Genomic DNA, 70,118 nt, shown 5'->3' with positions numbered 1-70,118 from the left:
TTGATAGCAGCCTTCAACTACCTGAAGGGGGGTTCCAAAGAGGATGGATCTAGACTGTTCTCAGTGGTGGCAGTGACAGAACAAGGAGCAATGGTCTCAAGTTGCGGTGGGGGAGGTCTAGGCTGGATATTAGGAAACCCTGTTTCACTAGGAGGGTGGTGAGGCACTGGAATGGGTTCCCTAGGGACGTGGTGGAATCTTCTTCCTTAGAGGTTTTAAGGTCAGGCTTGACAAAGCCCTGGCTGGGATGATTTAGTTGTGGTTGGTCCTGCTTTGAGCAGGGGGTTGGACAAGATGACCTCCTGAGGTCCCTTTCAACCCTGATATTCTATGAATCAGGCGCGAAGTGCTGCCAAGTGTGAAATACTAGTCACCACAGGAGGTGTTATCTTCTCCCCAAAAAAAGAAGGTCTGCGGACATCAGACAAGCCATTGTGGACAGACTTTTTTGACTGCTTCCCCCCAGCCCCCACTGGAACAGAACCTGTGGCAATGGTGGTTCTGCCTGGTCGCAAACAGGTCTACTTGGGGAGAGCCCCACGCTTGGAAGACTTGGTGTGTAACCTCCAAGTGGAGCAACCACTTGTATTGGGAGGAGAAACCCTGCTCAGGTGATCGGCCTGTGTGTTGTTGATGCCCAGCAGGTGGAAGGCCTTCAGGGAGATGTCGTTGGCTATACAGAGGTTGACGGCTTCCTGGCAGAGGGCCAAGGACCGCGTCCCGCCTTGCCTGTTGATGTAAAACATTGTGGCGGTGTTGTCCATGAATACTCTGATCACCTTGCTGTGCAGCCGTGAGCTGAACGCCACGCAGGCTAATCGTATTGCCCTGAGCTCCCTGATGTTTATGTGAAGGGACAGCTCCTCGGCCGACCACATCCCTTGTGTCTGAGAATTCCCTAAGTGGGCTCCCCAGCACAGGTCTGACGCGTTGGACACCAGGTCTAGTGTTGGGGTGGGGTCCTGGAAGGGAATTCCCTGGAGCATATTGTCCAGGCAGGACCACCATTGAAGCACGGTGATCACCCCTGCCGGTACTGAGAGGACCTTGTCCAGTTTGTCCTGGGTCTGGGAGAACTCCGAGGCCAATCAGAGCTGGAGGAGCCTCATACGAAGCCTGGCATGGTGGACCATGTATGTGCACGCTGCCATGTGGCCCAGAAGCTGTAGGCACTCCCTGGCCATGGTAACGGGAAACTCCGTGATCGAGGCTATAAGCCCCTTCAGGGTCCGGAACCTGTCCATGAGAAGGGAGGCTGTGGCCTTGGAAGCATCCAGGATAGCACCTATGAATTCTATGCACTGCACCGGGACCAGTGTTGACTTGGCCTCATTTACTAGGAGGCCTAGTTTGGCACACATGGCCAAGAGCAGGTCCACGTGGATCTGAACCTGGGATCGGGAGGTGCCCTTGAGCAGCCAGTCATCGAGGTAGGGGAATATCTGTACTCCTCGGCATCTGAGGTAGGCCACCACTACTGCCATACATTTCGTGAACACCCAGGCCAAAGGGGAGGACCATAAATTGGTAGTGGTCCTGTCCTACTAAGAAGCAGAGGAAGCCACTGTGCCCCTCGAATATGTGGATATGGAAGTAAGCGTCCTGAAGGTCCAGGGCCGCATGCCAGTTGCCAGGGTCCAGAGAGGGTATGATGCATACCAGAGAGACGATGAGGAACTGGCATTTTGCCATGAACCAATGAGGCCTCGCAGATCCAGGATGGGTCTGAGCCCCCCTTTCGTCTAGGGGATCAGGAAGTAACGAGAGTAGAATCCTTTCCCCCGGAATTCCCATGGAATCTTCTCCACAGCTCCCAGGCTGAGGAGCTGACCCACTTCCTGCTGTAGGAAGAGTAAATGTGATGGGTGCCCCCTGACATCCAAGGGAAGGGGGAGAGAGGGCAGGCGTAAGGCAAGTTGTAGTGTATAACCCTGGGAAATGGTGCTGCGGACCCATTGGTCCGATGTTATTCAGGACCATTCCACAGGGAATGCAGACAAACAGTTGCTGAAACCCAACTTTATTGGTGGGAGGGTCCTTTTGGGGGTCACCAGGGTACCCTCCCGCAGCCAGTCAAAACCGCCTCTTGCCCTGCTGCTTGCCCCTGGAGGGCCCAGGCTGTGTGGCAGAGCGAGACTGCCTCTGAGGTGGCCTCTTCTGACTTTTGGGCCTCTTGTAGGCGGGCTCGTATCTAGGCTGAGGCGCAGGGACAGAGGCTTGTGCCTTAGGCTTTTCCTTGGGCGGGACGTAGAGCCCGAGGGTTTGAAGGGTGGCACGTGAGTCCTTCATGCTGTGGAGCCTCACGTCTGTTTGTCCCGCGAACAGGTTCTTGCCATCAAAGAGAAGATCCTGCATCGCAGACTGCACCTCCGCGGAGAGCCCGGATAGCAGAAGCCACGATGCCCTGCGCATGGACACTGCCAAGGCCATGGATCCAGCAGCCGTCAGCCGCATCCGATGCTGCCTGCCAAGCAGCCTTTGCAGCAGCGGCGCCCTCCTCCACCAGTGACTTGAATTCCTTTCTTTTGCGCTCTGGAAGGGAGGGCTCGAATTTTGGCAGTGACCCCCACAAGTTAAACTCATCACATCTGAGGAGGGCCTGGTGGTTGCCCACCCAGAGCTGGAAGCTGGCAGATGAATAAAGCTTTCTGCCAAACGAGTCCAGTCTTTTGGAGTCTTTATTCTTGGGTGCGGGTCCTGGTTGGCCTAGTCTTTCCCTGTGGTTCACAGATCCATCACTAAGGAGTTGGGGACCAGGTGAGTATAGAGGTGTTCATGCCCCTTTGTGGGCACGAAGTATTTGCACTCTGCCCTTTTCGATATCGGGGCCAGGGAGGCCGGTGTTTGCCAGAGGACATTGGAGATGTTGGCCACCCGTTCATGGAGCGGGAGGGCCACTCTGCCCGGTGTCGAGGATAAGAGCACGTTAAACAGCGAGTCTGAGGATCCCTCCATCTCCTCAGCTTGGAGATGGAGACTGGATGCTACTCGCTTTGGCAGTGCCTGATGAGCCCTGAAGTCCTCCTGTGGTAGGGAGGGGGGAGGAGCTGCGATCTTGTCCTCTGGTGCAGGGGAGGGGGCCAGTACCAGGCTCTGCACGCCAGCTGGTGCCGTGGGATCCACCCCTTGGTCGGACTCCTCGTGCGGTGGCAAGGAGTCGTGACCCACCGATGTGTCCCTCGGAGGTCTGGATAGCACAACTGATGGAGCCTCTGATGCTCCCACTATCGACCAAAGGCCTTGCAGGACGTGCACAGGGGGCCAGGGGGTCCACTGGCACCACTGGCCCTGCCATGGGGGTCCCTGCCATTGGCCCTGGTGCAGCACCGGTGGCACCAGCTGGTCGGTTGGCCAGGCCCCTGCCATTGGCCCTGGTGCAGCACCAGTGGCACCAGCTGGTCGGTTGGCCAGGCTAGGTCATAGGGTGCTGCGTGCGGGACGAGGTCGGGGTTGCCAATGACCTGTTGGTGCCAGGCGAGCGGTACGTGCGGTAGTACCGAGCACGTCGTCTGCCATGGTATCTGGACTCTGGCATCGAGGAACGGTGCCACCTCAAGCTGCTGCTTGTCGAGACACTTCAATGCCTGGATTCTTGACGACGTGGAGCTGGCGATCCCCACCAGGAGTCGCGAGCTTGGTGCCTCAACATGTGAGAGTTGGAGCGCGACCAGCAATGGCAGCCGTGTCGGGAGCGGCTCCTGTAGGAGGGGGGAACCGGGGCTTCCCGACATGGGTCTAGCCTCCCCCCGTACCTCCTCTCTACACTTCTGAGACGACAAAGCCTTCCTCTGCTTTTTTGACGGGGAGCAGTGCTGGTCACTGGAAGGTGCTGGGGGATCGCCATGCACCGAAGACAAAGTATCCGGTGCCGATTCCGCTCGGTGCACCGGGGTAGGAGTCAGTGCCGACTCCGTGAGAATGGCTGAAGTCTAATGTGTCTCTCTTTTTTCATCCTGGGTTTGAAGGGCCTGCAGATTTTACAGCGGTCGCTGATGTGGGATTTGCCCAGGCAGCGGAGACAGTCAGTGTGCGGGTCACTCCTGGGCATCGAACGCCTGCAAGACTCACATATCCTGGGTCTTGGGGCATGCCCCGGCCCAAAGAATAACTAACTAAACTAGAACTTTTACAACTAACTGATACAGGTACTACTGAACAACGAACAAGATTTGGGATGAGCTGCAGCAAAGCTGGAGCGAGTCGTTCCGATGCACCGTCACTGGTGGCAAGAAGAAACTGAGAGTGGGGGAAGCGTGCGGCTCCCCTTATAGTGTGCTATCGTGGTGCCACTTCCAGGGGTCACAGCAGTGCTCCACCTACGGGTACTGCTGAGGGAAAATCTTCTGGCACCGGTGCATGTGGCAAGCACACACACCTACTGTGGAATAGACGTGAGCAAGCACTCAAAGAACTAACTTCCTGGCAGAGACCATGAGACATCTTTGGGAAGCTCATGGGGTGAAGCACTTGGTTGCTACACCTTTCCACCATCAAAAAAATGGCCTAGTGGAGAAGTTTAATGGGACTTTGGGGGCCATGATACGTACATTTGTGAATGATTCACTCCAATGATTGGGGACCTAGTGTTGCAGCAGTTGCTCTTTGCCTACAGGGCTGTACTACATCCCAGTTTGGGATTTTCATCCTTTGAACTCATTTATGGCCTCGAAGTTAAGGGGCCATTACAGCTGGTGAAGCAGCAATGGGAGGGGGGTCACAGCTTCTCCAGGAACTAACATTTTGGACTTTGTAGCTAATCTGCAAAACACCCTCAATGATTCTCTAGCCCTTGCTCAAGAAAACCTACAGGATGCTCAACAAGGGCAAAAGGCTTGGTGTGATAAACATGTCAAAGAGCGTTCTTTCAGAGCAGGTGACCAAGTCATGGTCCTGAATGTGCTCCAGGCCAATAAGATGGAAGTGTCGTGGGAGGGGCCATTTATGGTCCAAGAGTGCCTGGGAGCTGTAATTACCTCATAGCATTTCCAGATTCTACCCTAAAACCTAAAGTATACCATGGTATTTCCCTAAAGCCCTTTTATTCCCGAGAAATCAAGGTTCTCCAATTTACAGCGCTGGAAAGAGATGACGCTGAGTGGCCTAATGGAGTCTATCAAGAAGGAAAAAGCAATGGTGGCATAGAAGAGGTGAGTCTTTCCACAACCCTTGGGTGTAAGCAGTAACAGCATATCCAGGAGCCGTGCACCAGCTTCGTGCCAATGTTTTCAGCCACCCCAGGATGGATAGAACTGGCGTACCACTCCATTGACACAGGTGATGCTCGCCCAATTAGAGCCCAACCCTACCGGATGGCTCCTCAAGCCAAAACAGCAATAGAAAGGGAGCTCAAGGACATGTTATAGATGGGTGTAATCAGCCCCTCTGAGAGTGCATGGGCCTCTCCAGTGGTTCTGGTTCCCAAACTAGATGGAGAAATCTGCTTTTGCATGGACCACCATAAGCTAAATGCTGTAACTCACCTAAAAAACTATCCAATGCCATGCACAAATGGGCTGTTGGAGAAACTGGGATGTGCCCAGTTCATCTCCACCTTGGACTTAACTAAGGGGTACTGGCAAGTGGCGCTAGATGACCCAGCCAAGGAAAGGTCGGCCTTCATCACCCATTTAGGGCTGTATGAATTTAACATGCTCCCTTTTGGACTGCGAAATGCACTCGCCACCTTCCAGAGACTGGTCAACAACCTTCTGGCTGGATTTGAGGAATCTGCAGTTGCCTACCTTGATGATGTGGCCGTATTCTCAGATTCATGGGCAGAACACCTGGAACACCTCCAAGCTGTCTTCCAGCATGTAAGGGAGGCAGGATTAACCATTAACGCAAAAAATGTCAAATAGGCCTAAACAGGGTAATGTATCTTGGACACCAGGTGGGTCAAGGAACTCTCAACCCCCTACAGGCCAAAGTAAATGCTATCCAACATTGGCCTGCCCCTAAGTCAAAGAAGCAGGTCCAATCCTTCTTGGGCTTGGCCAGGTATTATCGACAATTTGTACCATACTACAGCCAAATTGCCACCACACTGAGAAACCTAACCAGGAAAAAATAGCCAAATACAGTTCAGAGGACTGAGAAGTGTCAGAAAGCCTTTAACTGGCTTAAGGCGGCCCTTACGTCTGACCCTGTACTAAGGGCCCCGGACTTCAACCAACCGTTCGTCATAACCACAGATGTGTCCGAGCTTGGTGTGGGACCAGTTTTAATGCATGAAGGACCAGATCAACAATTCCATCCTGTCGTGTTTGTCAGCAAAAATCTTTCCGAGAGGGAAACCCACTGGTCAGTCTCAGAAAAGGAATGTTATGCCATTGTGTATGCTCTGGAGAAGCTACGCCCGTACATTTGAGGACAGTGTTTCCACCTGCAGACTGACCATGCTGCTCTGAAGTGGCTTCACGCAGTAAAAGAGACTAACAAAAAACTTCTTCAGAGGAGTTTAGCTCTTCAAAACTTTAATTTTGAGATACAACAAATTTCAGGAGCCTCGAACAAAGTGGCTGATGCACTCTCTCGGGAAGGTTTCCCACAATCAGCCGGGTAAAAATGTCCCTGTATTCAAAGTCATTGTAGTCCTTAAAATGTAAAAAATACTGTTAGTTCTTCATGTAATTTGTAGTAAAATTAGAAATGTATGTATCTTATTAACTCTGTTTCCTAAACTTCCAGGAAGAAATCCCAGCCAGTGTGGACCTGACCTAAACCAGGCTGGCCAGCACCGTCTGTGATTTGCGGGGTATGTGATAAATGAAGGTGGTGGTGGTGGGAGTTCCCTGTTATGGACATCCAGCCAGCCAGTTAGCTATAAAGTCCCTCTTAGTAGCTGTTCTCTACTTGCTTTACCTGTAAAGGGTTAAAAAGGATCACTGCTAGGCATAGGTAAAAGGAAGTGAGTGGTTATCTGGCCAAAAGAGCCAATGGGAAGGCTAGAACTTTTAAAAATTGAAACAAGACCCCTCTTTTGTCTGTCTGTTGTTCTTCTCAGAGAGCAGATGACACAGGGCTAGAACTATGCTGTTGGGGCCAGGTATGAAAAATCTTCTAAATCATACCTGGAAACTACTCACTTGAAACCCTCAGATATGTCAGTAGATCAGGAAATGTCTAGGAAGATGTGATTAGGGGTGGGGTGGGGGGTGAAAGAGCTTGAGGATGCCTCTCAGGAAGGAATTCCCAAGCACACCTTCCCGGGTTCTCAAAGGGATTTTTGCACTTGGGTGATGGCAACATCTAGCTATCAAAGGTCAGAGAAAAGCTGTAACCTTGGGAGTTTAACACCAGCCTGGAGTGGCCAGTATTAATTTTTAGAATCCTTGTGGGCCCCCACCTTCTGCCCTCGACGTGCCAGAGTGGGGAATCAGCCTTGACATGGTCACTCCACTGTCTAGCCCCAGAATGACTGACGTTTCTCCCTGAAGCCTCCTTCTAATCCGGGCTTTCTTGCTCTCTAGTTACCGCCCAGCTCAGCTTCAGTGTTAAGCCTTGCCCATACTCTAGGTCAGCCAGGTAACGGACCTGGCCTCTCAGATCCACACTGACCCTTTCAATACCTATACATCCCATCCCAATTCTCCTCATTATCATAGGCCTCTGGCCTCCTGGAGTTTCATGGCGTTCAAGGCTAGAAGGAATCATCAGTTCATCTAGTCTGCCCTCCTGGATCACACAGGCATTCCTTTCACTCAGTTACCCCTGTATTAATGACCTGGGTTAGACCAAAGCACATCAGTCCTCAGGAGGGAGACTAACCTGGTGTGTGCCATGGTGCCAGAGGCCCCTGCAGTGGGAGGGAATTTACCCCCCGCCATCCATGCCTGCACTGAATACCAAATTGAGTGTCTCTGCAATGCTCTCACCAGTGTATGTGAGTGCTTTCTAAATATTGATGAATTACGGTCACTCTGCGAGAACAGGAGGAGTTATTATAACCAGGGCCAGTGCAACCATTTAGGCGACCTCTAGGATTTGGGGGGCGTCATTTTCTTCGGTAGCGACTGCAGGAGCCAGATCTTAAGCCACCCTGGTTGCCTCTGGCAGTTAGGTGGAGGGAGCTGGGGCAGAGGAGCGCGGGGAGGGCCGCCTGCAGCAAGTGGGGGGGGCAGCATGCAGGGGAACTCTTCGCTCCAGCTCACGCCTGCCCTGCCTTCTCCCCGAGCACACCATGGCTGCTTCACTTCTCCCGCCGCCCAGGCTTGTGGTGCCAATCAGCTTAGGCGCCACAAGTCTGGGACGTGGGAGAAGTGAAGCGGTGATGGCATGCTCGGGGTGGAGACGGAGCAGGGGTGAGCTGGGGCGGGAGGGTGCCTCAGGGTGGAAGGTGGGTGGTGGGGAGCTGCCGCAAAGGGGGGTGCCTCAGGCGGGAGGGGGGAGCTGCCGCGGGGTGGGGGTGGGGGTGGGGGTGGGGGTGCAAGGTGGAAGTTTCGCCTAGGGCGCGAAACATCCTTGCACTGGCCCCAGTTTACAGATGGAGAATGGAGACACAGAGAGTTTAAAGCAAAAATTGTCCAAGTGTCCACTAATTTGCGGTGCCCAACTTGAGACGCCTAGGACCTGATTTTCTAGAGTACTTGGCATTTTTATGTTCAAAACGCTGCTCCAGTCATCTTCAGTTACACACACACACACACACACACACACACACACACACACACACACACACACACACACACACACACACACACACACACACTAGTCTGATTCAAATGACTTCCCAGAATGGTATGTAATTTAGCACTTAAATCAGCTTCTGTAGCAACTGACTGGAGGATAGCTAATGTGATGCCAATTCTTTAAAAAGGCTTCAGAGGTGATCCCAGCAATTACAGGCTGGTAAGCCTAACTTCAGTACCAGGGAAATTGGTTGCAACTGTAGTAAAGAACAGAATTATCAGACACTTAGATGAACACAATATGTTGGGGGAGATTCAACACAGCTTTTGTAAAAGGAAATCACACCTCACCAATCTATTAGAATGGTTTGAGGGGGTCAACCAACATGTGCACAAGGATGATCAAGTGGAAATAGCATAGTTGGACTCTCAGAAGGTCTTTGACAAGGTCCCTCACCAAAGGCTCTTAAGCAACGTGATCTGTCATGGGATAAGAGGGTCCTGTCATGGATCAGTAACTGGTTAAAAGATAGGAAATGGAGCTAGGACTGGGGCTGTTTAACATATTTGTAAATGATCTGGAAAAAGGAGTAAACAGTGAGGTGGCAAAATTTTCAGATACAAAATTACTCAAGGTAGTTAAGTCCAAAGCAGACTGAGAAGAGCTACAAAAGGATCTCACAAAACTGGGTAACTGGGTGACAAAATGGCAGCTGAAATTCAATGTTGATAAATGCAAAGTAATGCACATTGGAAAATGTAATTCAAACTATACTATGTGATACAGCATGGCCAGAGGGCAGCAGGAGAGTGTTAGAAGGGAGCCTTATTCCCTGTAAGGGGAAGAAAGTTTGCTATAGATTAACTAGAGCACCTGAAGGCAATTAGAGCACCAGCAGTCAGTCACATGATAAAACCCCCTGCTTCAATCAGACAGTGTGGGAGTTGGAGCAGAAAGGATTGGTACTGGAGCAGAGAACAGTTTGAAGAGAAGCAGAGGACAGTTTGGAGAAGTGCTGTGGTGGGCTAAGAAGTCCTAGACCCTAGGTAAGGGGCACCTGGCTTGTGCAGAGGGAGGGCAGAAAGCCCCCAACAAGCTGAAGGGCAGGAGAGGGAAGTAGCCCAGGGGAAGGAACCATCAGTTCAAGTGGTTTACCACTATCCTCAGGGCCCCTGGGCTGGGACCCGGAGTAGAGGGCGGGCCCAGGTCCCTCCCTCTTCACTCTCCTCCTCAAGGACACTAGTGGGGCAATTAATATTCCAATTTAGGGGCAAGAAATGGCGCCCTGAACCCCACCCCCCAAAGAAGAGAAAGCAGAAACCCCATCATAATAGTGCCAGCAATATGCCACAACATGCAAAATGACTAAATTAGCTGTTACCAATCAAAAAAGAGATCCTGGAGTCATTGTGGAGAGTTCTCTGAAAACATCCGCTCAGTGTGCAGCGGCAGTCAAAAAAGCGAACAGAATGTTGGGAGTCATTAAGAAAGGGAGAGATGAAACAAAAATATCATGTCACTATATAAATCCATGGTACACTCACACCTTGAATACTGTGTGCAGATGTGGTCGCCCCAGCTGAAAAAAGATATATTGGAATTGGAACAGGTACAGAGAACGGCAACAAAAATGATTAGGAGTATGGAAAAGCTTCCATGTGAGGAGAGATTAACGAGACTGGGACTTTTTAGCTTGGAGAAGAAATGACTAAGGGGGATATGATAGAGGTCTATAAAATTTTGATTGGTGTGGAGAAAGTGAATAAGGAAGTGTTATTTATTTCTTCTCATGACACAAGAACTAGGGGTCATCCAATGAAATTGATAGGCAGCAGATTTAAAACAAACAAAAGGACAAAAGCACAGTCAACCTGGGGAACTAGTTGCCAGGGGATGTTGTGAAGGCCAAAACTATAACAGGTTCAAAAAAGGATGCTAAGTTCATGGAGGATCGGTCTATCAATGCCAATTAGCCAGGATGGTCAGGAATGTACCTCCATGTCTAGTTGGCAGCCGGTTTCAAGTGGAGTGCCCCAAGGGTAGGTCCTGGGGCCGGTTTTGTTCAATATCTTCATTAATGATCTGGAAGATGGCGTGGATTGCATTCTCAGCAAGTTTGCAGATGACACTAAACTTGGAGAAGTGGTAGATACGCTGGAGGGTAGGGATAGGATACAGAGGGACCTAGACAAATTAGAGGACTGGGCCAAAAGAAACCTGATGAGGTTCAACAAGGGCAAGTGCAGAGTCCTGCACTTAGGATGAAAGAATCCCATTCACTGTTACAGACTAGAGACCGAATGGCTAGGAAGCAGTTCTGCAGAAGAGGACCTAGGGGTTACAGCGGACAAGAAGCTGGATATGAGTCAACAGTGTGGCCTTGTTGCCAAGAAGGCTTACGGCATTTTGGGCTGTATAAGTAGGGGCTGTCATAAACAGATAGTTAAGGGTTAATGTCTCTTTTACCTGTAAAGGGTTAACAAACAGGGAACCAAACACCTGACCAGAGGACCAATCAGGAGACAAGATACTTTCAAATCTTGGTGGAGGGAAGCCTTTGTTTGTGTTTGTGATTTTTCCACTTGTTGAGCCTCAAGGGAATTGAGTCTGTACTTAACAGGAAAGGGGACGGGAGGGGAGAAGGATGTTTTAGATTCACGGAGCTTGAATCTGTTTATCTCTGTAGGAGCCCAGGGAGGGAACACCTGGAGGGGAGGAGAAGGTGGGGGATCAAACCTAATTTCTTTGTGTTGTGATTCAAGGAGTTTGAATCACAGTATCTTCCAGGGTAACCCAAGGAGGGAAATGCTAGGAGAGGCACGGGTGAGGGAAAGAGTTTACTTTCCTTGTGTTAAGATCCAGGGGGTCTGGGTCTTGGGGGTCCCCAGAGAAGGTTTTGGTGGGACCAGAGTGTATCAGGCACTGGAATTCCTGATTGGTGGCAGCTTATCAGATCTAAGCTGGTAATTAAGCTTAGAGGAATTCATGCTGGTACTCCAACTTTTGGACTCTAAGGTTCAGATTGGGGAAAGATACTATGACGGGGCACTGCCAGCAGATCGAGGGATGTGATCATTCCCCTCTATTTGACATTGGTGAGGCCTCATCTGGAGTACTGTGTCCAGCTTTGGGCCCCACACTACAAGAAGGATGCGGAAAAATTGGAAAGAGTCCAGCAGAGGGCAACAAAAATGATAAGGGGGCTGGAGCAGATGACTTATGAGGAGAGGCTGAGGGAACTGGGATTGTTTAGTCTGCAGAAGAGAAGAATGAGGTGGGATTTGATAGCTGCTTTCAACTACCTGAAAGGGGGTTCCAAAGAGGATGGATCTAGACTGTTCTCAGTGGTACCAGATGATAGAACAAGGAGTAAAAGTCTCAAGTTGCAGTGGGGGAGCTTTAGGTTGGATATTAGGAAAACTTTTTCACTCAGAGTGGTGAAGCACTGGAATGGGTTACCTAGGGAGGTGGTGGAATCTCCTTCCTTGGAGGTTTTTACGGTCAAGCTTGACAAAGCTCTGGCTGGGATGATTCAGTTGGGGATTGGTCCTGCTTTGAGCAGGGGGTTGGACTAGATGACCTCCTGAGGTCCCTTCCAACCCTGATATTCTATGGTGCCCCTAGCCTCTGACTGCCAGAAGGTGGGAGTGGATGAGAGAGGCTAGATCACTCAGGAAATTGCCCTGTTCAGTCTGTCTCAAGTATCTGGCATTGGCCACTTTCAGGGTACAGGATACCGGGCAAGATGGACCATCGGTCTGATGCAGTATAGCCGTTCTTATAGTCTTAGCCATGAGACCATCCTTTCTCTTCCTGCAGTCTCTGCCTCATTCACTACATACTTTGTCACAAATGAGGCAGGGGTCTTACAGATTCCATTCTCAGAGCACTGAATGATACAAGGATCTGGTGGAAAAAAAATAGTATAGGCTCATGTAATTAAAGATGGTATAACGCAGATGCAAAAGGAGGCTGAATTAAAGTTGCACAAGAAACTTTAATTCCTGCATTTTCTAACTTTGGAGGGCCTTGCCTTTCTTTGAACATAAGATTGTTGTGTTCAATTTCTCAATTTAAAAACAAACAGAAATTCCATCATGTGGAACTATGTTGACTACAGCTTGGATTAGGAACAGTGACTGACTTTAGATCCACTACACAGAGCTTTGCCATCTGAGCAAAGGATGAACTGGTAGCAGTAGTAAGCTGTACACTGCTAGAGGGGGATGAGACACACAGATTTTTTAGAAGCTCGTAATGGCCTAACTGGGGTGAATTTTCCCAGGGACAGCAAACAGCCCCTCCTTGACACCAGGGCAGCCCTCTTGCCAGATTCCAAGCCCTTGCTCCAAAACACGGGGCCAGCATAGGGTTGTAATCATGTTTCAACATGGTCAAAGCACCATATTGTCCCTTGAACTCATTCCAGAAAACCTTCCATACTCTTGGCATGGGGAATTTCAGCTTGAACAGTTAAAACCTGGCAAAACATACTAGGGTGGTGTAAGTGCTGGGCAACCTTCACCAGATACTGCTACCCATGACCACGCCCTCTTCTGGGGAAAACTAGGTGGAGTGTGATGCAGCTGATGCAGCCACAGCGCAGCTGGCCCTAGTGGCAGGCAGAAAGAGGACTGAAGAGCCTTCCCACCCTAGCTGTAGCCCTGCAGTTCAGCATCAAGGCATGATGGGGGGTGGGGAGGCTGGCCCCGCCCTGCCCATGCAGATACAGACACCAAGTGGCTGGACAGTTGTTGGGTGGATGTTTGCATTTGGAAGGCATTGCAGGGAATGTTTCTGACATGTGTGCTTTTCCAGCTAGTGCCATGTCCCCTCTGCCGGTAACTGCTACATCCTCCTCTGACTTGAAAACTAGCCTGGCCCCTTCTGCCTTCCCTGGGCTGTCCACTGCTCTCCCAACTCGGGTGAAGAGCTGCTCTTGCTTTCTGGCTGCAGGTCTGTAGTAGCAGGTAGCTGGGCCTCTCCGTTCATGGCTTCTATGCCAGCAGGGAGAACCCTGGCAGAACTGAGCACAGGCAGTCACAATGGAGAGGGGATTTAGGCTTTGCTATTCAGCTCCCCCCTCCCCCCAGCACCTGCACAGCACAAATGCTGTGTAGTCATGTACGAGAGATGCCTGCTTTAAGCTCAAGGCATTGGCTCTGTGGAGTCCCCGTCATATCAGGAATGGGGGCTCTGCTGGGTGACTCCCCAGGACTGTCCAGGGAGCCCAGATGCTTTGCCAGTGACTCCTGGGCACGCAAACTGGGACAGCCTAGAAGTTGATGCTGTTTGAGACAGAGGATGAGCCACCACAGCCCTGGGGCATGTGGCTCGATGAAGGAGTGACTGGGGGCCATTGTGTGGTGGCCTGAACCACCCCCACTTCCAGAGGGGCCACCAGCGGAGATGGCAGGGCAGGGCCCTGCTGTGCTGAGCGAGGCAGTCAGAGGGAAGGACTGGATTTATTGAGTCATGACTTGTTACATCACAGTTTGAGAATTCTCCTTCCCGCCTCCGAGGACATCGGTTTTACTTCCAGGTAAAAGTGCGCAGAGACGCTTCACAGTTTGAATGCTTCCTGTAAGCAGAACTGAGGCAGAGTGACAATGGCAAACTCCAAATCGCCATGGCAGCCATATGAAAAAATAATACAAACTCTTCTCTTTAAATATATTACAGAAAATTAACCTGAATAAACGTAGCATGAACAGCACTGCACTGCAAAAACCACCAGGGGGGCGCCCTCCAGACCACAGCCCCTCTGCCAGTGCTTTCCCACAGAGACCCCGCATGGTGCTGGGCAACGGGTCAGCAGCCCCCTCATGGAGCCTTTGTAGTGGGTGGGAAAGCAAATGAAACCAACTGTGTCCCCCCACAGCCTCTCCCCTGGTTCAGAAAACCCAGAGCTGTGGGCCTGTGACAAACGGGGAGGGGTGGGGGCACACACCCTCCATAGAGGGACACATTTGCAGGCATGTGAAGGGAGCAGGAGTCACATACGCTGCAACAGAGACATGCACATCACTGTACAGTTACGGGAGAAGAGACGCTCCAGCTACATGTGTGGGGCGTTGCGCCCCCTTCAAGGGACTCCCAGCACGTACTCTCTCCTTCTCACGCACGCAGGCAAGACACCGCCACACAAGAGACATACCCAGAGCAAGCCATGCTCCTACCCCGCAGAACTCGCTCACGCCGGCGGGTGCCTCACCCCTGCTCAACAGGAATTTGGCTGGGGGAGCTCCACAGCCAGTCACCCAGGAGGGCTCCTGTCCCTCTGGCTTGGGCTCTGCATCTGGGACCTCAGGCGGACGTGGCGTGAACACGGAAGCAGGGAGTGTCATGGCCCGGGAGATACACAGTGCAGTCCTAGAGAGAGGGGAGCTGGCTCCTAGAACACCAGGGCACAAGAGAGGCCAAGGCCCCTGAGCAGAGCTGGGAGACGTTTAATGAGAGAGGGGATGTGCCAGAGGAGAGCAGAGGCCCCGGCAGCCTGCCAGCAGGGCAGGAATGGGATCAGACCCCCTCTGGGAGTGCTCCCCTCTGCTGGAGGGCCCAGGTCCCCTTCTCCGATCCAGTTGGCCTCATGCCAAGGTGTTCTTGCACTGAACTAAGCACTAGCAAAGAGACGGGGGCTGTAGGCCCAGGGAGGAGAGAGTAAGGGGGAGTGATACACAGGGATCCCAAGATGGAAAAGAAAGAGTTTGTGGGACCCCAGCCATCTCTACAGAGGGGGCATTGCAACAGTTATCTACTGGGATCAGAGGCACCCAGCCCTGAAGCAACACCCTCCCTCTCGGTACCATCAGAGAGACACGCCTGACTTGCACATGCACCCCATCACACGCATGCACACGCCTGCCCGCAGAGGGCCGCTGAGCTCCCACGGGCCCAGAGAACCCTTCAGCTTTGCAATGCAAGTTCACAAACCCAAGGCACCACTTTGACAGGCCAAGCGGCTGCACAGGGGAAGGCTGGGGCACCCTGCAGGCTCTGAGTGAGGCCTAGTGCCCCCCAGCCACTGGGGCAGAGCCCGGGGTCGGAGCGAGTCAGTGCCCCTCACCCTCTGAGGAGTGTGAAAAGGGCCGTGCAGGCAGGTGGCTCCCCAAGGAGTGGGGCTGCAGGCTGCGCTCAGCTCCTGCAGGTCCTGCCGCATGGCAGGCTGCCGCACACCTAGCATGCTGCAGGCTCCGCATGGGGAGAGGCTATGTACATTCAGGACCAGCGGCTTGCTGCCGTCCCGTGGGGGCCATGGGCAGGGATGCAGGGAAAGTGCAGTGGGTGGGGAGGGCTGGCTCCCCCAAGGGAACTGAACGGCAAACGGCAAGGGTAGCAACCAAACTGGCCTTGCTGAGAGGGCTTGGCCATCGGCTGCTGCTGAGGCACCCCAGAGATCCAGCCCTGGGAGGGCCGGTGGCAGAAGGGGGCAGTGCTTGCCCTCTGGGCTGTGCTCCCCATGAGTTGTGAGTGTGAGGGAGGAGCGTGTGAGAGCTCTTCCCCCACGCCAGGGGCTGGCTGCTGCCTGCGGCCCGGTGCTCAGTCAGGGACCTCGGGGTGCATGGGCAGCCCGCCCTCGCCCCGCCGGTACGACTCCCAGAAGGCCCGATCCAGCTGCTCCAGCTGCGAGCTCAGCGGCAAGTGGATCTCCAGGTGCATGTGCAGTGCTTCCAGCCACTGTGCCAGCCTGGGGAAGGAGGGCCTGGGGGAGAGAGGCCAGGTTAGATCCTGAGCACGAGGGGAACCCTTCCCCCAGCACAAGGGCAATCCCTCGCCCCTGGGCACAAAGATCAGACCCTCCCCCCTAGCACCCTGACCGCTTGGGCCAGACCCCTCCCCACAGCACCCTGAGCATGGAGGTCAGACCCTCTCCCCCAGCATCCCGGGACACAGGGGTCAGACCTCTCCTCACCCAGTCTGAGCTTAGCATGAGGGTCAGAGACCCCACAGCCCCAGGGGGAAAGCGCCCTCTGCAGGGGGCAGGAGCACTGTTCAATTCCCCCCTCCAGCCCAGAGTCTCTCGTTCTGTCAGCAGGGAGCCAGGTGCATGGGGCATTGCTGTGCGTGTACAGGCAGGGGGTGCTGTGCGAGCGTTTATGGGACCAGCGGTCCCTTTCTCTCCCACACTCACTGCCTGGGGCTGGCCAGGGCTCCCCTGCTCACCTCTTCTCAGGGTCCAGGTCGCAGCAGTGCACGGCGATGGGAAAGAAGCTTGGGGGGCAGGCAGGAGGGCAGTATCGCTCCAGGAACCCTCGCACGTTGAGGCCGAAGTCCATGGTCCTGGGCAGGTAGTCGGGGTCGGCGCTGACCCGGCCAATGATCTGGGGTTGGGGGAGCACAGGGGTTAGGAGTGGGACCCAGCACAACTCAATGGAGAGCTCCGTCCAGGCAGCATGAAGCCACCTAGCGCTGCAGGGACACCCGGACACAGGAACTAGGGGGCTGGGCAAGGTGCAGAAGGGGGTGGGGGCAGGGCTGAGGGGATGCACAGCAGCTCTGAGCCCCCGGGAAGACACTTGCCTCGCACAAGAGAATGCCAAACGAGAAGATGTCGACTTTCTCATCGTAGCTCCTGCCTGCAGGGAGAGAGGAGACAGGTCAGCCCCTACCAGGCCCTGCTTCCCCCTGCCCCTTACATTGCCCTCCGGTGGCGTGAGGACAGGCAGGCCCAGCACTGCCAGGTCATGGATGTGCCCCCCGGCTGCAGATGCCCGCGATACCCTGGCTGCCCTGGGTCTAGCGCTCCTAACCGTGCCCCAGCTTCTCCGCTTACCATTGATCATCTCTGGGGCCATCCAGTAGGGGTTCCCCACCACCGTGTAGCGCTTCTTGCGGTCCGGTTTCTTCAGGTTCTTGAGCTGCTCAGGCTGGTTCTTTTCATCCACCATGAGCCGGGCCAGCCCAAAGTCGGCCACCACCACACTCCTGTTCTGAGCAGGAGAGACGGGCACAGGTCACCGCCGGCAGGCAAAGGCCAAGGCAGCTGCTTGCAACCACTCATGGTAGCAGAACCACGCAGTGCCGAGTCTGGAGTCAGCCCCTGCTGCACACCAGCCTGGGCCTTCTCAGCCACGGCTGCCGGCCGCCTGCCCGGCTCCCAGCCAGGTCCAGGGCTCTGTGCGGAGGCCAAGATGGCACCTGGGCCTGGCTCAGCAAACAGCAGCACTTACCTCCCGCACCAGGCAGTTGTGAGAGTTGAGATCACGATGGATGATGTTCATCGAGTGCAGATAGGCCTGGGGGAGCAAGGACCGAGGTCAGAACGGCACCAACTCACTGCACCCTCCTACATGGGGGCAGCACGCTGGCACTCAACGCTGCCTATGGCACCCCTGCCTGTACGTGCACAGCAACGCTCCCATAAACACCTGTACAGCGCCTCCGCTGTACATGTACAGCAACACCCCCCTAAACACCCAGACAGCGCCCCCACCTGTACATGTACAGCAACACCCCCATAAATACCCAGACAGCGCCCCCCACCTGTACATGTACAGCAACAACCCCATAAACACCCAGACAGCGCCCCCACCTGTACATGTACAGCAACAACCCCATAAACACCCAGACAGCGCCCCCACCTGTACAGGTACAGCAACAACCCCATAAACACCCAGACAGCGCCTCCGCTGTACATGTACAGCAACACCCCCCTAAACACCCAGACAGCGCCCCCACCTGTACATGTACAGCAACACCCCCATAAACACCCGCACAGCACCCCCCACCTGTACATGTACAGCAACAACCCCATAAACACCCAGACAGCGCCCCCACCTGTACATGTACAGCAACAACCCCATAAACACCCACACAGCGCCCCCACCTGTACATGTACAGCAATGCCCCCCTAAACACCTGTACAGTGTCCCCACTGTACATGTACAGCAACGCCCCCATAAACACCTGCATAGCGCCCCTGCTGTACATGTAGAGCAACGGCCCCCTAAACACCCACATAGCGCCCCCACCTGTACATGTACAGCAACGCCCCCATAAACACCCGCACAGCGCCCCCAACTGTACATGCACAGCCACACCCCCGTAAACACCCACAGTGCCCCCACCGGTACATGCACAGCAACAACCCCATAAACACCCGCACAGTGCCCCCAACTGTACATGTACAGCAACAACCCCATAAACACCCGCACAGTGCCCCCAACTGTACATGTACAGCAATAACCCCATAAACACCCACAGTGCCCCCACCGGTACATGCACAGCAACAACTCCATAAACACCCACACAGCGCCCCCAATTGTACATGTACAGCAACGCCCCCCTAAACACCTGCACAGTGCCCCCACCTGTACATGTACAGCAACGCCCCCATAAACACCTGCATAGCGCCCCTGCTGTACATGTAGAGCAACGCCCTCCTAAACACCCACACAGCGCCCCCACCTGTACATGTACAGCAACGCCCCCATAAACACCAGCATAGCGCCCCTGCTGTACATGTAGAGCAACGCCCCCCTAAACACCCACACAGCGCCCCCACCTGTACATGTACAGCAACACCCCCATAAACACCTGCACAGCACCCCCACTGTACATGTACAGCAACACCCCCATAAACACCCGCAGTGCCCCCACTGTACATGTACAGCAACACCCCCATAAACACCCGCACAGTGCCCCCACTGTACATGTACAGCAACACCCCCATAAACACCCGCACAGCGCCCCCACCTGTACATGCACAGCAATGCCCCCATAAACACCCTGACAGCACCCCCACCTGTACATGTACAGCAATGCCCCCCAAACAACTGCACAGTGCCCCCCCCTCTACATACACAGCTATGCCCCCAGAAACACCCACACACCACCCCGGCCTGCACGTTCCCATAAATACCCATAAAGTGCCCCCGCCCACACATGTACAGCAACGCTCCCATAAACACCTGCACAGTGCCCCTCCCTGTACATGCACAGCCACACCCCCATAAACACCTGCATAGTGCCCCCGCCTCTACATACACAGCAACACTCCCATAAACACCTGTACAGTGCCCCCGCCTGTAGATGTACAGCAATGCCCCCATAAATACCTGCACAGCACCCCCGCCTCTACATACACAGCAACTCCCCCATAAACCCCGCACAGTACCCCTGCCTGTAGATGTACAGCAACACCCCCATAAACAGCTGCACAGTGCCCCCGCCTGTAGATGTACAGCAACACCCCCAAAAATACCTGCACAGCACCCCCGCCTCTACATACACAGCAACTCCCCCATAAACGCCGCACAGCGCCCTGCCTGTATGGGCACAGCAATGCCCCCATAAACACCCGTACTGTGCCTGCCTGTACATGCACAGCATCTATAGACGAACACTGAGCTCCTGACTGTTCCCCAGCGTGGTGCAAGTAGAAATCGTTTCTTGCCGGTATGCTGCACGCATGGGAGGGACACAAAGGGGGGGGGCATGGGACATCCCCACGTGACTCCTCCCCACCCCGTCCCAAGCCTGAGGCCCCTGCACTCTCCCGTCCCCTCCCCATGATCCACATCCACCCCACATTACCTGCGGGGGGGGGGGGGGGAGCTCTGTCCTCTTCCTGCTGCACCGGAGACTCCGGGCCGGAGGACTCAGGAGAGGCAGTTGTGTGGAAGGGCTGGGGGCCGGGATGGGAGCGGTACAACCGCACCAGAGGAGTTGCCGGCGTTCTGTTCATTTCCCCACTGGGCACCGCAGAAAGGAAAGGAGCAGAATGCCGACAGCTACCCCCGGCAGTCCTCCGGCGGGGCTGCTATACAGACAGAGGAGACACCGCCCCATGGAAGGGCTGGGGGCAGGCTCCTCCTCTGTCTTTCCGGTAGGCTATACCAGCTATAAATATCTTACTGGTATGGCGGACCGGACCGGAGCACCGGATTTGCCCCACTGGTTCCCCTGCATGCAATCCCTCGTGTGGCTTTGTTTGGAGTGTCCCATTGCCCCCACCAATAAGCCAGGTGTGTATGTGCACAGCAAACCCTCCCACAGCAATTCAACCCATGGGCACTACCTCTGCTGAGATCCCACACTCACCATGCCAGACGCAATGTCCTTGGCAAAGCTCACGCGCTGGCTCCATGGGTACTGGCTGTCCTGCGGGTGGAAGGGTTCCATTAGTGACAGGAGAGGGAAGGGGTGCTTGCCTGCATGCCCTGTCCTGCAGCAGGCCCTGGGCCATGGCTCAGAGGCTGCCCAGAAGCGCTTAGCAATGGCTTGCATGAGCACAGCCCAACTGCCCCTGCCCCAGAGAGCCCTGGCCATCGTCTGCACGGGTACAGCCCAGCCACCCCTGCCCCAGGAGAGCCCTGGCCATCATCTGCACAGGTACAGTCCAGCCACCCCTGCCCCGGGAGAGCCCTGGCCATAGTCTGCATGGGCACAGCCCAGCCACCCCTGCCCCAGGAGAGCCCTGGCCATCGTCCGATGGGCACAGCCCAGCCACCTCAAAGACGTACGTTCTACCAACAGTGTCATAATGTCCAAAATTTCTCATGTCCAACCCCCGAGTTGCACCTGGAGCTCTAGGCCAGGGCAGCTCCCCTGCTCACCATGCTCTTTATGATGCCTCGTAGGGTCCCCCCCTTGATGTATTCTGTGATGAAATTCAACCTCTTGTCCTTGTATAGCACCCCGATAAACTTCAGCACATTGGGGTGCTCTAGGCATCGCATCACTTTCACCTATGGGAGCCAAAGCACCATGGTCATTGTTTCATGGATCCCAAGGCCAGCAGGGTCACTGAGGCCATCTAGTCTGACCCCTGTAGTGCACAGGCCGGAGACCTGCCCCACACTTATTCCTAGAGCAATGGCCAATCTTGATTTAAAATAGAATCCATCACAACCCTTATCAGTTGTTCCAAGAGTTAATTACTCTGACTGTTAAAAAAACTCAATTATTTGTAATCTACCCCTGTCCAGTTTCAGCTTCCAGCTGTTGGGTCTTGTTAGACCTTCGTTTGCTAGACTGAAGAGCCAAATTTCTGTTCCCCAGGTAGGTACTTCCAGACTGAGATCAGCTCACTCCTTCTCTTTCTTAGGCTAAACTGATCAAGCTGCTTGAGTCAATCACTATCAGGCAGGTTTCTAATCCTCTAATAATTCTTGTGCTTTCCTCTGAACCTTCTCCAATTTACCAACATCCTTTATGAACTGCGGGCACCAGCACTGGACACAGGATTCCAGCAGTGGTCACACCAGTGCCAGATACAGAGGAAAAATAACCTCCCTGCTCCTACTCGAGATTCCCATTTATGCCTCCCAGGATCACATTAACCCTTTTGGCCACAGCATTGCACTGGGATCTCCTGTTCAGCTGATTATCCACCACGACCTGCACATCTTTTTCAGAGTCCCTGCTTCCAAGGGCAGTGTGGCTGACTCTCTTTGTTCCACAGACATTTACATTTAGCTGTATTAAAAACACACATTGTTTGCTTGTGCCCAGTTTACCAAGTGATCCAGATCTCTCTGAAACAGTGACCTGTCCTCTTCGTTATTTACCATCCCCCAAGTCTTCTGTCATCTGCAAACTTTAGCAGTGATGGTTTTGTGTTCTCTTTCAGGTCATTGATAAAAAAGGTTACATAGCCTAGGGCCCAGAACCGATCCCTGCAGGACCCCACTAGAAATGCTCCCACTCAATGACAATTCCCTGTTCACAATTACATTTTGCGATGGGGTCACAAAGTGAGTAGCCTAACACAGCGCTGCTGCTGAGAGCCCAAGAGGGCATGGATGGAGTCCAAGAAAAGGCCTTTCCCCTGCCCCCACTGGGCTGGGTCCCCTCAGAGTCATAGAAATGTCGGGCTGGAAGGGACACCAAGAGGTCACCTAGTCCAGTCCCCTGCACTGAGGCAGGACTAAGGCTTGTCTGACTCTGACCATCCCCAGGTTTTGTCTAACCTGTTCTTAATACCTGTGACAGGGATTCCAGAACCCCCCTTGGCAATTTGTTCCAGTGCTTAACCACCCTGACAGTTACAAAGCTCTAATGTCCAACCTAAACCTCCCTTGCTGCAATTTAAGCCCATTGCTTCTTATCCTGCCCTCAGTGGCTAAGGAGAACAATTTATCACCCTCCTCCCTGTGACAACGTTTAACATATTTGAAAACTGCTATCATGTCCCCTCCCAGTCTTCTCTTCTGCAGACTAAACAAACCCAATTTTTTCAATCTTTCCTCGGAGGTCATGTTTTCTAGACCTTTCATCATTTGTGTTGCTCTTCTCTGGACTTTCTCGAATTTGTACACATCTTTCCCGAAGTATGGTGCTCAGAACCAGACACAATACTCCAGCTGAGTAACAGTGCTGAGTAGAGAGGAAGAATTACTTCTCGTGTCTTGCTTACAACACTCCTGTTAATACAGCCCACAGTGATTTTTTGCACCAGTGTTACACTGTTGACTCATATTTAGCTTGTGATCCACTCAGACCCCCAGATCCCGTTCCGCAGTGCTCCTTCCTAGGCAGTCATTTCCCATTTTGTATGTGTGCGACTGATTGTTCCTTCCTAAGTGGAGTACTTTGCATTCGTCCTTATTGAATTTCATCCTATTAACCCTAGACCAGTGGTTCTCAAACTTTTGTACTGGTGACCCCTTTCAAATAGCAAGCCTCTGAGTGCGACCCCCCCCCAATTAAAAACACTTTTTATATATTTAACACCATTATAAATGCTGGATTCAAAGTGGGGTTTGGGGTGGAGGCTGACCTTCCATGTAATAACCTCGCGACTGCCGAGGGGTCCCGACCCCCAGTTTGAGAACCCCTGCTCTAGACCATTTCTCCAGTTTGCCCAGATCATTTTGAATTTTAATCCTATCCTCCAAAGCACTTGCAACCCCTCCCAGCTTGGTATCATCTGCCAGCTTTATAAGTGTACTCTCTATGCCATTATCTAAATCACTGATGAAGCTATTGAATAGAACCGGACCCAGGACAGATCCCTGTGGGACTCCACTCGTTATGTCCTTCCAGCTTGACTGTGAACCACTGATAACTACTCTCTGAGTGCGGTTTTCCAGCCAGTTGTGCAAACATCTTACAGTAAGTGCATCTAGGTGTCCCTAGTTTGCTCATGAGGTCTGTTGAGACAGTATGAAAAGCCTTCCTTCAGCCTTGAGGAGTAGGAGAGGGACAGAGACTGGGTTGGATCAGGATCAGGGTTGAAGGACAGAGACTGTGATGGGCCAGGGTGTGTCTGGAGTGAGATCAGGGCTCAGCAACAGCAAGCAGTGTGGACTCACCTCTTTGAGGAATGCCCTCTGGGTCTCCTCATCAAAGCGGATCAGTTCCTTCATGACCATCACCTCGCCTGTCTCCCGGTGCGTCACCTGGCAGAGAGGGGCAGAGTGTTGGGGGAGCAGCCACATCCCCGCAGCTCCCTGCTGCAAGAAGCAGTTCTCAGCAGGGTGGGGCTGCAATGGATACTGGAGTGGGGAAGGGCCCTCGCCTCTCTATGGCAGCCACTGGGAGACCCACCTCCCCGTGTGGTGGGACAGTTACAGGATAATAGGGGGACAAGAGAGATGAGCCCATCACACAGGTGACACTGGGAGAAGGGACAGGGATCTGCAATGCAAACCCTGACAGTGGCCTGAGGGGCCTGGCCGCTGCTCTCCTGGGCTCTCACCTTGGGGGCGAGAGGGGAAGCTGGGTTACCAGATGGGTGGGTATGGGGACCAGCGGAGGCCCAAGCTGGGTGGGCGGTACCTTAATGGCCTGTCCAAAGCAGCCCTTCCCCAGCACCTCGCCGTGGATCAAGTCTGAGGGACGGAAAATGCGGTGCGTGCGGGAGACAATGCGGAGCGACTCGGAGCGGCTGATGTCCTTGCGCTGGGAGGCAGGGGAGCCCAAGGAGCTGGAGCACGGGGACTTGTCGATGCTGCAGCTCCTCCTGCAGAGCCAGGCAAAGCACACAGTAAGTCAGCTGGGCCATGGCCGCAGGGGCCCCAGGTTCTATCCCACCGGAGCTCTCACACCCTCAACCCTTCCTTCGGCCCACCCAGCAGCATGCTGGGCATGCTTGTAGCTCTGTCCTTACATGACTGTCCTCTGGCTGACAGCGCTGGCCTCACCGCCAGGCATGCAGGCCGGTGAGCGCTGGGGGCTGTGCAGGTCGGCCAGGGGGCTGCTCTCCAGCGCCGACTCAGGGGCCACCACCTCGTGGGGGTCGTGTTCTATGGTCAGCTGGAGGAGGCGGCTGGTCTCCTGGATCAGCAGGTCAATCTGCAGGCACAGAGTGAGGGACTCAGGTCCCTGGGCAGCTGCCTGGGCCCTGCTGGCTGGCTGGGGGAGCATGGGGAGGGCACATACCTCGTCCAGCGGAACGTGCCTAATGGGGGTGCCGTTGATCTCCAGGATACGGTCTCCAATGTGGATGGAGTTCTTCATGTCGGGGCTGATGCAGTCAGGGTCCACTCTGGGGGCAGGGCACACACAGTGCAGTGAGCTCCCGCCACACCTGCATGGGGACAGGCTTACGCAGCCCCACGTCCAGCCCCCTGGATGGAGTTCGAGGGTCCCAGGCATCCCCACCCCACACAGTGAAGAGGCTTTTAGGTTTCACCCACTGGGGGCAGAGAAGGCACCAGTGCCCCCCACCTCCTTGCATACAAAATGACACCTGGTCACCGCCAGCACCACAGGCTAATGCCCCAGCCACCCCTGCAAGAGACTGGCCCAGACACCCCCAGCCCCAGTGGCTTCTGTGTCCTCCACTTGGGCAGGGCGGGGGGATTCTCCCCTGTTCTTGGCTGCTCAGTGGCCCCTCCGGCAAAGGGGTTTGGGGGATGGTTTTGGTGCTGCACACACAGATCCCATTGCAAGTGGCTCTACCTGGGGCCCTCCTTGCTGGCACTAGACGGGATGTGAACTCCCACCCCTCAGAAGGGTGAAGCAGGGTGTGTGCATGGGGTGGGGGGGCTGGATTCAGTCTGCAGGGCTCTTTGGCCTCCTCCCCATGCACAGAGCTGTGAGAATTGGCAGAGGGGCTCCCACTGCACCAGGGAGATCTGTGCCCACTAGCTCCAAGCCTGCTACCTGTGGAATGCTCCCCTCTCCCTGCTGGTGCTAGAGCATCGTCCCCCTGCCCTGGGGCAGATACTTACTCTCGGACCCGGACCGTGTGGGAGTGTTCTGAGCCACAGTCCTGGGAGCTGCAGTGCTGGTCAATGGACACAGAGAGCCCTCGCTTCCCGTCGCTGCAGGCTGGGATGGACACCAGTGTGACAGTGTGTGGGATCCGGGCACCCGGGGAGTTCGGCAGGATCTGCTCTATCACCGGGGTCACCACCATCTGGTAGTAGCAGTGCCCGCTGGGAGAGGTGGGGAGGAGGGCAGCGGAGCAGAGACCCAGCGGGGGGAGACAGGAGAGACGCCATGAGCAGTTTGTTAGCAGTTTTTCTTTGCAGATGGGTTCAGGGCAAGGGGGACCCAGGCGCTGGCCTGTGGAGGGGAATAGCCCCTCTCAGGAGAGGCAGTGAACAGCGGGCTGGGGCTCACCCCGTGCTCCCTAACAGTGCATTTCAGTCTGTGGCATGTCCCAAGAGGGGGACTCGCTGAGCACCCACTCTGCAATGTGCCACAGCTGGGCTATACTCTGCCCCACTCTCCCCACTGTGTCCAGAAGGCTGCACTGGGACGTGGGCCCAAGAACAGGAGCACAGTGGGGCCATAGCAGTCCCAAGAGTTAGTGGGACAACACAGGATGGCCCAGATCAGCCCATTGGCCACTAGACCAGTACCCCCCTCCTACATGCCGGAATGGATCAGCCCACTGGCCACTAGTCTGGTACCCCCTGCCACGTGCTGGAATGGATCAGCCCACTGGCCACTAGTTTGGTACCCTCCACCCACCCACGCGCTGGAATGGATCAGCCCATTGGCCACTAGTTCGGTATTCCCCCACGCACTGGAATGGATCAGCCCATTGGCCACTAGTCTGGTATCCCCCCCACCCGCTGGAACGGATCAGCCCACTGGCCACTAGTCCGGTACCCCCCCACCCGCTGGAATGGATCAGCCCACTGGCCACTAGTCCGGTACCCCCCCTCCACCCGCTGGAATGGATCAGCCCACTGGCCACTAGTGCGGTACACCCCCACCCGCTGGAATGGATCAGCCCACTGGCCACTAGTCCGGTACCCCCCCACCCGCTGGAATGGATCAGCCCACTGGCCACTAGTCCGGTACCCCCCCCGCCCGCTGGAATGGATCAGCCCATTGGCCACTAGTCGAGTACCTGCTGGAATCATTGCCACTGCTGTTTGCGGTGGGCCCCTGTGGGTGTGACTGTGCCCCAGTAGGGGGCATGACGCTGGCCCGGGTGGGAGGGGACGTGAGCCCGGCCCTGGGGGGAGGGGTGTGAGCCCAGCCCCACATACCAGTAGAGCTTGGAGCGCTCCACGAGCGCGTAGGTGTCGCCGTCACCGATGAACGCCCGGCAGCTGAGGCAGCTGAAGCACTCCGGGTGGTATTTCTGCTCCCCAGCCACCTGTTCAGGAGATACAGAGCGAGGGCTGAGCGTGCACACCTGGCTGCACCCCCCACCGCTCAGGGAGCAGCCGGGCGAGCGCTGGGCCAAGCATCCTGCCCAATGCACTCCTCTGCTGTGCCTGGAAGAGCCTCCTGCAGCTGGGCCTGAGCCCCACAGGCTGCTGGCCCCATGGCTGGACAGGCGCATGGGACTGGTTCATGGGGGGTCCAGGCCAATGATGGGGCGAGGCAGGAGTTACATCCTGCATCCCTGCTCTGAACCCCAGCAGCCGGAGCTTGAGCTCCCTCATGGTGCTATTGGCAAGATCCACTTCCCTGCTGCCCTGTGCTATAGCCCATTCCTCCTCTCTGGTCCTCTGCCCGTGAGCTCTGCCCATGGACACAGGGCCCCATTCACTGGTGCTAGGTGGCTCCTTGGCACCAACATACAACACAGCAGTAAAGCCCCCTGGGAAACTCCCCCATGCAGGGGCCCTCTGGTAGGAGAGGAGCCAGCTCTGACAGCTTTGTGCCTCCTCTACAGGAACCTCAGCACCGGGGGTGCGACAGCAGCTGGAGCAGGTCTGGCCAAGGCAGTGCTTTGCCCCACTATTCCTCACCTGCATTTGGGGCACAAGGAACGGCAACCCTGGGCCCCCTCGTGGCTCTGGGCCAGGCTCTGAAGCAAGATTACCCCAAGTCCTCTTCTAAGGGGTTGCACCAGGGATCCTGCCTTCAGGGCTTGGATCCCTGCTCCCTGCTGCAGGAGTCCGCCTCTCACTTGCCATGTGCTGGGAGCTCACCCCCACCCAGGCGGTGAGGGGAGCCCACCAGGCAGGGATCTGTCTGTGAGGTGGTGTGGAGTGATGGCCTCGTGCCCTAGCAGGGAGGGGCCCGGCCCTTCTCTTCTGCTTGGGGAGCCAGAGCCAGGATCACCAGGCTCTGCTCTGGGCGCCTCAGGAGAAAAGCCAGACAGGCTCCGGGGCTGGAGGGAGCCCACAGTGAGAGGAGATTCAGGGAGCTGGCCTAGGGACAAGTGGGGGACAGAGACAGCACTAAGGCCCTGCAGAGCCCGAGCAGGGAGGGCAGCTACTCAGCCAGGGCACCTCAGGAATCACAGGATTAGATGTAGTAAAGGAAAATGCGCCCTGATGGCCAGGCCAAGGCTGCTGAGGGTGAGAGCTCTTCGCCCCTGGCTGGACAAAGCCCTGGGAGCAGCCCTGCCCAGTGGGGACAGCCTGGATGGGACCCCAGGGCCTGCTCTCATGGCCAGGGCACTACATCCCGTGGCTGGGGTGGGGCAAAGAGCCCCTCCCTGCCCTGTGCTTGTAAACAAGGGGAAGTGCCCTGGGCTGCGGCATAGTCACATGGCTGGCCTCCCCAGCCCGGCCTTTCCCCGCTGTGGCAATGACAGCACTTCACTGAAGCACCCTGGGTGGGAGACGGGAAGTGCAGAGGCAGGGCTGCCCGGAAGGCACTTGCTGGCTCGGCTCCCTGCCTGGCTGGACCAGACCTCCGAACACAGCTCTTTTGGGGTGACCTGGGCGGGGACAGGCTCTCCTGGGGGGCATGCAGGACATGCACAGGTTAAGCCCTGGGGTTCGGAAAGAGATTTGAGCATGGAGGAGAGCTGCCATGCGGGAACCCCTGGGCTCAGCCTCAGAAGCCCTGGTCCTAGGGGGACCCCTGGGCTCAGTCTCAGAGGCCCATTCCCTGCGGGGACCCCTGGGCTCAGTCTCAGAGGTGCCATCGATGGGGGAATCCCCGGGCTCAGTCTCAGAGGCCCTGGCCCTGGGGGGGACCCCTGGGCTCAGTCTCATAGGCCCATTCCCTGCGGGAGACCCCTGGGCTCAGTCTCAGAGGACCTGGCCCTGGGGGGACCCCTGGGCTCAGTCTCAGAGGCCCATTCCCGGGGGGGGACCCTTGGGCTCTGTCTCAGAGGTCCTGACTCTGGGGGGACCCCTGGGCTCTGTGTCAGAGGCCCAGGCCCTGGGGGATCCCTGGGCTCTGTGTCAGAGGCCCAGGCCCTGGGGGATTCCTGGGCTCAGTCTCAGAGGCCCTGTCCACATGTGCTGGGGTGAAGCTGTATAAACCCAGCAGGACAGTGTTCATGAACCGAAAGGCAATCAATTGGCAGGTAGTGACTGTCGGATGTAAACATCCCCTGCAGCCCAAACCCTGCGTGCTGAGCGGGCGCTGCAGCCCCAGCACGGCACTGACTAGCACAGCTGCTCGCATGGGGAAGGTTGGGAGTTTGCCAGTAAAACCTGCGCCAAATCGCTCCCCACAGAGGGCCCACCAGACAAACAGAAGCGAGAGGTATCAGCAGCTCTGTGCTGCCCACGCTGAGCGAGTGAGACGCAGAGTGAGTCACGGACAGGGAGGTGAGACTGCCAGTGCTGTCAGCTTGGGGCTCCCCAGGAATGGAGGACAGGAGGTTTGAGTCGCTTTTGACGTGACAATGTCCCGTTAACTCCTGGGGCTGGAACCTCTCTCACCAGGCGTGACTCCACTGCCATCACTGGGGTCCCAGCAGGGGTGCTGAAACCACGTATTTGGGTTTTTATTGCTACTTCCACCAAGGGGGTGCGGCAGCCTCCCCCAGCACCTATGGGTATCACTACTGACCCCTTGTCTGCAAAGGGGATAGATATGGCACTTGACCACGTCAGTGCACCCTGGCTATTCTCCCAGCTCCCTGACTAATTGCCACTTATCTGCCTCAGGCAAGAAATCTGAGGTTACAAGTTTCCACCCAAAATCCAGTGACATTAGTGATATCAACAAGCCCCTCAATCCCGCCTCCAATGGCCAAGGGGCCCGGTTGCTGGAAAGCAACATCATTCCTGGCCCTCCCCTTCGTGGGCAGTGGCCGCAGCTCCCAGTCTGGCCCTTACCTGTAGCATGAAGCTGTACCAGTTCCCCTGCTGGTGCATGCGCCTGGCTTCTCCTACCATGGTGCTGGGTATGTGTGACAGGCTCCCTGCTGTGTGTGTGACTTATTTACTCGCCCACTGCTGGAAACTACCCCCTTTCCAATGACCTCATCTCTAGATGACACTAGCTAGCAACGCCCACATCTTCAGCTTCAGCCCCAGGTCATGTCCCACGCTGCCCTGCAGAGAAGCTGGGCTGGGAATGTCCAGTCACTGCTAGCCACAAGCCCACCAGGTTTGTGGGAATCCCCAGAATCCAAGGAGCCCTGGGCCTGAGTCTCTGCTTGTCTGCACGCTGTGATAGCATTGATCTCAGTGCCGGTCTGGCTGGGTAGTGCTCCAAAGGAGTAAATGACTGCATAGGGTCAGGCCTCGCACCCGGGTTGGGCTGATCGCAGAGAGCCCTGTGCCCCTCACTTTAAGCTGTTCCTTAGGTGCACCCACATTCAGGCTGCTCACAGGGGACAACGCCTCTGCTCTGATAAATGGTACTTACCATGACCAGCCCCTTGGTGATCTGCTCTGAGCAGCCGTGGCACAGCTCCCCAAACCTGGCCCAATAGTCCTTCTTGCAGTAGAGGCGACCATCCTTCTCGTAGTACTGGTGGGACAGCAGGGCCCCGCACTCACAGCACCTGCAGTAGCAAGAGGGCGGATCATGGACAGCAAAGCCCTTTGAAGAGCCTGCCCGTGACCTATTGGGATCCGAACGAGGGCACCATGCAAGCGTGACCCTCCCCACTGCCCGGCCACGGGAAAGGCGCAGTACCATGGGGCTGGGCTGCTCCTGCTGCGCGCTACCTCCCCAAACGCCTGCAGGGCTGAGCTCTGGGCCCTTGCAGAGGAAACCCTGCCTGTCAGTGGCATCTGCAGCCCCAGCCCGATTGTGCGCCCCACAGTAGAGGACTAGCTGCTGTACTCCGGGCACGGGGGCTGCCCCAGCTAGCGCCGGCCCTCCATGCTGAGCTGCCCTTCTTCCCTCCCGTATGGCCCTGCTGGTCTCTGCTCCTTGTCACCCATCCCGCACCCCGCTCAAGCTCCCCTCCCTCACACATCTGCACGAGCCACCATGTCACCGCGACCTGGCAGCTGCAGACAGGCAAGCGGCCTTACAGACCTCACTCCTCACCAACCCACCCCTGGCGTTGCGGCTGTCCCAGTGACTGCAGGGGAATTGCACCAGGCGTGCATTGGGTCCAGCCAGCTTTGCCTGCTCTCCAGCTCACACTGCATCCTGCTGGCCTCTCCCAGGCCTGCTCATTTCCCCTGGGCTAACAGTGACAAGGCAGGTGCCTCACGCTCCCTCCCAGCACAGCAGGAGTTAATGCTCAGCCCTTCCTGGTCAGGTCCCAGCTACGCTCAACCCCTCCCCCATCCTGGGATGGGGTGTGTCCCAGTGATATTCAGCCCCTCCCCCATCATGTACCTGCCCCAGGGACATTCAGCCCCTCCCCCATCACATAACTAGCCTGGTGACGCTTAGGCCCCCCCATCCCCCCATGCAGAGTGAAGAGCAGACGTGAGTTCAGGGCTGCAGCCTGACAGCGTCTGCGCAACTGGGAAGCTCTGGAACCCTGACCCCATCTGTGTGGGCAGCTCTGAGCTTTGCCAAATGCTGATGGAGAAAGAGAGAGACTGTTGCTCCTCTGGCAGGGGGCTGCCAGCCTCCTGTGGGCTTCTGGGAGAGCCGCTGTTCCAGCTCTGGTGCAGATGTATGTCTACACTGCATGTAGACACCCCCTGACCTGGGCTAAGGGCTGTTTACTTGTGGTAAAGATGTTTGAGCTCGGGCTCTGGGATCCTCCCACCTCGCAGGGTCCTACAGCCCAGGCCCTAAGCCTGAGCCCGCGTGCCCGTGTCAGTGGGCGCAGACCAGCCGCGGGTGTCTAACTGCAGCGTACACATACCCAGAGTGATCACAATCACTGCACGTCACTCTGAGCTGCCGGCGAACCTAGCTTCTCCGGGAACCTAGCACCTCTGGGTCAATGGGCAGGCTCCATAGTGGAGACGGAGCCAAAGGCTCCACGGACTATGCTCCACAGGGGATGGCGATGACTGGCAGACGGGGCTGTGATGGCCAGTGGTTATCAGCACTTGCAGCACCACAGCAGCCTGCTGCCTTGGGGAGAGACCCGGTTCTACAGCTCTGGAAAAAGCCATCACCATTCTGCACCCTGTGCAGGGAGAGGCTGCAGCAGCCAGGCCAGGAACCACCCAGGGCCATTTCCCGTCTCTGATCATGGCTGTTGCAGAGGGCCCCAGTAAGTGGCAATCCCCGTTCTCTGACCATGCGATGAGAGCCCTGCTCGCTGTGTGCCCACCAGCCAGCCAACAAGGCGCTCACCAGTCCCAGCACCAGTGGCTAGGGGACTCCCAGCTGCCTGGTCCCACACAGATTGTTCTCAATATAGTGATGCCCAGGTGATGCTGGCTTCCAGTTCCCTTCTCTGCCATCCCCTGCTCACTCTAGGGCTTTCGTATGTCAGGCCCCAGGCCCAGGATTCCTTGCCACGTGCAGTCTCTATGTTTGTCCCATCCCCCGGCTCCCACAGACATCCCTATGTCTAATCCCACCCATCCCCCCGGTTCACATTGATTCAACCCCTCGCCCCGGCTCACACTGACACCCCCATCTCTAACCCACCCCCTTCCCCTGGCTCACACTGACACCCCCATCTCTAACCCACTCCCTCCCCCTGGCTCACACAGACACCCCCACCTCTAACCCACCCCCTCCCCCTGGCTCACACTGACACCCCCATCTCTAACCCACCCCCTCCCCGTGGCTCACACTGACACCCCCATCTCTAACCCACCCCCTCCCCCTGGCTCACACTGACACCACCATCTCTAACCCACTCCCTCCCCCTGGCTCACACTGACACCCCCATCTCTAACCCACCCTTCCCCACTATTCACACAGACACCTCCATCTCTAATTCAGTCCAGGCTCTGCAGTTCACGTAGCCTCCCCTGGTGTCTAACTGTGGCTGAGCTCTGTAGTTTGGGTGACCACTATTGGTCTCTAATAGCATCCCAGATCGGTAGCTCGGGGAGCCACTGCTGGTCTCTAACTGTGTCCTGTCTGCGTTGCCTGCAGATCCCCCGCTAATTCCAGCCGGGCGCCATGGCTGAGGGAGCCCTCCCTCGGAGATAAGTTCCCAGTGTGGTAACGCTGTGGGGCACTGGGAAGGCACTGGCTGTGTTTGGGTCACTACTGGCTCTTGGTTTCTCCTGGTGTGGGGAGAAGAGGAAGCAGTGTCACAGAATCACATCCTGTTGCATGTGGGCTGCAATGCAGCAATGGATTTGTGCACATCACGTGCTGTCCAGCCACAGACTGGGACCTGCCCCAGAGGGAAGTGGGGCCACAGCACGACAGCATCTCTCGTGTTAGCTGTACTTGGAGCTGGGAGCCCAGGCTGGTGCATGGGTTTGGCAGGTGAGCCAAGTGATCCACATCTGTGCCATCTCCCCCAGCCAATCAGTCCCAATTAGCTGCAGAGTATGGGTGGTGAATGGTTGAGTTACCTCTGAAGACGCTTGGGCCCAGTCTAGACTAGGAACGTACATGTGTTTAGCTACAGATGGGGTGTCTGTGTGAGTCATGGGGATGGAGTGAGCAGGTGACGGAGGAGAAGGGAACTGAATAGCAGTCTTGTGACCCCATTGGCCAGGATGCCACCTCCCAAGAGCTACAGCTGTGTGAGGGAAACCCTGGGGTAGGCAGCACTTGCTGGAGGGAAGAATTCTTCCATCAACCTAGCCGCTGCCTCTCCGGGCGGTGGCACGGGAGAACTCCCCCTATCCACATAGGTCGCGTCTTCACTGAAGCACTCCACTGTGCTGCTGCAGCATTGTCAGTGCAGACACGCCCTCGCCGTGCCTCGCTGTATGTCGCACGGCTGGAACGTGTAAGCTACCAATGCCTGCGAACTGGATGGTAACATACTGTGGATCTCAGGGGTGACTGAACCTGGTGACAGTCTGAACAAAAAGAGCTTGTAGCTGTTTCCATGGTTTCATGGTTTCTAGTGTAGCCCAGGCCAATATTCCAGGCTTCAGAGTAACACAGACAGGTAATAGGCCTGGAATCTCAGGCCTGGGCTACACTAGAAATTTACATCCATGTGAAAATATCCACACCCCCAAGAGACACCCCACCTGAGTCTGGTATAGACAGCGTTAGGCAGATGGCAGAATTCTTCCATGGACCTAGCTACAGCCTCTCAGGGCAAAATCCCTCCTGTCAGCATAGGGAGTGTCTACACTGAAGCTCTGCAGCTGCACCGCTCTAGTATCTTAAGTGCAGATGTACATGTACTCAATTTGTGGTGCAGTAGCAGCTAGGGCCCCAGTCAGGGATCAAGGCCTCGCTGCGTTGGGCACTGTACAGAGTCCCTGGCTGGTTCTCATCATTCACACTGCAGCGCAGATCTGCCTGGCTCAGATTGTGCTCAGCAAGAGATACCATCACGCCGTACAAGATGCATTAAAAAATGATTTCCACGAGCAGCACTGTCTTTCCCATTGTCTGGGCAGTGCCATCCTGCAGATGTGCTGCTCTCCCCACCCCACGGCAATGTGTCCTTAGGCCTGGCACAGTGCTCTGACTCTAACGATTTCCAGCTGCTGGAGATGAGCAGAACCCTTTGCTCCCCATGAACCCCCAGTCCCGGTGGGGTGGCCCCAGCTGCTGTGCTTTGTCTACAGCTCTCCACGACCCCCCCGATTCCCACCCCGCTAGCAGGTGCTAGGCTCGCTGGAGATGTCGGGACTGCACAGCACGCATGAGCAGTGCAATTCACAACAGCTCCAGATGTATCCTGCTGGAACTCGGGCTCTGGCAGGACACTGCTGTGGAGAAGCTCACAGCATCGGAAGATCACTTTTTATATTCCTGGTAGAGAAGCGGCATGCAGAAAAATGGGGAGCATGTGGCTGGGAGAACTGTTCATGAGAGCTGTGAGAGGTAAGGATCATGGGGTACGGAGAGAGGTGAACTGGAGTTGGGGCACTGGAGTGTCAGTGTAACGCTGGAGTGGGGGGCAGTATGGAGAGTGAGGGGCAGGGGTTGTGGGCTAGAGTGGGGGGTATCAGTGTGGGACTGGAGTTTGGGGGTGTGGAGATGGAGAGCGAGGGGTGGGGGTTGGGCTGTCAGTGTGGGGATGGAGGGTAGGGTTAGGCATTGGGCTGCAGGTGTCAGTGTGGGGATAGAGGTTGTGGGATGTTGGTATGGGGCTAGAGTGGGGGTAAGGAATGGAGAATGAGGGGCAGGAGTGCTGGGGGTGTTGGTGTGGGGCTGAAGGGTGGGGATTTAGAGTGAGAAGCAGTGGGGCTGGGGCTGTTGGTGTGGGGCTGGAGGGGGCGGAGATGGAGAGTGAGGAGTGGTGGGGGTGGGGCTCCAGTGGGGTGTGGGGTATGGAGAACAGGCGCTGGGGTGGTCAGTGTGGGGCTGGACAGGTGGGCAGGAGGGTTGGGACTGTCAGTGTGGGGCTGGAGAGAGGTGGGATGGAGAGTGAGGAGCGGTAGGGCTGGGGCTGTCAATGTGGGGCTGGAGAGTGAGGAGAAGTCAGGCTGGGGCTGTTGGTGTGAGGCTGTAGGGAGCAGGGATGCAGAGTGAGGAGCGGCGGGGCTGGGGCTGTCGGTGTGGGGCTGGAGAGTGAGGAGAAGTTGGGCTGGGGCTGTCGGTGTGAGGCTGTAGGGAGCAGGGATGCAGAGTGAGGAGCGGTGGGGCTGGGGCTGTCGGTGTGGGGCTGTAGGGGGCAGGGATGCAGAGTGAGGAGCAGTGGGGCTGGGGCTGTCAATGTGGGGCTGTAGGGGGCAGGGATGCGGAGTGAGAAGCGGTGGGGCTGTCGGTGTGGGGCTGTAGGGGGCAGGGATGCAGAGTGAGCAGCGGTGGGGCTGTCGGTGTGGGGCTGTAGGGGGCAGGGATGCAGAGTGAGGAGCGGTGGGGCTGGGGCTGTCTGTGTGGGGCTGTAGGGGGCAGGGATGCAGAGTGAGGAGCAGTGGGGCTGGGGCTGTCTGTGTGGGGCTGTAGGGGGCAGGGATGCGGAGTGAGAAGCGGTGGGGCTGTCGGTGTGGGGCTGTAGGGGGCAGGGAGGCGGAGTGAGGAGCGGTGGGGCTGGGGCTGTCGGTGTGGGGCTGTAGGGGGCAGGGATGCGGAGTGAGGAGCGGTGGGGCTGGGGCTGTAGGGGGCAGGGATGCAGAGTGAGGAGCGGTGGGGCTGTCGGTGTGGGGCTGTAGGGGGCAGGGATGCGGAGTGAGAAGCGGTGGGGCTGGGGTTGTCGGTGTGGGGCTGTAGGGGGCAGGGATGCGGAGTGAGGAGCGGTGGGGCTGGGGTTGTCGGTGTGGGGCTGTAGGGGGCAGGGATGCGGAGTGAGGAGCGGTGGGGCTGGGGCTGTCGATGTGGGGCTGTAGGGGGCAGGGAGGCAGAGTGAGGAGCAGTGGGGCTGGGGCTGTCGGTGTGGGGCTGTAGGGGGCAGGGAGACGGAGTGAGGAGCGGATGCCTGTGATCCCTCCTGCAGCCCCCTCCTCCTCCCCTTTCTGCCCACTCCGCCGGCACGTGGGTCGCATGTCAATCAGCGATAACATGTCAATCAGCGATAACGTCATTCTCCGGGCAGCCCCATTACGTCACCCCACAGGGAAGCCGCCCTCCGATTGCTTGAGTCAAACTCTCCCGGGAGGACGCTGACCAATGAGGACGCGCGTCCGGGCGCAACCCAGCTGCGTTAACCTTCGCAGTGCTGGCGCGGGAGCGGCTTTGCTGTTGGTGCCCTGGGCACAGCCCTGCCGCACCCTGCGGGTGGGTCACGCTCTCACCACCCGCCCTGGCCCTGCCGGAAGGATGTGCAGCTGGGCACCCTGCACAGGTGGACCTGGTGCAGCAGTGTTCTGGGTGCCCTGCTCCTGGGCTAGGACCACAGACCCTGACTGGGGCTTGTGTGCTCACAGACACAGCTGCACACATGTGCTCAGACATATAGCACCAGTGTGCACACACATTGTACAGATCTCAGTGGGATAACCCCACTTGCTAGGCTGCAGGAAGTTCCATAGGAAGAGATGAGTAATTCCAAGACATTTGGGGTTGATCTGTGATCCTGGGAGGGTGCAGTGGCTGGGTCACTGAACATGGCACCCTCTTGCCATGCTGCTTGGGCTCTCTCAGCTGAGAAGGAGATGCAAAGACCTTTGCTTTAGCCCCTGTTCAGCGATGGTGAGCGCCTCAGGGCATGTTCTCTAGCCCCACTCAGAGCAAGCAAACCCACCTGCCTTTGATCTACCCTGGCACTCCCATTGGCAGGGTGCAGTGTCCACTTGGCCCAAGTCAGATCCCGAGTAAGAACCCAGCTCACTCACCTGACTCCCCAACCCTTGCTCAGGCCAACAAACCCCAGCATCCCTCCCCCACCCATATAAGTCACTTCCTTTCATGGTGTCTCAGGTTCCCCATCTGATAAAGGAGATACCGACACACACACATCTAGATGGCTGGTAAAGCTGCCAACTTTGGAGCAGAGGGGTTTTCAGTTCCTCAGTGCTGGGGAGGGGGATATTTCACACAAAAAGCAGCCAGATTTTTTACCAAGTGCGTAACAAGGTATCAAATGCTGCAACGCACCGAAAGGCCAATTCCCTCCAGCCGCAGCCCCCAGAAGGTTATCAGAATCTCACCATCACCCCCACCCTGCTCAGCTCCTCCACCTCCCACAGCTGGTGTGGTCTCAGCTGCCTGCTAACTGGGCGAGTGCAGGAGAAGCAGTGAGCAGGCTGTGAGGAGAGAGATGTGGGGGCAGCTGGGGGGAGGGAAGGGGACATTTCCTGCCATGGTTTCTATTTCCTTGGCAGTATGTCTCCAGGCACACTCCTTTCCCTTGGGACTGCTGCCTTCCCTCTATCCATGTCTTGGGCTGGGACCCCAGGGTGCTGTCAGGACTCCATCACAACCTATCCCACACTGTGGCCCCAAGCCCATGGTGACGCAGTGCCCCTAGCCACGGCAGAGGTTCAGGTGCGAGCCGGAGCAGCCCCCCACACTTACTTGGCTCCAGCACTCAGGAAGCGGCTCTTCTTGAGCACAGCAGTCAGCATCCTCCGAACCAGAACGAGTCCGGGGCCGTGCGGGCTGCACCTCAGTGAGCAGCTGGGGTGGTGGGGCCCTGCACTCAGCCGTAGGGGCGCCTCCCCCAGCTGGCCAGGGAGGCTCTGCACACACTTCTGTGGCTTCTAATTCCTACAGACACTTCAAAGAACTGGAAGCACTAACTGAGGGGGAGAGGAGAGACCAGGAACCCATGACATCATCTCCTCCTCCCCAGCCTGCTCCCCACAGCTCTGGCCTCAGTGACTCAGGGAGAGACACTTGCTCTCACTTCCCCCCACCCCCAGACCGCAGCCAGCAGCCTGAGGAGGAAAGGAAACCAGAGTTGTAATCACGCAGGGACGGTGCTTCCTCAGCGACAGCCAGCAGCCTGCCCTGCATCAGCCATTGCTGCGCCTCCCCTGGGCTGGCTCCTCATGGGGACTCACAGGCCTCCCCTCCCTAGGGCTGTGCAATGGCACTGCTGGCACACTCCTGCAAACACAACACCAGCCAACCCACTTGGCACCCCCACTGTTCCATGCATAACATCAGCACCACCGTGTGTAGCTTCACTGTCCAAACGGACATGGCCTGTTGTCACCTGTACACGCCCTCCCACATCTCTGCTCCCATTTGCAACAGCACTGTGCATGCACATGCCCTGCCTTCCAGCATCACGGCTCACCCCCGCCCACAAACTCGCGGTGTCCCTGCCAGTGCACCCAACCCCATTCGCGCATCCCTGCAGACGCATGCACACCCTCTGGCATGCAGATGCACAGGTGCACACCTGCCAAGTGCAGAGAGCCCTGGGGCACTCCTAGGGAACTGGGCTTTCCCAGCTCCAAAGAGCCTTGCTGTGCTGCCAGCTTGGGGAAAGGTTGCACTTGCACTGGTGCAAGCAGCGATTCAGTGGCTGGCTGCGCTGCTGTCCACAAAGCTCCAGGGCAGCTGCCAGCATTAACCACTATGCTGTCTAACCCTGCTCACAGGGGCCAGCACGAGGAGGGCACCATCACGACTCCCACCCCCAACAACCTGCCCCCTCCCATGCCCCCCATCAGATTGAGGAAGAAACACCTGCCGACCCCCTTGCCTGGGCAGAGGAGGCTTGGCTCTGTCCTGGCCCCAGTATGCCTAGCAGAATGTCCCCCACTCTGGGGACTCCAGCGCACAGGATGCGATGCACAATCCACCCCTCCCCTCCCTGGCTCAGGCTTAGCAGGCACACAGGCTAATGAGGAGCAGATGGCCCTGCTCACATGCTCTCCAGCTGCTGCTGCTATTAATGGCTGCCCAGTTGCAGGAGCGCATGGGGCTGTGGAGTGCAGAGAGCAGCCCAACTTCCCATGGAATCTGGGTCGCTCCCAGAGAGGCTTCTTGCAGACACCACTGTGCCCCAGGGACAGGCCAAGGGGTCAGCTTGTTCTGCATTTGTACAGCACCTAGCACAATGGGGTCCTGGGCCATCTCAGGCTGCTAGGTGCTCCGGTAACACAAACAGTAATAATAATAATGAAGGGTGCCATCCTCACACTGCCCGACAAAGCCCACTGCTGGGAGGTGCCAGGGCAGAAATAGCAGGGAGCTCCCCCACACCCAGCACTCCTGCCCTGCTCCCTGCAGTGCCCCCTGCTGGAAGAGGCCAGGACTGATGCAGCTGGGAGCTCTCCCACAATCAGAACTCTGCCCCACTCCTTACAGCGCCCCTGCTGGGAGAGGCTGGGACTGCAGCAGAATAGCAGGGAGATCCCTTCGAGCAAGCATTGGCACACAGAGTTCCAGTAAGATTTGGGTGGGTCGAGCTGAAGGCAGGTTGCAGCGAGAATGCCAGGGAGCTGGGCACTCCCATTCTCCCAGGCTAGGGACACACTCCATGCTGTGTGCCAGGTGTCCGAGCTCGCCCCGTGGAATGACATTTATCTGTGCTGCAACCACAGACATGAGGGGGCAGTACACCGGTGTGGCACTGAAGGGCAGGCCCTTTGAGAGGAACGGCTGGTAGCCTGCAGGCTCCTAGTGACAGGGAGTGCAGGCGCCCAGCAACACCAGGCTGGCACTCCGGCAGCCACTTTAACCCAGCTGGGATCCAGCTGCAGCAGCAAACGCCCCTTCACTCTGGCTGGCCTGTCCGAAAACCTGGCATGCCTGGGACGCCTGGCTCGGAGGACAGCCCCCTGTGACTGAGTGCTGGAGAGGCTTCAAGCCCTGCTCAGTGCACAGGGCTCCCGCCTGTGGCCAGACCACAGGGCAGTCTGGGTGACATGACCAGTGCTGAGGCCTGGGAAGATGCCTACAGAGCAGGTGCTGAGGGGAGAGAGGAATCCAGGCAAGCACGCAAGAAACCAAAGCAGACTGCAAAGGTCACAGGCTGCTAGAGCCCCAGAGCCCCAGCCCCAGCCTGGCTCTGCTGGGCTGTGGGGAGAACTGCAGCCCATCCTGGGAACGCCCCACCCCAAGTCTAACAGCTGGCTGGGACCAGGGCCCTTAACCCAGGGAGTTGTGCGCCAGAGGGGCATTGCATGTGTGTGTGTTTGTATGTCTGTGCACGACATTTGTGTGTGTGTATCTGTGCAGGACATGGACTGTGTGTCTGTATGTGTGTGTGTATCTGTGCAAGGACATTGTGTGTGTGTGTGTGTGTCTGTGCAGGACATGGACGGGGTGCGTGTGTGTGTGTTTATCTGTGCAGGACATGGACGGGGTGTGTGTGTACCTGCGCAGGACATGGACGGGGTGTGTGTGTACCTGCGCAGGACATGGACGGTGTGAGTGTGCGTACCTGTGCAGGACATGGACGGTGTGTGTGCGCGCGCAGGACATTGTGTGTTTGTGTGTATCTGTGCAGGACATTCTATGTGTGTGTAAACATGCGGCCACCTTGACCGGGAGGTGACACCAGTGTCTGTCCCTAGACTTCCAGCCTTGGCCAGTCATGGCAAGCCCAGCACTGGGGAGCGCAGGCCGGAGAGCTCCATGCCTACCCCGCGTGGCTCCTACCTGAAGCAGTCGGCATGCCAGTCAGCGTTCAGGGCCTGGAGGTATTGCCCATCGTAGATACTGTGGCCACAGCTCGCACATACAGGCAGGTCGCTTCCTGCAGGGCACAGAAGAGGCACAGGCTGTTGCACCCCCATGTGAGGGCACAGCCAGCCCCGGCAGAGCCAGTCTGGCTTGGGGAGCTCTGAGGGCCCTTCTCCCGTGGAAGCCCAGCACCTAATTTCAGCTACATGCATTGAGGCAACTTTGGAGAGAGACATGCGTAGCAGTAGGAGCTGGTGGTAAAGGGACAGGACAGGGCAGCAGGACTCCTGACTTAGGGGGATATAGAACATCTCTTCCCTGCTCTGTGCCTCAGTTTCCCCAGTCAATGAAAGGGGAATGTGACGTAGCGACTGCCTGGCAGGCTATGCAGCAGCATGGTCTGGTGGGTGTGCAGGATACGGCGAGCCTTGGTGGAATGGCACCGGAAGTGGGCACGCAATTAGTTCCACAGGCCCCTGTGCGAGAAGCACCGAAACTGCTACAGAGCAGGAACAACTAGGCCGGGCACATCCCCCCTCACACCTGAGAGCCCCCAGCCCGCCCGCCACCGGGAGCCATCCCCTTCTCCACAGGGCCTGCACTGACCCTCCCCCACTCCCACCTGCCCAACACCAGGACCCACAGTAACTCTGAGCCTCCTCCCCGCACCACATGGACTCGCACTGACACTCACCCCCGCCACACACACCCCACCATCCTGTCACTGCAACACCTACCGACCCTGACTCCCCTCCCACACTGGAACTGCAGTGACCCTGATGCCCCGGCCCACTAGGACCCACACTAACCCTGCCCCCTGCCCCCACTGGGACCTGCATGGACTCTGATCCCCATCCCCTAGACCCACACAGGCTCTGACCCCCCCATCCCTCACTGGGACCCACGCTGACCCTGACCTCCCATCTCTGGGCCCTGACCAAGCCTGGCTTCTGGCCCGGGGGAGGTGCAGCACAAGCCAGGCATGGCTGTGCTCTCCCAGCCGCTCCCTGCTCACCTTGCCTGTACTTATTGATCCCCTGCTGGCAGGGGCCCCACACCAGCCACAGCCAGAGCTGCCCCTCCAGTGCCCATGGTCTCTGCTGGCAGGGCAGAGCAGGGCTGGGACAGAGTCACATCGGGTGAAAGGCAGTGGGCGTGTGGTGTCTGGCAGGGGTCAGGACCTGGCCTGGGCCAGCTTGGGGCACTGGGGAGTGGCGGGCTCCCTGGGGGTGCCAGCACTGCCCTGCGTGCCCACGACTGCCGCTCTGTCTCCTCTGACTGGCAGGTGCAGGGGCAGGAAGAGCCAGTCCAGAGCTCAGGGGAGAAAGCAGTGGAGGCCGCTGGTTGGGGGAAGGTGCGGGTGGGGAGCCCTGCTAGCCCTGAGGGTGCAGGAGTGGGTGAGGGAAGGTTGTGAGGAAGATGCTGTGAGGCAGGTGACTTGCTATGGAGGGGAAGAGCAAAGTGCATGAGGGGGAAGGAAGGGGGAGGCGAGGATAGGATGAGCCATGGGGGGTGAGGAGGGTGAAAGCAGGACCTGGGCAGCCAGGAACATGGGGAGGGGAGGACAAGATAAGGGGGTAGAGGATGAGGTATGAGGAGGAGGGAGGAAGAGATGTGGGGTGACAAGAAGATGCGGGGCAGGTCAGCAGGCTGTGTGTGCAGGGTGTCAGTGGGCACAGGGGGGCCCGCTGTCCATGGAGAGCCAGCTGTCCGGAGAGATGCCCCCAGTACTGAGTCACGGAAGGGCGCAAGGAGCCCGGCTCCGCAGGGGGTGGAAGCAGAATGGCTTGAAAGCGGAGCTGCAGGAAGCAGTAAGGCGATAGGAGGCACGGAGAGGGGCCATGCGCTGGTATGGGAGGCAAGGCAGCCAGGACAAGAGGGAACCGTTAACCATGAGGATCATCTAGGCCAGGCCAGGGTCTGCTCCCCGCTGCTTTGGGAGCCAGGGCCCCAGCTCTCAGGGGGAAAGGAGCCAAGGGGCTGTGACAGGCCACGCCCCGAAATTTTGAACCCCCAGCAGCCAGGGCCAGGGAACAGCTGGCAAACGGCATTGCAAGGGGCTGGGAGTAGGACGACCAGACGCCCTGACTTTATGGGGACAGTCCTGATATTTGGGGCTTTGTGTTATACAGGTGCCTATTACCCCCACCCCCATCCCAATTTTTCACACCTGCTGTCTGGTCAGCCTAGCTGGGAGTAAGGGACCTTTGATGGGGGGGGGGGTTAGGTGACCCCCAGAGGGCCAGAGAAAGGCCCCTGAGAAGAGAAAGCTGCAGCCCAGCATGCGTCTCCTGGCTGGAGGAGTGTGTGCAGTGAGATGGGAGCCCCAAGCCAGGCAGAGAGCCTCACTGCAGGAGGACCGAGGGGGCCATGGGCTGCTGGCTCTTCACCCTCGAGCCCAGGGCGAGGAGCTGGCCACCAGCCTGCCCGCAGGCCTCCGCTGTATCACAAAGGGCCCGCCGGGCCGGGGGCACCAAGCCGCGTCAGGGGGAGCCCCCCCCGCACCTGCCCAGCGGCGTGTCAGAGCCCTGGGCTCCCACCCGTCCACACCCACTGCACCAGGGGAAGCGATTCGCTCAAGGTCACCGCGAGTCCCTGCGGGCTGCGAGCGGAACCCAGGAGCTCGGGAGCCCCCGCGCCAAGCGCTGGCCCAGGCTTCAGCCCGCGGGGAGCGCTGGGCGCGCCGGGCTGGGAGAGCTGCCCCTGCCCGGCAGCCGGGGCTCCGGCATCCGCAGAGGCAGCGCAGCGGCCCCAGCCCGCGGTACCTTCGTCCTCTCCCATAGGCTCGTCCCTCCAGGTGCAGCAGAGGAGCATCAACCTCATCCACCCCGCCGGCTGGCCCTGGGCGCGACCCGCGGCGCCAGGCTCCGCCGCCCGCTCCGGCTCGGGGCGCGTCTGGCTCGCAGGCAGCGCAAGGGGCAGGGCTGCGCTGGATGCTCCGCGGGAGCACAGGGGCTGGCCGACCGCACGGCATCCCTGGGAAAGCGGAGCGAGAGCCGCCGCGGCGCGGCCCTGCAGGCGGGGGAGCTGGGGCAGGAGCGGGGGCAGCAGGCAGCAGTGCACCCGCCTCCCTCCCGTTAACCCTTAGGCAGCCCGGCCCCGCTCCTGGCGCTGCCAGCCGCGGTGACGCTGAGCAGAGGTCCCACTCCAGGGGGGCTCTGGAAAGCGGGTCAGAAGTTGGTCCAGGAACAGATATTCCCGCCTCTCCTAGACCCCGGGACCCACAGCTACACCAGCAGGGCCGGCTAGTGTGGGGCTGAGTCCCCTGATTGTCACTGCCTGCGTGACCCTGGGGGAGTTGTTTTACCCTCCCGGGCACACATTTACACCTCCTTGCCAGGGTGCATTTGGATCTGGGTACACCCTTCTCTGCTAGATTGCAGAGCCCGGGAGTCAATATTGCTTCCCCACCTAGGTCCTCAGAGACTGGAATCAAGTCGCCCCTTGTGTTAAATAGCTCAGGCTGCTTGAGTCTCTCACTGTAAGGCAGGTTTTCTAGTCTTTTAATCATTCTCATGGCTCTTCTCTGAACTCGCTTCACTTAGCAACATTCTTTGTGAAGTGTGGACTCCAGAACTGGATTCCAGCCCTGTCAAATACAGGGGTGAAATCCTCTCTCTGCTCCTACTTGTGATTCCCCTGTTTATACATCCAGACATCGCATTAGCTCTTTAGGCCACAGCGTAGCACGGAGAGCTCATGTTCAGCAGATTATCCACCATGACTCCCAAGTCTGTTTCAGAGTCTCTGCTTCCCTGGATGGAACCCACCCCGACAGTATGTCCGTCATTCTTTGGTCCTAGAGATATGCTACCTTTGCATTTTGCCGTATTAAAATGCACATTGTTTTTTTGCACTCAGCTTACCATGTGATCGAGATCGCTCTGTATCGGTGACCTGTCCTCTTTGTTATTTACAGCTCCCCCAATGCTTGTGTCATCTGCAAACGTTATCCGCGATGATTTTATGTTCTCTTCCAGGTCGTTGATAACACAGAGCCAACAACTGAACCCTATGGAACCACACTGGAATCACATCCGCTCAGTGACGATTCCCCGTTTACAGTTACATTTTGAGACAGTTTTTAATGCATTTAATGTGTGCCGTGTTCATTTTATATGGTTCTAGTTTTTTATTCATGTCATGTGGTACCAAGTGAAATGCCTGAGGTCTAAGTACATTATGTCAACACTGTTCCTTCATCAAGCAAACTTCTCATCTCATGGGGAGCTGAGGGACAGAAAACTTAAGTGATGGCCTAGGATTGCAAGGGAGTTGGTAGCAGGGTAGGGAATTGATCACAGGTTGCTGTTCAGGCCGTGGTCACCAGCTTAACCACTGGACCATCTGTTCTCTCTTTATGACCCTCCCTTTTGCTGTAACACAGGCCATAGAATTTCATGCAGGAATTCCTACATCCATAAGACTGGCCATACTGGGTCAGACCAAAGGTCCAGCTAGCCCAGTATCCTGTTTTCCAACAGTGGCCAATGCAGGAGCAGTGCCAGGGTTTTTGGTGCCCTAGGCGGGGGTCCTTCTGCACTCCCGGTTGGCGACGGCAATTCTGTGGCGGGGGGTCCTTCCACGCTCCCGGTCTTTGGGGCACTTCAGCGGCGGGTCCCGGAGTGAGTGAAGGACCCGCCACAGAATTGCCTCCAAAGACCTGGAGCGCAGAAGGATCCCCTGCCGCCGAATTGCTGCCGAGAGCTGCAAAATGCCACCCTCCTAAATCCTGGCACCCTAGGCGACCGCCTAGGTCACCTAAATGGAAGCGCCGGCCCTGGGCCAATGCCAGGTGCTTCAGAGGGAAAGAACAGAACAGGACAATTATTGGGTGATCCATCCCGTCGCCAGTGATGAGCTGCCAAAATCTTAAGAACTGGTTCCCTATTGGGTCTTCAGTGGCACGTCGGCAGTGGGTCCTTCACTCGCTCCGGGTCTTCAGCAGCATGTCAGCGGCAGGTCCTTCAGTGCCTTGAAGACTTGGAGCGAGTGAAGGACCCGCCGCTGAAGTGACGCCGAAGACCCGGTAGGGAACTGCCCGGTGAGTACAAGCCGCACATGCCTCTCAAAACAGCCTGTTCCCCACCCATGTCCTGCCCCCGACTGCCCCCCTCAGAACCAGCAATCCATCAACCCCTCCCACTCCTTGTCCCCTGACCACCTCCTCCCGAGACCCCCCCACCCTAACTGTCCTCCAGGACCCCACCCCCTACCCAACTCAGCCTGCTCCCTGTCCTCTGACTGCCCCGACCCCATCCACCACCACCCCGACAGACCCTCGGAACTCCCACGCCTACCCAAACTCCCCGTTCCCCGTCCCCTGACCAGCCCCCCAAACCTCCATCTCCTCCAACCACTCCCTGCCCCTTATCCAACCCCTCCTCCCAGCCCCAGCCCAACCCCCTTACCATGCTGCTCAGGGCAGCGTGTATAGATGCCATGCAGCCCACTGGAGCTCGCAGTCCCACCCCCTTACCATGCTGCTCAAAGCGGCAGTAGCTGCAAAGCTGCCAAGCAGCGGTCCAGAGCTCTGGCGGACTGGCACGCTGAGGCTCTGCGAGAGCGGGGAAGGCAGAGGAGGGGCCAGGGGAGCCTCCTCAGCTGGGAGTTCAGGTGGGATGTGGCCCGCGGGGCTGGAATTTGCCCACCCCTTTAACAACTGGTTCGAAACCGGCTTCTAAATTTAACAACCAGTTCATGTGAACTGGTGTGAACCAGCTCCAGATCACCACTGCCTGTCGGCCATTGCCAGCTTCTGGTAAACAGAGGCTAGGGACACCATCCCTGCCCATCCTGGCTAATAGCCACTGATGGACCTATGGTCCATGAATTTATCTAGTTTTTTTTTGAAGCCTGTTATAGTCTTGGCCTTCACAACGTCTCTGGCAAAATTCCACAGGCTGACAGTGTGTTGTGTGAAGAAATGCTTCCTTTTGTTTCTTTTAAACCTGCTGCCTATTAATTTCATTTGCTGACCCCTAGTTCTTGTGTTATGAGAAGTAAATAACACTTCCTTATTTACTTTCTCCACACCAGCCATGATTTTATAGACCTCTATCATATCCCCCCTTACTCTCTTCTCCAAGCTGAAAAGTCCCAGTCTTATTAATCTTTTCTCATATGGAAGCTGTTCCATACCCCTAATCATTTTTGTTGCCCTTTTCTGTAACTTTTCCAATTCCAATATATCTTTGTTGAGATGGAGCGACCGGAACTGCACGCAGTATTCAAGGTGTGGGTGCGCCATGGATTGATTTACAGGCAACATGATATTTTCTGTCTTATTATTAATCTCTTTTTCTTAACGATTCCCAATATTCTGTTTGCTTTTTGACTGCCGCTGCACATTGAGTGGCTGTTTTCAGAGAATATCCCCAGTGACTCCAAGATCTCTTTCTTGACAGGTAACAGCTAATTTAGACCCCATCATTTTATATGTGGCCCAATAACTTCTGGTTGAGCTAGAGCGCATCTTCTGACATCTGAGTTCAATTTAATGACTTCAAAGGAGCCCAGCCCCCAGCACACTGAGCTCTTTGGATTGTGGGTGCAGCACCCTTTTGAACGTTCGGGCCAGAGGCTGCAGATTGGCCAGCGTTTGAACAGCTCACTCGCTCGCAGCATTGGGTTTGGCAGAGGGCTGCACGGGGCATGCTCACAGGTCAGGTAGAGTCACAGTAAAACACATAGGGTATGTCTACACTCCGAAATTAGGTCGAATTTATAGAAGTCGTTTTTTCAGAAATCGGCAGACTGCGTGCACAGTACCGAGGCTAGTGTCAACTTCTGGTGTTTTGCACTGTGGGTAGCTGTGAGTAGCTATCCCATAGTTCCCACAGTCTCTGCTGCCCGTTGCAATTCTGGATTCAGATCCCAATGCTTGACGGGGCAAAAACAGTGTCGCAGGTGGCTCTGGGTAAATGTCATCAGGGCCCCCTCTCCCTCCCTCCGTCCATGAAAGCAACGGCAGACAATGGTTTTGCGCCTTTTTTCCTGGGTTACCTGGGCAGATGCCATACCAGAGCAAGCATGGAGCGCGCTCAGCTCACCATCACCGCACGTCTCCTAGGTGCTGGCAGACGTGGGACTGCGTTGCTACATAGTAGCAACTCATTGCCTTTTGGCAGCAGATGGTGTGTTATGATTGGAAGCCATTATTGTCATATTCCTGAGTGCTATTTTAACTGACCTCAGTGAGGGGTGCCTGGGCAAAAGGCAGATATGGGACTGCATTGCTACACAGCAGCAGCTCCTTGCCTTTTGGCAGCAGATGGTGCGTTATGACTGGTAGTCCTCGTCATATTTCTGAATGCTCTTTTAACCAACCTTGGTGAGGTCAGTCACGGGCGCCTGGGCAGACTCCTTCTGCTGAGCATCCAGGAGACGACAATGACTAGCAGTTGTACTGCAGCATTTTCTGCCAAGCACCCAGAAGCAGACAATGGCTAGCTGTCAAACTGCACCATCTGCTTCCACCCTAAAGATGTAAAAGCTAGATGGAGTGGATCAAAGCTAGAAATAGACTCGATGTGTTTTGTATTCATTTGCTTCCTCCCGCCCTCTGTGAAATCAACAGCCTGCTAAACCCAGGGTTTTAAGTTTGATCCTTGAGGGGGCCATTCTGTGTGACAGTTGTTTGTGTTTCTCCTTGATGCAAAACCACCCCCTTTGTGGACTGTAATTCCCTGTAAGCCATGTCGTCAGTCCCCCCTTCCTCCGTCAGAGCAGAGCAGTGCCTTTTTTCAGCCCAGACACCATAGCATTGGGATCATGGAGCCTGCTCAGATCACCGTGGCAATTATGAGCACTGTTAACACCACGCGCAGTATCCTGGGGTATATGCAGAACCAGAACCTGCCAAAGCAAAACCATGTGAGGAGGCAACGGCAGCGCGGTGATGAGAGTGATGAGGACATAGACATGGACATAGACTTCTTGCAAAGTAAGTGCAGGTTCATGCTGTGGAACGCCACTTCTGGGCCCAGGAAACAAGCACAGACTAGTGGGACCTCATAGTGCTGCAGGTCTGGGATGATTCCCAGTAGCTGCGAAACTTTCACCTGCGTAAGGGCACTTTCATGGAACTTTGTGACTTGTTTTCCCCTGCCCTGAAGCACCAGAATACCAAGATGAGAGCAGCCCTCACAGTTGAGAAGCGAGTGGCGATAGCCCTGTGGAAGCTTGCAACGCCAGACAGCTACCGGTCAGTCGGACATCAATTTGGAGTGGGCAAATCTACTGTGGGGGCTGCTGTGATCCAAGTATCCCATGCAGTCAAAGAGCTGCTGATATCAAGGGTAGTGACTCTGGGAAATGTGCAGGTCATAGTCAATGGCTTTGTTGCAATGGGTTTCTCTAACTGTGGTGGGGCGATAGATGGAACTCATATCCCTATCTTGGCACTGGAGCATCAAGACAGCGAGTACATAAACCGCAAGGGGTACTTTTCAATGCTGCTGCAAGCATTGGTGGATCACAAGGGACATTTCACCAGCATCCACATGGGATGGCTGGGAAGGGTTCATGACGCTCGCGTCTTCAGGAACACTACTCTATTTAAACGGCTGCAGCAAGGGAATTACTTCCCAAACCAGAAAATAACAGTTGGGGATGTTGAAATGCCTATAGTTATCCTTGGGGACCCAGCCTACCCCTTAATGCCATGGCTCATGAAGCCATACACAGGCAGCCTGGACAGTAGTCAGGAGCTGTTCAACTATAGGCTGAGCAAGTGCAGAATGGTGGTAGAATGTGCATTTGGACGTTTAGAAGCACGCTGGCGCAGTTTACTGACTTGGTTAGACCTCAGCGAAACCAGTATTCCCATTGTTATTACTGCTTGCTTGTGCTCCACAATCTCTGTGAGAGTAAGGGGGAGACGTTTATGGCGGGGTGGGAGGTTGAGGCAAATTGCCTGGCCACTGATTACATGCAGCCAGACACCAGGGCAGTTAGAAGAGCACAGGAGGGTGAGCTATGCATCAGAGAAGCTTTGAAAACCAGTTTCATGATTGGCCAGGCTACAGTGTGAAAGTTCTGTTTGTTTCTCCTTGATTAACACCCCCCGCTTGGTTCACTCTGCTTCCCTGTAAGCTAAACACCCTGCCCTCCCCTCTTTGATCACAGCTTGCAGAACGCAATAAAGTCATTGTTGCTTCACATTTATGCATTCTTTATTAATTCATCACACAAATAGGGGGCTAGCTGCCAAGGTAGCCTGGAAGGGGTGGGGGCAGAGGGAAGCACAGGGTGGGGTGGGGGAGGAGGGCAGGACAAGGCCACACCGCAATTTAAAACTTAAACTTAAAAACTTTAAAACTTATTGAAGGCCAGCCTTCTGTTGCTTGGGCAATCCTCTAGGGTGGAGTGGCTGTGTGGCCGGAGGCCCCCCCACTGTGTTCTTGGGCATCTGGGTGAGGAGGCTATGGAACTTGGGGAGGAGGGCTGTTGGTTACACAAGGGCTGTAGCGGCGGTCTGTGCTCCTGCTGCCTTTCCTGCAGCTCAGCCATACGCTGGAGCATATCAGTTTGATGCTCCAGCAGTCGGAGCATCAACTGTTGCCTTCTGTCAGCAAGCTGATGCCACTTATCCTTTTCAGCCCGCCAGCTCTCCTCGTGTTCCTGTTGTTCTTTCCTGCACTGTGACATTGTCTGCCTCCACGCATTCTGCTGTGCTCTGTCAGTGTGGGAGGACAGCAGTAGCTCTGAGAACATCTCATCCCGAGTGCGTTTTTTTTGCCTTCTAATCTTCGCTAGCCTCTGTGAAGGAGAAACATTTGCAGCTGCTGGGGGAAAAGGAAGATTGGTGGTGAAAAAGACACATTTTAGAGAACAATAGGATCACTCTTTCACGTTAAACCTTGCTGTTCACATTACACAGCATGTATGCTTTTGTTACAAGGTCGCATTTTGCCTCTTATATCAAGGGCCTGCCAGTGTGGTGTGAAAGATCACTCAGGCAGGGCCAGGCAACAGAATTTGGCTTGCAGCCAGCCATGGTAAGCCACAGTCTTTTGGCTTCATTAACCTTTATAACGTGGGAATGGTTTCAAACAGCAGCGCCCTTATTTCCCATACCAAGCGGCCGTTGAGTTGGCCATTTAAAATGGGTTGGCAATTTAAAAGGAGGGGCTGCGGTTTGTGGGTTAGCATGCAGCACAAACCCAAATAACCCCTCCAGACACACACGCTATTCTCTGGGATGATCACTTCACCCCTTCCCCCACCACGTGGCTAACGGAGGGGAACATTTCTGTTCAGCCACAGCCAAACAGCAGAGCAGGAACGGGCACCTCTGAATGTCCCCTTAATAAAAGCACCCTATTTCAATCAGGTGACCATGAATGATATCACTCTCCTGAGGATAACACGAGAGAAAGATAAGGAATGGATGTTGTCTGAATGCCAGCAAACATCGGGATTTGTGCTCCATCCCCATACATGTTAACAGACTTTTGCAGTAGCTGGGGCAGATTAATCATTAAGTGCGCTTGCTTTTAAACTATGTGTAATAATTACAAAGGTACACTCACCAGAGGTCCCTTCTCCGCCTACAGGGTCTGTGAGCATGCCTTGGGTTGGTTCGGGGCATACTGGCTCCAGGTCCAGGGTGAGAAACATATCTTGGCTGTTGGGGAAACTGGTTTCTCTGCTTCCTTGCTATGAGTTATCTTCAATCTCTTCGTCATCATCTTCCTTGTCCCCAAAACCCACTTCCTTGTTGTGTGACTCTCCATTGATGGAGTTAAAGCACAGGGTTGGGGTAGTCGTGGCTGCACCTCCTAGCATGGCATGCAGCTCAGTGTAGAAGCAGCATGTCTGCGGCTCTGCCCCAGACCTTCCGTTTGCCTCTCTGGTTTTGTGGTAGGCTTGCCTTAGCTCCTTAATTTTCACGCGGTACTACTGTGCATCCCTGTTATGGCCTCTGTCTTTCATGTCCTTTGAGACTTTTTCCAATGTTTTGGCATTTTGTTTACTGGAATGGAGTTCTGATAGCACTGATTCATCTCCCCATATGGCGAGCAGATTCCGTACCTCCCGTTCGGTCCATGCTGGAGCTCTTTTGCAATCCTGGGACTCCATCATGGTTACGTGTGCTGACGAGAACTGCATTCACCTGCATCTTGCCACGCTGGTGTCATGGAGTGTGGGGGAGTCTGGTCCTGCACCCCTCTTCCTGGGACCCACAGTGACTCTTAGCCAGCCAGTAAAACAGAAGGTTTATTGGACAACAGGAACACAGGTTACAGCAGAGCTTGCAGGCACAGTCAGGACCCCTCCATCGAGTCCTTCTGGGCTTTCAGGGTGCTTGGATCCTAGCTAGGATACCCTGAATTCCGCCCATCCAGCCCCAAGCCCAAACTCAAACTGCTTCCCTCCTGCCACTCCCTTCCTTTGTTCCCCTTCCCGGGCAAAGGTGTTGACCTTTCCCCTCCCTTACCTAGCTCAGGTTACAGGCCCTGCATCGTCCATCCCCTAAGGTCCTCTCCTGCTCTCCCACTCCCCACACAGACAGTTCCTACTGCATCACAGCTGGCCAAACAGGATATGAAATTCAAAAGTTCATGGGCCTTTACCTGTCTACCTGGCCAGTGCATCTGAGTTGAGAGCGCTGTCCAGAGTGGTCACAATGGAGCACTCTGGGATAGCTCCTGGAGGCCAATACTGTCAAATTGCATCCACACTACCCCAAATTCAACCCGGAAAAGTTGATTTCAGCGCTAATCCCCTCGTTGGAGGTGAAATAAAGAAATCGCTTTAAAGAGCCTTTTAAGTAGAAAAAAGGGTTTCGTTGTGTGGAGGGGTCCAGACTTAAATCAAGGTAACTCTGCTAAATTTGACCTAAAATCGTAGTGTAGACCAGGCCATAGTAAGTCCTGCAGCTCAGGTGCTAGGGGAGCACAGGATATTTGTAGGAATGTGGTTGTAGTGTGTCACGGAGTGTGGGGGAGTCCGGTCCTGCACCCCTCTTCCTGGGACCCACAGTGACTCTCAGCCAGCCAGTAAAACAGAAGGTTCATTGGACAACAGGAATGCAGGTTACAGCAGAGCTTGTAGGCACAGCCAGTACCCCTCAATCAAGCCCCTCTGGGGTCCAGGAAGCTTAGCCCCTTGAATTCCAACCACCCAGCCCAAAACCAAAACTGAACTGCCCCTCCTCTAGCCGGCCGATTCCTTTGTCCAGCTTCCCGGGCCAAGGTGCTAACCCCCTCCCCGTTACCTGGCTCAGGTTACAGGCTTAAAAATCCTGTCCCTCACCTAAAGAAATCCCCAGCTCTCCCATCCCCCATGCAGACAGTCCCTACTCCATCACATCTCTCCCCCCTTCGAGACTGAACTGAGCGGGGTCACTCTGCCCAGTGACCTGGGGAAGTTCAGGGCCACCCCTCCTGGACAACGCCTCCGCTATCAGGTTGGCACTTCCCTTCACATGGACCACGTCCATGTCATAGTTCTGCAGGAGCAGGCTCCACCGCAGGAGCTTGGCACTGGTTCCTTTCATCTGGTGCAGCCAGGTCAGGGGAGAGTGGTTGGTGTACACGGTGAAGTGTCACCCAAAGAGATATGGCTCCAGTTTCTTAAGGGCCCACACCATGGCCAAGCATTCCTTCTCGATGGCCGCGTAGTTCTGCTCCCGGGGTAGCAACTTCTTGCTAAGGTACACGATGGGGTGTCTCTCTCCCTTTTCATCCTCCTGCATTAACACTGCCCCCAGTCCTGTGTCTGAGGCATCGGTAAACACCATAAAGGGTTTGTCAGAATCTGGGTTTGCCAGAACTGGGCCACTAATCAGAGCCTCCTTCAGCGCCCTGAGAGCCTCCTGGCACTGCTCGGTCCAGACCACCTTGTCTGGCTTCCCCTTCTTGCACAGCTCTGTGAGGGGGCGGCTATGGCACTAAAGTGTGGCATGAACCTTCGATAGTACCCCGCCATCCCAATAAAGGCCTGGACCTGCTTTTTGGTTTGGGGAGCAGGCCAGTCTCTGATCACTTCCACCTTAACTGGTTCCGGCTTTAGGCAGCCGCTCCCCACCCGATGGCCCAGGTAAGATACTTCAGCCATCCCCACCTTGCACTTCTCAGCCTTTATGGTTAACCCAGCCTCCCGGAGTTGATCCAGCACTTGTTTAACCTGGGACACATGGTCCTCCCAGGTCTGGCTAAAGACGCAGATGTCGTCAATATACGCCATGGCAAAACTCTCCATCCCCCTCAGTAGCTGATCCACCAGGCGCTGGAAGGTGGCCGGTGCTCCCTTGAGGCCGAAGGGCAGGGTCAGAAACTCGTAGAGCCCCAGAAGGGTGATAAAGGCTGATTTCAGCCTGGCATCTGCGTCCAGCAGCACTTGCCAGTAGCCCTTTGTAAGATCCATGGTGGTAAGGTACCGAGCACCCCCCAGCTTGTCTAGGAGTTCGTCAGGCCTGGGCATGGGGTAGGCATCAGATACGGTGATGGCATTGAGCTTTCGATAGTCCACACAGAACCAGATCGACCCGTCCTTCTTGGGGACCAGCACCACTGGCGAGGCCCAAGGGCTGGAGGACTGCTGGATCACCCCCAAAGCCAGCATGTCCCTGACCTCTCTTTCTAGGTCCTGGGCAGTTTTCCCGGTGACTCAAAAAGGGGAGCATCTTATCGGGGGATGTGACCCGGTCTCCACCTGGTGGACAGTTAAATGAGTGTGTCCAGGCTGGTTGGAAAACAGCTGTCCGTATAGATGCAGCACCCCTCTGATCTCAGCGTGCTGGGCCAGGGTCAGCTGATCAGAGAGGGGAATTGCCTCCGAGGGGAACCAGCTTTTGTCCCAGGGAATAGGTCCACTAAAGGGTCATCTCCCTGCTCCTCCCAATGTCCACACACGGCCAACACCACATTCCCCCTGTCATAGTATGGCTTCATCATATTCACATGGTACACCTGGCGGTGATGTGCCCGATTTGACAGCTCCACCACATAGTTTACCTCATTTAGTTGCTTGACAACCTTGAAGGACCCTTCCCAGGCAGCCTGGAGTTTGTTTTTCCTCACGGGGATGAGAACCATCACTTGATCCCCGGTGGCGAAGGCACGGGTCTGCGCCGTGAGGTCATACCAGACCTTCTGCTTCTTCTGTGCTCGCGCCAGATTCTCCCGGGCCAGGTCCATGAGCTCGGCCAGTCTTTCCCGGAAGGTCAGGACATACTCCACCACTGACTCTCCATCGGGAGCGGCCTTCCCCTCCCATTCGTCTCTCAGCAGGTCCAGGGGCCCCCTTACCCGCCTTCCATATAACAGTTCGAAAGGCGAAAACCCGGTAGATTCCTGGGGTACCTCCCTGTACGCGAACAGCAGGTGAGGTAAGTACTTGTCCCAGTCCTGCGGGTGCTGGTTCATAAATGTTTTTAGCATCATCTTCAGCGTCCTGTTGAACCTTTCCACCAGCGTGTTGGACTGGGGATGATACGCTGAGGCCCAGTTGTGCTGGACCCCACATTTCTCCCACAAGCACCGGAGCAGGGCCGACATGAAGTTGGACCCCTGGTCCGTTAAGACTTCCTTGGGGAACTCTACCCAGCTGAAAATGGTCAACAGCGCATCTGCCACAGTGTCTGCTTCGACAGAGGACAAGACCACCGCCTCAGGGTAGTGAGAGGCGAAATCTACCACCACCAGAATGTATTTCTTCCCCAACCGGGTCGTCTTGCTGAGAGGTCCCACTACGTCCATGGCCACCTTCTGGAAAGGCTCTTCTATGATGAGTAAAGGTCTCAAAGCGGCTTTCCCCTTGTCGCGAGCCTTCTCCACCCTTTGACAGGGGTCACAGGATCAGCAGTACTGTCGGACATGGGTAAAGACCCCAGGCTATTCCACCAGCTTAGGTTAAAAACTTGTCCAAACTTGCCATCCTTCCTTATCCTTGGATGGGTACTGCTGCCACCACCAAGTAAGTTATGTAACCCCTTTGGGGTTCAGAGAGCGTGAGGCTGGGAGTACTGGGGTCTGGGACTCTGCATGGAGAACAAGGAGGGAGGCTGTAGCTACTTAAGTGGGAAGGTGGTCGCTCTGTGGGGCTTTTCAGAGAGCAGCAGGAGAGGGCACCTGAGGGGTCTGTTGGGGAGAGTTCATTGGCACTGAAGACGACCAGGAGCACCCAAGACTCACCACTGGACGGGAACTTGGCCCAGGACCCCTGAACTCTGTGTGCAGACACATTGCTCAGTGTCTGCCCATCCAGACTGTGCTACCGCTGGGCCTGTGGGGCCTTGGCTTGGATGCAGCCCTGTTTTACTGCTTCCCCTATATTTCCTCTTGTTGTATTTCTCCTCTGTAAATAAATACCTCCCTTTGTTATAGCCACTGTACTTTTCCTCTGTGTATGTTTTCAGTCTGGGGGTTTGGAACAGGTGCGCCTGGGGTGGAAGGGATTTCTCCTGCTGCATTCCTGCGTGCACCTTCTCTTGGCCAGAGCTGCCTGCAGAGCAGACTCCATCTTGACCACGAGGGCGCTAAAGTTACAGTTAGACAAAGATTCAGGAAAATGATGACTTGGAGTTCCTGTTTTCCTAAAATATCCCCCCAAGCCCCTTCATCCCCTTTCCTGGGGATGCTGGAGAATAATCTACCAACCAAATAGGTTAACAAGGTGAGCACAGACCAGACTCTTGGGTTTTTAAGGCACTAAAAACCAATCAGATACTTAAAAAACCAGAACTGTATTATAAAGAAAAAAGTAAAAGAAGCCCCTCTGTAAAATCAGGATGGAAAGTAATTTTACAGGGTAATAAGATTCAAAACACAGAGGATTCCCAGTAAAGCACCACCCATATAGAACCAGCTGCAGCTTTTTAAGGGCCGGCACCATGGCCAGGCCTTTCTTCTCTGAGGCCACTTAGTTCTGCTCCTGGGGCAGCAATTTCTTGCTCAGGTACCCGATGGGGTGTCTTCCCCCCTCAGCATCGGCTTGCATCAGCCCTGTGCCCAGCCCCGTGTCTGAGGCGTCGGTGAACACTGCAAAAAGCTTGGCAAAGTCTGGATTTACCACATTTACCAGGCCCTGGATTAAAGCCTCCTTCAGTATACAGAGAACCCTCTGGCCCTGCTTGGTCCAGAGCACCTCATCTGGCTTCCCCCTCTCACATAGCTCAGGGATGGGGCAGCTAGGGGGCTAATGTGGGGTATAAACCTCCAGTAGCACCCGGCACCCTGATAAAGGCCTGGACTTATTTCTTGGTCTGGGGAATGGGCCAATCTCTGATCACCTCCACTTTGCCCTTTTCGGCTTTTACCTTCAGGCAGCCCAGCACCCTCTTCACCTGGGACGTATATTCCTCCCAGGTCTGGCTAAAGACACACAAGTCATCGTACGCCAGGGCCAAGTTCTCCATCCCCTTGGATGTCTAGCTTGTCTAGAATCTCCCCAGGCAAAGGCATGGGGTCGGCATCGGACACTGTGATGGCTTTAAGCTTCCAATAGTCCCCACAAACCAGATCGTCCTGTCTTCCTTGGGGACCAGCCTCACGGGTGAGGCCTGTAGGCTGTTGAACGGCTGGATCCCATCTAAAGCCAGCAGGTCCTTGATCTCTCTCTCCAGGTTCTGGGCTTCTTTCCCAGAGACTCTGAATGGGGAACTCTTGATGGGGAGATTGGCTCCCATCTCAGAGAAGAGATCCACCAGGGGGTCTTCCCCCTTCTCCTCCCAATCCTCCCCTTTTAGGTCCAGGGGTCCCCTCACTCTCCTCCCAAACAGCAGCTTGAATGGGAAGAACCCTGTGGATTCCTGGGGCACCACCAGCTGCCTCCTGATCCCCCCCAGTTCTACTTCCCTTTGGGGAGCCCATTCCCAGTACAGGGATCCCTTCTCCAGGAGGACTCTGTCCCTGCAGCCTTCCCCAAGGAGGTTTGCAGCGCTGTGGCCAGCAAGTTCCCTCAGCTTCTCCAAGGAGGGATCCTTCTGCAGCTCAATCTGGGATTCAGCTGCTGGGGCAGGGAGTGGGACCTGCTCCCTCTCACTGGCTGGGCCTGGGGTCACAGCCCCCCTGAGCCCTGTCCCTGGTAGCTCTCTTCCTGCTGTGTAATCACTTCCCAGCAGCACGTCTGGACCAGGCAAACCTGTTTGGCAGCTGACCTGCCCTGCCTGGGTGTCCCCCAACTCAGCTGGGGTTTCAGCTTCCACCGAGGTCAGCGCTGCCCTTGCTGTCCCCGTGGGGGCAGGCAGCGAGCTCTCTGCTCTGGTCCCAGCATCAGAGCCAACATGAGCCCCCTCTCTGGTGTTCAGGGGGATGGGGAGCATCTCTCCCTCCCACTCAGCCCCAGGGGGCTGGTTATAGGTAGGCAGGTATCCTGAGCCCAGCAGCCCCTCCCCACTGCCAGCCAGCTCATTCGCATTTTCACTGACCATTTCCATCCTAGCCAATTGGTTCCCTGGATTTGATTTCAAATCCTCGGCCGTTACAGGAGCAGGGCCTGTATACTGTCCCAAAGAGACACAATCACCCCTCCAACAGGACTTCACAGCCGATTGTCACAGAGTGTGGGGGAGACCAGGCCATGCACCCCCAGCTTCCTGCAATTCACGATGAATCACAGTCCAAAACAGGTCTTGCCTGTACAGACAACAGGACCCCCTTTAGTTAGGTCCATCTGGGGGCCACAGGGAGTCCACAGCCCTGTTGGTCGGGGCACCCCTCTTTATTTCCCAGCCAGCTCCAGACTGAAACTCCCTTCAGCTATCTCCTTTCTGGCCTTCCCCCGGCTCCTTCCCCAGCCTTTGGGTCCTTTGTCTAGTGTCCTGGGCAGAGGTGTTACCTGGCCTCCAACCTCGCTCCTGAGTTCTCAGGTTACACGCTCAGGTATCCTCCCTTCCCCAATGCAGCCAGTCCCAGCAAAACTTTCCTGAAATCTTCCCAGATTAATACTCCCCACTCATATACTCTCCAAATAACATATCAAAAACATTACCTCTTTGTCACACAGGGCACTCTGGGGGTTGCTTGGCCAGTTCTCCATGTCCCCCCCATTAACACCACAGTGGGCAAATGGTGGTGCACCCCCACTTCTTTGGGGCCCTCCTTGGCCCCCCATTTCAAGTGTACCCTCGCCATGGGCTCTTTGCATGGGGTCCTGCCCACCCCCGTCAGGGTCAGGTAGGTGTTGGGCATCACCTGATCTGGAGCTACCACCTCGGGCCAGGCCAGCGTCACCTCAGTGCCCATGTCCAGTATACATAGACTTTCCTCCCATCCATCTACAGGGGAACAAGGCACTCGCTTCGCAGGGACAGCCCCACGCCCACCCAGTAAATGGAGAACCTGGTTTCTGGAGCATCCAGCTCTGCTGAGGAGTTGGCCTGGGGCCCGCCTCTCTCCTGAGCAGTTGATAAACTGTCAGCCCCCCTTTGCCTGGGACCCCTGCCCCTTATCCATCTGGGTATCTACCCAGTCGACCCTTTGTGGGTTTCGTCTGCTCAGTCTGTCCTTGAGCCCGGGGCACTGGGTCCGTCTGGCCACAGTAATAGCAGCCCATGTCCCATTGGTCCCCTCGAGCTGGTCGGTTGGCCCAGATGCCGGATGTTCCCCTTGGGAGGGGGTTCTCCATGTTTCCCCTATGGGAGGTCCCAGGGTGACTCTCTTTCTGCATTGCTGCTGGCCTGTTCCTTTGGGACTCCTTCCTGCCACCCCCGACCGGGTCTTCACAAACTCATCAGCTAGCCACCCTGCATGTCGCGGGTTCTCTGGTTTTTTGTCCCTCAACCACAGCCTCAGGTCAGATGGGCACTGCTCAGACAGTTGCTTTAGTACGATCAGTTTAACCAGGTCTTTCTTCGTCTGGGCCCCATCTGTCCACTTGCTGGCGTATCCCTCCATGCAGATGGCTAGTTGCAGATATGAGACCTCAGGGGTTTTACGCTGGCTCCGGAACCTTTCCCGGTACATCTCAGGAGTCAGCCCAAACTCATATAGCAGGGCCTGTTTGAATAGTTCGTAGTCTCCTTTCTTCGCCCCTTCCAGTTGGTGGTTCAATGCCACGGCTTTGGGGTCCAGTAAGGGGGTGAGAACCCGGAGCCTGTCCTCAGGATCAACCTGGTGCAGCTTGCAGGCTGTATCAAAGGCATCCAGGAGTCATCCATGTTCTCCCCCTCCTTACGCTGGGCCAGGATGCATTTATCAAAGTTCTGTGCAGTCCTGGGTCCCCCCTCACTCACCGCAGCTGGGGGCTCACTGCCCCTCACCAGCTCAGTTCATGCTGCCTCTGTCTCTCTTTCCCCTCCAGCTCATGCTGCCTCTGTCTCTCTTCACGCTGCTTCTGTCTCTCTTTCTCCTCCAGTTCATGCTGCCTCTGTTTCTCATGATCCTCCAGCTCTCTGATTTTTAGCTCTCTCTCCCACTTCAGCCACTTCCTCTCCATGGATGCCGAGCGTCACCAGGAGGATCCCCTGCTGGGCGGTGAGCTTCGCCGGAAGGATCCTCTGCTGGCCTGGGGTGTCATGGTGCCCTTGGTATTTGCTGGGCTCCTTCCCACCCTTCCCCTAGGCATAGGGAGGAGGGGTCTCAGGAAGCCCTCAGCAGCCGGCTGACCACTCCCAGCTGGGACAGACACTGGTGGCTGCGCTGCATCTGCCAGGCTGCTTCCCTCAGAGACAGGGATCAGTTCATTCGAGCGATTTCGCTCCTCCAGCTGGGCAATCAGCTGGTCTTTGGTGAGCCTCCCTCTGCGCAGCCCCCACTGCTTGCACAGCTCCACCAGGTCACTGTTAAGCTGCTTAGCATACATCTTCCTGCTGGCCACTGGCAGGCCTGGGTGCTCGCTGCTCCCCACAGTTTCCAGGGAGACCTCTAGTGCGCCAGCCCTTCTCAAGGTCACCACCCATCTGCCAGGGTCGAACAGCAGATCCCTCCATCCCTGAGACCACTCACTGCGATCCCCCAGGGGACCCTGTTACTGCAAAAGTCCTTCTCTCTGGTCACACACTCCCAAGGGTTAATCACCCCCTTTGTTTTACTGCTCCCCAGTCACTTACTGCAGGAAGCGCTGTCCATGGGGTGCAGTGGATCCCACTTTTCCCACCAGTTGTCACGGAGGGTGGGGGAGTCAAGGCCCTGCACCCCCGGCTTCCTGCGATTCACCGTGACTCTCAGCCAGCCAGTTATAAAGAAGGTTTATTTAGGTGACAGGAACACAGTCCAAAACAGGTCTTGCCAGTACAGACAGCAGGACCCCTTTTAGTTAGGTCCATCTGGGGGCCCCAGGGAGGCCACAGCCCCATTGGGAAGCCCAAACTCCGTCGAGGCCCCTCTCCATTTTCCAGCCAGCTCCAAACTGAAACTCCCTTCGCCTGTCTCCTTGTTGGCCATCCCCCGGCTCCTCCCCCAGCCATTGTGTCCTTTGTTCAGTGACCCGGGCAGAGGTGTTACCTGGCCTCCAACCCCCTGGGATGAACTATTAATGTTCTTAATGTTTTCCCTGAATACTGTGTTGGTGCCTCAGTGTCCCCATGGCAGTTCTTAAGTCTCTGGCAGAGCAAAGGGCCAGTGCACCTAAATGCCTGACACTCTGGCCATGTCTACATCTAAAATTTTGCAGCGCTGGTTGTTACAGCTGTATTAGTACAGCTGTATAGGGCCAGCGCTGCAGAGTGGCCACACTTACAGCAACCAGCGCTGCAAGTGGTGTTAGATGTGGCCACACTGCAGCGCTGTTGGGCGGCTTCAAGGGGGGTTCCGGGACGAGAGAGCAAACCGGGAAAGGAAACCAGCTTCGCCGCGGTTTGCTCTCTCGGTCCCGGAGCCACCCAGCAAACCGCAGGGAAGGAGACCTGCTTGCTCGGGGTTCCGGGACCGAGAGAGCAAACCGGGAACGCCGCGGTTTGCTCTCGCGTTCCCGGAGCCAGCCAGCAAACCGCAGGGAAGGAGACCTGCTTGCTCGGGGTTCCGGGACCGAGAGAGCAAACCGGGAACGCCGCGGTTTGCTCTCGCGTTCCCGGAGCCAGCCAGCAAACCGCAGGGAAGGAGACCTGCTTGCTCGGGGTTCCGGGAACGAGAGAGCAAACCGGGAAAGGAAACCAGCTTGATTACCAGAGGCTTCCTCCTTCCACGGAGGTCAAGAAAAGCGCTGGTAACTGTCTACATTGGATTACCAGCGCTGGATCACCAGCGCTGGATCCTCTACACCCGAGACAAAACGGGAGTACGGCCAGCGCTGCAAACAGGGAGTTGCAGCGCTGGTGGTGCCCTGCAGATGTGTACACCTTCAAAGTTGCAGCGCTGTAACTCCCTCACCAGCGCTGCAACTTTCTGATGTAGACAAGCCCTCTGTCTCCTAGCAACTGATGACCTGGGTCCCTCCTCTGCAAAAGTGCCAGCTGAAGGTGTTGGAGACAAAGGGATCAGGTGACCTCCTGGCCCTGGAAAGGGGCTGAGGAGAGAGGAGGGGCTGGGAGGGGTTGTTAGTCTGGAGCAGGCTGGGGTCGAGGACTGAAGTGCAGACGTGGGGGTCTGGCTCACTGCCCCCCAGAATGGACCCAGCCGAGGGCTCCGGTTCGCTGTATCTACAAGCCCTGTTTTAGACCCTGTTCCTGTTATCGAATAAACCTCTGTGTTACTGGCTGGCTGAGAGTCACATCTGACTACGAAGTGGGGGTGCAGGACACTGTGGGTTCCCCAGGACCCCACTGAGGTGGGCTCGCTGTGGGAAGCGCACGGAGGGGCAGAGGATGCTGAATGCTCCAAGGAGAGACCCAGGAGGTCGAGCTGTGTGAGCTTCTTGCCCTGAACAAGTCTGCTCCAAGGGAGAGGAGGCTCCCCAGAGTCCTGACGGGCTTGGTGGGGAGCAGTTCCAGAGCATCACCCGTTGACTCCGTGACACCCCCCTCCTGGGTTCTCATGTTACATGCTCAGGTATGCTCCCTTCCCCAAGGCAGACAGTCCCAGCAAAACTCCCCTGCAACCTTCCCAGGTCAATACTTCCCTCTCAGCATTCACATAACACAGCCAGAACATTCCCACTTCCTCACAAGATGTTGAGCTGAGGATCTTCACAAAAGGAAGAAAGGAGAGAAGCAAAATATGGACCCTGGACTTCAGAAAAGCAGACTTAGACTCCATTAGGGAACTGATGGGCAGGATCCTCTGGGAGGCTAATATGAGGGGGAAAGGAGTCCAGGAGAGCTGGCTGTATTTTAAAGAAGCCCTATTGAGCGTGCAGGACCAAATATCCCGAAGTGCAGAAAGAATAGCAAATATGGCAGGTGACCAGCTTGGCTTAACAGCAAAATCTTTGGTGAGCTTAAACTCAAAAAGGAAGCTTACAGGAAGTGAATTTGCACAGATGATGACTAGGGAGGAGTATAAAAATATTGCTAGAGCATGCAGGGGTGTAATCAGGAAGGCCAAGGCATAACTGGAGTTGCAGCTAACAAGGGCTGTGAAGGGTAACAAGAAGGGTTTCTACCGGTATGTTAGCAACAAGAAGAAGGTCAGGAAAAGTGTGGGAGGCAAAATAGTGACAGATGATGTGGAAAAAGCTGAAGCACTCAATGCTTTTTTGCTTCAGTCTTCACAGACAAGGTCAGCTCCCAGACTGCTGCACTGGGCAGCACAGTACGGGGAGCAGGTGAGCAGCCCTCAGTGGTGAAAGAACAGGTTAAGGACTATTTAGAAAAGCTGGACATGGACAAGTCCATGGGTGCAGAGCTAATGTATCCAATGGTGCTGAGGGAGTTGGCTGATGTGGTTGCAGAGCCACTGGCCATTGTCTCTGAAAATTCATGGCGATTGGGGGAGGTCCTGGATGATTGGAAAAAGGCAACTATAGTGCCCATATTTCAAAAAGGGAAGAAAGAGACCCTGGGGAACTACAGACCAGTCAGCCTCATTTTAGTCCCTGACAAAATCATGGAGCAGGTCCTCAAGGAATCCATTTTGAAGCACTTGGAGGAGAGGAAGGTGATCAGGAATAGTCAGCATGGATTCACCAACGGCAAGTCATGTCTGACCAAGCTAATTGCCTTCTATGATGCGATAACTGGCTCTGTGGCTATGGGGAAAGAGGTGGATGTGATATATCTTGACTTTAGCAAAACTTTTGATATGGTCTCCCACAATATTCTTGCCAGCAAGTTAAAAAAGTCTGGATTGGATGAATGGACTATAAGGTGGATAGAAAGCTGGCTAGATTGTCGAGCTCAACAGGTAGTGATCAATGGCTTGATGTCTAGTTGGCAGCCAGTATCAAGAGAAGTGCCCCAGAAGTCAGTTCTGGGGCTGGTTTTGTTCAACATCTTTATTAATGATCTGGATGATGGGATGGATTGCACCCTCAGCAAGTTCGCAGATGACACTAAGCTGGGGGGAAAGGTAGAACAAAAATGATTAGGGGACTGGAGCACATGAATTATGAGAAGAAGCTGAGGGAACTGGGATTGTTTAGTCTGCAGAAGAGAAGAATGAGGGGGGATTTGATAGCTGCTTTCAACTACCTGAAAGAGGGTTCAAAAGAGGACAGATCTAGACTATTCTCAGTAGTAGCAGATGACAGAACAAGGAGCAATGGTCTCAAGTTGCAGTGTGGGAGGTTTAGGTTGGATATTAGGAAACACTATTTCATTGAAGGGTGGCGAAGCACTGGAATGGGTTCCCTAGGGAGGTGGTGGAATCTCCATCCTTACAGGTTTTTAACGCCTGGCTTGACAAAGCCCTGGCTGGGATGATTTAGTTGATGTTGGTCCTGCTTTGAGCAGGGGATTGGACTAGTTGACCTCCTGAGGTCTCTTCCAACCCTAAAATTCTGATTCTATGAAAACACCAACTGGACCTGCTAAAGAAGCAGAACCAGAACCCACCAATCCCAATGACTCCCATCACTCCAAAAATCCACAAATGGGAACACTTATGTCTTGCATACAGAGAAGAGGATGATATTGCTGAATATCTGACTACCTTTGTAATACATGAAATCCCTGATGATAAGAGAGTTCCTACTCTGATTGCAAAATTAACTGGTAAAGCTCAAAATGTATTCAGTGGAATGCCTATTGAAGATGCTTTAGACTATTGTAAATTTAAAGATATTCTTTTGCGAAGTTTTCAGATTACGCCTGAAACATATCGTGTTAAATTTAGGAATATTATGAGCGATATTGGTATGAGTAATGGGGAATATGTAAACAAATGAAAGATTTGTTAGGAAAATGGGTGAAGGGTAAAGAGGTGGCAAGTTTTGAAGGAATGTTGGATCTTCTCACTCAAGAGCATTTCCTAGGTATATGTAAGGCTGATGTAAAGCAGTGTCTATGGGACAAAGATGTAAAGTCTATGGATGAGATGGCTTTTTTAGCTGATGTCTTCGATCAGACTCAGGCATCTATTGAGGGTAGGCTACAGAAAGAGGGGTTTAAAACTGGTGGGAAGGGAGGGTCCCATTTTGCCCCTGAGAAGAAAGAAAGGGCCTGGGAGCCTGAACATTCTCTTACCCCAAAACATTCGTCTGCTGGTAACTCCTATCCCAAATCTCCTGTAAAAGCAGAAGACCCCAAAAGGTGCTATCAGTATAATTCCAGTGTGTGATCACCTGAGGAATAAACGCCCTGTGCTAGGAGGAAGCAGGCAACCAATAGCTGATCTCATTTCTGCTGTCCTCAACACAAAACCCCCCCCCAGGGAATCGAAGCCTGTCATATTGGCATTGTGAGATTAGCATCTGCAGAACCAGCCATGGAGTATGTTAAAGTTGTCAAAATTAATAGCAGGGAATACAGGGGCCCAGATCTCTCTAGTTAAGCAGCGTGTGGTCCCAAAGGCCAGCATGCTACCTGGCCAAATGGCAGATTGTGCGGGTGGGCAAAAGCCGATTCCTTGTACCACTAGCTAGAATTCATGCGGTGAGGGAAGGTTTGGAAAGTGTTTTGACTGTGGGGTAATGGAACACCTCCTAGTCCACCTGCTCCTTGGTAATGATTTTTTCCACGTAGCTCAGGTTAAAGTATTTGCCTGCAGCAGGAGAGAGTTTTATGCTGGGACCCTGAGGGAAAGGGTAAGGTCTCAGGAACTCCTGAGAGAATGGGAGAGAGTCTCCTTGATTCTTCTGCAGCAGGGGGGAAGCCACATGCTTCCAGGTGGGAGTGTGGTTGAGACCAACTCCTGCACTGCAGCTGGAGGCAACGCCACATCAGGAAGGGATGGGGGTGGGATGCCTGCCAGGGAGAGAACTGTCCAGTTTGTTAGCTGCCAGCAGGTCACAGCTGAACCAGAGACGGGAGCATAAAGAAATGTGTCCTAAAGGAAAACTCAGAGAAGTGGGAGGGGATCTCTGAAACCACTGAGGTGGGTGCGGATTCCTGTGACTCTGTTACACAGGGAAGCAGGGTGCTGCCAAGTATGGGAGGGGCTGAGCCTAGCTCCTTTCCTGCGCTCAGGCGCAGGGGCAGGAGAGGTTTTGTCAGGGATTAAGGAAATTGCCCCATTTGGTAGCTGGCAGGGCTCTGCAGCTGAACAAGGGATGGATCCCTTCCCAGGGAGCACAGAGAAATGTGTCTTAGGAGGGGCCCAGAGGAGGAAACTGGGGAGGGAATAGCGGGGGTACAGGAATATCTCCTTATTGGTAACTTGAGGCAGGATGCCCAGGACACTAGGAGGATGGCTGGGTCAGCATCTGTGCACCCAGGCTGTGACGAAGTGGGGGGTTTTCTTGGAGTTTTCTGTGTTTTCCAGGGGGGGTTGCATGCAGAGGGAGTGGGACTCAGCATTCCCGGGTGTTCTTGGTTTAACCAGGTGAGGGGAGAGGGAGTTTGTTGTTACAGAGGACTGGGGAGGGAACTTGGGACCCTACCCGATGACTGGAGCATGGAGACCCCAGCGACTGGTGACCTGGAGACCCAGCTCAGGAGTCACAGCCGGTTCTGGTCAGTGGGAGGACAATGGGCTGCAGAGAGAGGACGCGGGTGACCTGACCGGCCAGTTCCAGCCAGAGTGGCCAGAGGAGAGCTGAGAGGAGAGGAGACCCAGGCGATCCTGTTTCCGACCCTGTTTACCTGGAAAGAAGACAATGGACAGAGGCGGGGCTTGGGGCCGCGGATATCGAAGGCCCAGCTGGGAAGCAGGGGGTCTCTGGGCTGGAGAGGGGGAGCAGGCAGAGCCCATCTGGCTGCAGGGGGACTGGGATGTGCTGGGCTGAGGGAGGCCAGGCCTGAGGCCCTGAGAGTTCCTGTGCTGGGTTCAACTTTCAATAAACCCTCCTGTTTTATGCTGGCGGAGAGTCACTCCGGTCTAGAGAACAGGGTTGCATTAGCCCCTTTGGGGGTGGAGGCCTGGCGGGTCTAGAGTGAGGGGAGTCCCTGAGGGGGCCCACGGCGAGAGACAGACGTGCTAAGGCTCAGAGAGGTGCGGCTCCAGGAGGTGGAGAGGCCTGACCCCAAAAGAGAGTGGACCCCCGAAAAGGGCTGTCTCACTGAAAGGGGCACTCCCCATGGACCGCACGGGGCCATGAGTGGGCACAATCTGTGAGTCCATGACACAGGCACTCAGCCTGTGACCCAGGCTTTGAGAAGGAACTGTGTACCTGACCTCCTGGAGGGGTGCAGTCACGCAGCTGACTTCCCAGGACAGGGAAAGGGTGGGGGGGTCCCCCAATCCAGGTCCCAGTTTTTCAGAATGCTATTTCTGAAAAGTTTTTGGAAAGTAACTGTGTCTCTGTACACCAAGATGCAGCCCCAACGCCTATCACAGCAAAGGAATTGAGATCAGGAAATTGCCAGGTGGTAGTTTGTGAGAATGCAAATGGCACAAATGATGGGGGTGTAGGGTATGAGGGGGCGCGGTGTGGCTTCTCCCACACTGTAGAGACACAGAAAGCAGTTATGGGAGAGCTGCTGGGAAAAGGTGCATCTGACCAAAGGGTAAACACAGCTAGCTCAGAGAGCACAGATCACAGCCCTCTAGAGGGCAAAGAAGGACTCAGTGCTGGAGGGGGAAACACAGGGTAACCCCAAAAGGGGAGCTGGGTTTCTGCATATATACAGTCCTGGGGTTAGGAGACTGCTCCCCAAAGCGCCAGCCAATGTGCAGGATCCCCCTGAACACCTACCTTGCCAGACCCCGAGGCACCAAAATTCCAGAAACATGATTAAATTAAGAGCCCACACAGAGGGCAACACTGGAGGGAAAGAAAAGCCAGTGACTGATTACATGGGAGAGAGTCAATGGACACCGTGGGTGATGAACAAACTAATCTCAAACTAGAATATCTGAACAGAGGGTGTGTTATCCTAAAGATACTTGTAAATGCACATCTGTGATAAAAATGTTGGTATTAAGCTTTAGGGATAAGAATTTTGACACGGATGTTAAACCTTATGATAATGTTACTTTTCAGTTAATACTTGTAAACAGGTTTAAAGCTTATCACAGCAGAGAAACAAAAACCGGTTTGCTGTGTGTGAATGGGGAAACTGAGGCACATCACCTCATGGCCTCAATGGCTGGATGCCAAGACAACTATAACACAAACTATCTTCTAGATAGTCAGTGACTAACCCTCTTGCAGTAAACTATGGGGGCAGGTGAGATACTCTGTGCCTCAAGGGAACCCCCTGGACCCCCGTGTTCATCCTTATAATATGAATGTGTGGTATCCAATTCAAAGTTTGTCATGTCGGGTGTCTTCGGAAGGCTCATGATGCACTACGCATTGTTCTTATAGTGATGTTATAGTAAAGTTATAGATTGTAATTTCATGTATGTAGTTATGAAGCTGAAAATGCCTCCTCGTGGCTTACAACAAGCCCAAGCAAAAACTCTCCAAGAGCAGAGGGGCAGTTCACACCTCCTCAGGGCATGTATGGGACAAACCCAGACCAGCCTCAGGAACAAAGGACACTGGCCTAGGCAGCAACAAAGGATTGGTTGGACTCTTGAGTGAGTCACCCCACTTCCTTTGATTAGAAATGGGCGTGGGGGCGGGAGGCAAAGCCAAGCGGGAAGAAAGAACACGATAAAAGGGAGAGACATTTGCCATGCTCTTCCTCTCTCTTCCATCTCCATCTGCAGACATCATCACCAAGCAACTGAAGCGCTGATCAAAGGGGAGAGCCTGGCTGAGGGGAAACAGCCAATCTGTGGTGAGAAGCATCTAAGTTTGTAAGGGCACTGGAAGTGTTCAGATCAGCATTTTGCTTTTATTTCATTTGACCAAATCTGACTTGTTGTGCTTTGACCTATAATCACTTAAAATCTATCTTTGTAGTTAATAAATCTGTTTGTTTGTTCTACCTGAAGCAGTGTGTTTGGTTTGAAGTGTGTCAGAGACTCCCCTTGGGATAACAAGCCTGGTACATATCAATTTCTTTGTTAAATTGATGAAATTATATGAGCTTTCAGAGTCCAGCGGCCATAACTGGACACTGCAAGAGGGAGGTTCCTAGGGTTGTGTCTGGGACCGGAGATATTGGCTAGTGTCATTCACTTGCAAGTAGCTGGGAGCAGCTTACATGCCAGAGGCTGTGTGTGAACAGCCCAGGAGTGGGGTTCTCACAGCAGAGCAGGGTCAGGCTGGCTCCCAGAGTCAAGGATTGGAGTGACCTAGCGGATCACCAGTCCAGATAACACTAGGGGAAGGTCACAGGGCCCCCTTAGCCTGAGGCCCTGGGCTGCAGCCCCTAAAGCCCCTGCATTAATCTGGCCCTGCACGCCTCCCCCCTGCATCACCTCTGGGAGAGGGAGTGGGATTATCTCCCATTAGCCCTGCCCAGCCGGCCCTGCAACAGGAGAGGGAGCGGGATTATCTCCCATTAGCCCTGCCCAGCCAGCCCTGCAACGGGAGAGGGAGCGGGATTATCTCCCATTAGTCCGACCCAGTTGGCCCAGCAATGGGAGAGGGAAATGGATCTTACCCTTACTAGCTCTGGCCAGCTAGGCTAGCGACGGCAGAGGGAGCTGGGTTTTACCCCATTAGCTCTGCACATAGGATGACCAGGTGTCCGG

General features: G+C 55.5%; 1 protein-coding gene and 1 long non-coding RNA gene across 3 annotated transcripts; one reads left to right on the top strand and one right to left on the bottom strand.

Annotated features, from left to right (window-relative positions):
• Positions 1 to 14,077: 14,077 nt before the first annotated feature.
• On the bottom strand, positions 14,078 to 44,037 carry LIMK1 (LIM domain kinase 1). Of its 2 annotated transcripts, XM_030536709.1 has the most exons (16): positions 43,932 to 44,037; positions 41,143 to 41,239; positions 30,547 to 30,685; positions 27,024 to 27,133; positions 25,749 to 25,955; positions 24,955 to 25,060; positions 24,683 to 24,867; positions 24,352 to 24,535; positions 23,886 to 23,972; positions 21,186 to 21,317; positions 20,671 to 20,730; positions 17,799 to 17,864; positions 17,402 to 17,558; positions 17,149 to 17,204; positions 16,792 to 16,949; positions 14,078 to 16,330 (listed from the first exon to the last, which is right to left on the bottom strand). In XM_030536709.1, the coding sequence occupies exons 1-16, from the start codon at positions 43,987 to 43,989 to the stop codon at positions 16,168 to 16,170; spliced, it is 1,965 nt and encodes a 654-aa protein (XP_030392569.1). In that variant the 5' UTR covers positions 43,990 to 44,037; the 3' UTR covers positions 14,078 to 16,167. The 2 variants fall into 2 exon arrangements, with proteins under 2 accessions (XP_030392569.1, XP_030392570.1); XM_030536710.1 differs by lacking the exons at positions 41,143 to 41,239; positions 43,932 to 44,037 and adding an exon at positions 38,101 to 38,388.
• A 22,970-nt stretch (positions 44,038 to 67,007) lies between these two features.
• LOC115636583 lies at positions 67,008 to 69,014 on the top strand. The gene is made up of 3 exons (XR_003996996.1): positions 67,008 to 67,109; positions 68,392 to 68,394; positions 69,003 to 69,014. It is a non-coding gene; the product is annotated as an uncharacterized LOC115636583 (long non-coding RNA).
• Positions 69,015 to 70,118: the final 1,104 nt, after the last annotated feature.

Source organism: Gopherus evgoodei, chromosome 17 (genome assembly GCF_007399415.2).
Source record: "Gopherus evgoodei ecotype Sinaloan lineage chromosome 17, rGopEvg1_v1.p, whole genome shotgun sequence".
Classification (NCBI taxonomy): domain Eukaryota; kingdom Metazoa; phylum Chordata; order Testudines; family Testudinidae; genus Gopherus; species Gopherus evgoodei.
Note: the sequence above shows the minus strand (reverse complement) of the source record. Positions and strands in the feature narration are given on the sequence as shown.

Excerpts from the sequence above, each read along its gene's own strand:
- LIMK1 (XM_030536709.1), bottom strand. The coding sequence starts at position 43,989 with ATGAGGTTGATGCTCCTCTGCTGCACCTGGAGGGACGAGCCTATGGGA. Across the intron at positions 25,061-25,748 it reads CACACGGTCCGGGTCCGAGA|AGTGGACCCTGACTGCATCA; the intron begins GTAAGTATCTGC and ends CCCTGCCCCCAG. Across the intron at positions 17,205-17,401 it reads GGCCCCAGAGATGATCAATG|GCAGGAGCTACGATGAGAAA; the intron begins GTAAGCGGAGAA and ends CTCTCCCTGCAG.